Source organism: Tachypleus tridentatus, chromosome 1 (assembly GCF_004210375.1).
Source record: "Tachypleus tridentatus isolate NWPU-2018 chromosome 1, ASM421037v1, whole genome shotgun sequence".
Classification (NCBI taxonomy): Eukaryota; Metazoa; Arthropoda; class Merostomata; order Xiphosura; family Limulidae; genus Tachypleus; species Tachypleus tridentatus.
This window is the reverse complement of record NC_134825.1, coordinates 163,416,545-163,488,633: the sequence shown is the minus strand read 5'-3', so window position 1 is coordinate 163,488,633 and position 72,089 is coordinate 163,416,545. Positions and strand designations below refer to the sequence as shown.

Genomic DNA, 72,089 nt, shown 5'->3' with positions numbered 1-72,089 from the left:
TCTTTACTCGGACAGTTAGGTTTTGAATGTCAATAGACAACTCGTTTTTAACTAATAGTTAAGCAGGCAGAGAGATTCTAATGCTGTGAATATTAAAGCATTTGGTCAATTTATTTGCTCTATGAATAAGTAAAACAGATCGTAAATCAAATAAAAGTTTCCATATAGAATTTTGCGTACAATATTTTGCGTGAATAATCTTATGATTTGAGTCAAGTATGTGCGTTATTTTACTTATTCAAACATTTTCACTCGAAGTTCAGGTAAAACGTTCCTTTTTTTTTCAGACTTACACTCTAGATTTTTTTATTTATATATTACTACTTATAAATTAACGACGTTCGTTTTCACAATGAAGGGCTAGAATTATTACTCATAGAAGTATAGGTAGAACGAACATCAACAAGAAAATGGATGAACAGCCCCAAAACTGTACGAGATGTCGAAACTACACTAAAAGAGCACAATTTTTGAAAATAATAACTGTAGTAATACCTCCATACAGTGAAGAGGATAGACCACAGTTATACATTCAGTCAAATGTGGAAAAATAGTCAATAACAAACTGAATATGGGGTTGGGTACACGTACTCTATTCCAAACTACACATCCATCGTGTACATTCAGCTGAGGACATGTTAGTTACTCACCAGTAATATAATACATTCACTAGCCTCACCATATTCACATTTTTTCACTGTTTATTGGCGTTGACATGTATTCCCCACGCAGCTGTTGCAGCTCCATTAAAGGTTTGATTTCGTTTGAACTTTGCGCAAAGCTACACGAGGGCTATTTACGCTAGTCGTCCCTAATTTAACAGTGTAAGACTAGAAGAAAGGTAGCTAGTCATTACCATCCACTACCAACTCGTGGGCTACGTTTTACCAACGAATAATGGGATTAACCGTCACATTATAACGCCCCCACGGCTGAAAGGGCGAGCATGATTGGTGCGACCGGGATTCGAACCCGCAACCCTCTAGTACAGCGGTATGTCTACGGATTTACAACGCTAAAAATAGGGGTTCGATTCCCCTCAGTGGGCTCAGCAGATAGCCTATGTGGCTTTGCTATAAAAAAACACACACACAAAAACACTTTCCTTAAACTTTTCTACGCCGGCAGGTGGGTTAAGGCGTTCAACTCGTAATCTGAGAGTCGCGGTTTCAAATCTCCCTTGCACCAAACTTGCTCGACGTTTTAGCCATAAGGGCGTTCTAAGGTGACGGTGAATCCCCCTTTCGTTGGTAAAAGAGTAACCCAAGAGTTGGCGGTGGGTGGTGATAACTAGTTGCTTAGTCTTGCAGTACTAATTTATAAACGGCTAGCGCAGGTAGCCCTCGTGTAGCTTTGCGCGAAATTCAAAACAAAAACAACAAACAAAGCTTTTCTGTTTTACTAAGATAACTGAAATATTAACTCATAGATATTTCATTAATAATTATTAGAACATGAAAAATAGAAGTATATACTTGAAAGATTCAAGTTCATAGACGGTGCTTTGTTACTTTTTACTCACTGCAATGTGCTTATATTTATATAGGTTTTAGAGAGTGTGTAGCATTTATGTTACTGTTTGATTATTCTGAGCTATGCAACAACTAAGACAACAACAACAAAGCTATCGTTAACACTAAAAATAAATGTGTTTAGGGTTAGTGATGAGAGAAGGGATTCTCCGAAACCGATTGAAGTCAGTGACAAAAGTAGTGAATCAAATAATAGATTTAGCTTCGTATTTATTTTTAGATTCAAGTACAGAGAGAAGTTCAGTTTTCCTACTAAAGTCATATTTATAGAAAAAAATATGAAAGGAATAATAACTTGGATAAGAAATCCTAACAATATTAACCTTGAACACGTGGTATACTTACAGTGTTTAGTAGACTGTTCGTCTACAAAATACTCTATGTGCCTACCACGTGTTGAGGTTCAAGGTGAAGACACATTACGCCCATAAAATTAATCATGACTAACATTCCATCTGCAGCTCTAAGTTCAAACAAGGTTTGTATTTTAAAAATAAAATTGATGTTATCTACCTACACAAGCAAGTAACCTCCAAGATCTACAATCACAATAAAAATGCATACTGTGTAAAAATCCCCTGAAAGACATTAGTCATATAGATGCACCAAGAGCAACAGATGGATATATATTTAAAGCTGTTAAAAACCTTTCTAACAGGCAATCCAAGCACAGACAGCGCACGAGTATGTTATTTGGGTAAGGTATTGTGTCACATATACTGTGCAATATTTCTGAATTGTTGAAAATAATGCGCTGTAAATGGCATTTTATTTGTTTTTCCACAACAGGGAGGGGCGTCCATCTGACGATCAGATATGAATTGTCTCTCTTTACCCATTTGGAGTGGTTGAACCTTCCCAAGCCTCTTATACGAGTCGCCCCTGAATCTCAGTTGTTTCTCATACGTATCAAATTATATTTTTATATGACGTCTTTATGTTACATTTCAGTTTTTGTGGCTATGTATCATTGGAAAGCAAAGATGTGTTATGTCAAAAGGCCTTGCATGCTTTCTCACTTTCTTCATCCAAAAAGTCTTTACAAAAGCAGAAGAACTATACGATCGACTGACTTGAATCTGGCACACTTATGATGTTAAGGTTCTTATGATTTCCCCCCTCTTTTCATTCATATAAATATATTAATAATGATTATTGCACGATCTGATTTGGAAGGTTTTAGTATTGCACTAAAATTTCAGTCAGAAAGAACCAGAGGAATGTTCACTGTCCTCTGCATATTTCAAATATGCAAATATGACTAACAAACACTTACCTTTTTTATTATTCACGTAAATTACGTCTGTCGACGTTGTACAAAATGACAACATTTAAAAGTGGCGAAGAACATAAGAACTAAAAAAGTACAATGAAAAACAACTTCATGTTAGTTTCGTCAGAAAGAACAAAGGGACTTTGATTTCATTTTACGCCAGATACATAGAACCAATAAAAACGTATGGTGCCTCCTCTCTTGTTCCGTGACGGTCATAATATCCGTTATCTTAAATTGCGGGTATATTTACACGGATTTAGTTCAATTTGTCCGGAAATGCTCTCTAAGCAAGCTTTTTTTTAGAGCCAACAGAGACACCCAAACTAGTTGGATTAAAAACTTGATTATACTGCGTTACTTGAGAATGATACCATTTGCACTTTGTCTGTTAAAATCTATAGTGTTAAATATACGTCACCTGTTACGGAACTAGATAGTATACGATGTCACTAGCAAAAGGTGTGTAATATAGGACGTAGTTCCAAACAAAACTACAAGTTCTAGGCTTTCCTTATTATGATGCAGTGTCTTTAGGTTTGTTTTGGCATGCGCATGGTAAACGGATTTAGATTTCGAACAAATGAACAGTTAACAAAGGCGTTTGAAATTTGGTCATAAAAGTCACAGAACTAGAGCAGGTTTATCTTTGTACTAAAAAGTATAGATGTTGACTTTGTCCTATAGTAATAACTCAGCTGACAACAAGATTTCTGAAACCTTCCGCTGTCACAAAATTTAAACTATTTACTACAGGGAAGACAGCCAATCAGCAGCACTCTAACATCTACCATTCAAGCTAATATATTTAATACCACTCTTTCAACACACCCTCAACTTAAAGTGTGTGGTTGGGGCGGATATTTTTTGGTAGCACACGAACCTTTTACTAGCTCTGAAATCCCGAGCTTTCCTGCACGTTACATTATCACTTTAGGCTTAGCTGTAGACTGTAACAATGAAATCACCTTTGGTTGTCAAAACTTACTGACTTGATAATTTATTCTAAGCGAAAATAGTTGTGGTTCATGTCGTTGAACTAGTACCATTTTGTTAATACTCTGTGCAAAGAACACATGATTTTTCATGTTTTTACTGAAGTTTTCAAATGTCCCACAGTGACACACTGTGATACGACTGTGGACTTACACCATTGAAAAGCGGGTTTCGAAACCCGTGGTGAGGAGAGCACAGATGGCTCTTTTTGTAACTTTGTGCCCAATAACAAAGTCGCCATCTAATACGAATTTGAAAAGACAAAACCGAATGGAAGTTTCCAGCAAAAAAGTGCGATAGAACAAACAAACAAATAAATTTGTATACAATCTAATTATTCTGTTTCTGTTGATGTAATAATGTTTTATAAATAGATTATTTTTCGAAACATTAACTTAGGTACATAACTTTAATTCTCAAAATTCGAACTTTTAGATATTATACAAAAATAGTACAAATTGAAGCTATTCATGTAACTAAAGTTTCACCTCTCATGTAATAAAAAACCTTATTCTATCTAAATTTCCTAAAATCATGAGTTTTTAAGCATTGGATCATAAAGCAACAATTAATATTATAGCGTTCCAACTTTTAAAAGACTAAGCTGCCATCCAAGAGGCCTGGCATGGCCTAGCGGGTAAGGCGTGCGACTCGTAATCCGAGGGTCGCGGGTTCGGGCCCGCGTCGCGCTAAACATGCTCGCCCTCCCAGCCGTGGGGGTGTATAATGTGACGGTCAATCCCACTATTCGTTGGTAAAAGAGTAGCCCAAGAGTTGGCGGTGGGTGGTGATGACTAGCTGCCTTCCCTCTAGTCTTACACTGCTAAATTAGGGACGGCTAGCACAGATAGCCCTTGAGTAGCTTTGTGCGAAATTCCAAAACAAACAAACAAGCCATCCAAGTTACTATTTCATTACGAATGTGGGTACATTATGCACAGTTTTTCGTTTAAGTCACATATTAGCATCTTATAGCAATTAATTAAAAGTGAATAATTATTTGCTTTTTTTTTCTTCCAAATACCTTAGATACGTTACTTAAAACAAACAAGAGATAAATGTAGTGTATAAGTCATGTGGTCTTAAATGTTTCGTCACTCGCTGGTACTGAGGTAAGGTTACGGATTCGCAATGCTAAAATCAAGGGTTTGATTCCCCTTGGAGGACTCAGTAGATAGCTTGATGTGGCTTTGCTATAAGAAAACACACACACACACCCTTAAAGGCTTATTTGATATATTCATAATTAGTATGAAAAAGTAAATAAAAATATTAGCATAATAGTGTTGAAACGTATTATTTCGTTAAACGGTTCTTTTGGATTGTTTATTAAAGATAATGCCGAGTCCAGTTCACGTAACGATACGTAATTTATTCATTTCTTCGATAACGTTTGCTACAGTATAAGCTACTGTCAATATAGGCCTAAATTTGTTAATTGCTTTTAAACAGAAGTTATAACATTAATAGTGTATACACCTAACTCACAAATAAATTTACTTTTAGGATTTTCTCGCTAAATGATCTAAATAAAACATGTTGACTAACTCACTGAGCAAGTGCATAGAAGCACTAACACTCTGTCTCTACTCACTAACTGGCAATTAATTAATTACTCATTAATTGATTAACCCGTTGATAACTCATTAAATTAACACACTAATTACTCACTAACTGACAACTAATGACTGACTCATTATCCGATTCATTCATTGATTACTCATTAAATTAACGCACTAATTACTCACTATCTAACTCACTAACTGACAATTAATGACTGACTCATTATCCGATTCATTCATTGATTACTCATTAAATTAACACACTAATTACTCACTATCTAACTCACTAACTGACAATTAATGATTGACTAATTATCCGAGTCATTCATTGATTACTCATTAAATTAACACACTAATTACTCACTATCTAACTCACTAACTGACAATTAATGACTGACTCATTATCCGATTCATTCATTGATTACTCATTAAATTAACACACTAATTACTCACTATCTAACTCACTAACTGACAATTAATGACTGACTCATTATCCGATTCATTCATTGATTACTCATTAAATTAATGCACTAATTACTCACTATCTAACTCACTAACTGACAATTAATGACTGACTCATTATCCGATTCATTCATTGATTACTCATTAAATTAATGCACTAATTACTCACTATCTAACTCACTAACTGACAATTAATGACTGACTCATTATCCGATTCATTCATTGATTACTCATTAAATTAATGCACTAATTACTCACTATCTAACTCACTAACTGACAATTAATGACTGACTCATTATCCGATTCATTCATTGATTACTCATTAAATTAATGCACTAATTACTCACTATCTAACTCACTAACTGACAATTAATGACTGACTAATTATCCGATTCATTCATTAATTACTCATTAAATTAACACACTAATTACTCACTATCTAACTCACTAACTGACAATTAATGACTGACTCATTATCCGAGTCATTCATTGATTACTCATTTAATTAACACACTAATTACTCACTATCTAACTCACTAACTGACAATTAATGACTGACTAATTATCCGATTCATTCATTGATTACTCATTAAATTAACACACTAATTACTCACTATCTAACTCACTACCTGACAATTAATGACCGACTCATTATCCGAGTCATTCATTGATAACTCATTAAATTAACACACTAATTACTCACTATCTAACTCACTAACCGACATTTAATGACTGACTCATTATCCGATTCATTCATTGATTACTCATTAAATTAACACACTAATTACTCACTATCTAACTCACTAACTGACAATTAATGACTGACTAATTAACCGATTCATTCATTGATTACTCATTAAATTAATGCACTAATTACTCACTATCTAACTCACTAACTGACAATTAATGACTGACTAATTATCCGATTCATTCATTGATTACTCATTAAATTAACACACTAATTACTCACTATCTAACTCACTAACTGACAATTAATGACTGACTCATTATCCGATTCATTCATTGATTACTCATTTAATTAACACACTAATTACTCACTATCTAACTCACTAACTGACAATTAATGACTGACTCATTATCCAATTCATTCATTGATTACTCATTAAATTAACACACTAATTACTCACTATCTAACTCACTAACGGACAATTAATGACTGACTAATTATCCGATTCATTCATTGATTACTCATTAAATTAACACACTAATTACTCACTATCTAACTCACTACCTTACAATTAATGACCGACTCATTATCCGAGTCATTCATTGATAACTCATTAAATTAACACACTAATTACTCACTATCTAACTCACTAACTGACAATTAATGACTGACTAATTAACCGATTCATTCATTGATTACTCATTAAATTAACACACTCAGTGCTTCACAGATTATCGGTTCACTCACTCTGGTGTTTACATATATTTTACGAACTTTCTAAATCATTCTTTCATCATCACTGTGATAAACTCTTTCTATCAAACAAACATCTGAACCAAACTACTAAATACATTGTTTTTAAAAACTGACATGGTAAATGCAAAGTGTGGTTAAAAGATAAGAGACGAAACGAATCTCTGTAAGTCTGTTTTGACTTATCATAAACTAAATACCATACTTTCAACATCAGTCCAATCCTAATTATTGTATTATAACTTTAACGTTTTGCTAATGCAGTATACATATATCCTAATAACATGAATATAGTTCTTACATTTAATTATATCTCGCGCTGTTCTAAAAGAAGCCGTCTTTAAATCTTTGAGTTCACAGCGATTGGGTGTTGCTGATAGCGTGTCGGGCCGTCGGTCAAATGGTCCAAGAACTGTAATAAGATGTTAACTAGCGCACTTCGCACTGGGGTCGAGGTATGAGTGACACTCAATCTCGTCGTTTGGTTCAAGATCCAGACAAAAGCCCTTTGGGTGTCCAATGATGCTGGTTTATTGACTTCCTTTTGACAAGTAGTTTACAACGAGAAATGGTGATAGCTCAATCCTTGGAATATTCTGGCCTGCTCATTTAGTCAATGGGCATATAATGCACAGTTCAGATTGAAAATGTAAATGTCTAACAGGATATACCACTTTGTAAAATTTTAGAAACAGAGTATGATATTTGAGAACGGATTCATATAAGCGAAACTGAAACTGAAACTTTATGTTACAGAACCTTTTCATCAGCTTCAATTGGTAGTTGGCATGTCAAATGCTCATTAACGGATTCAGTTAATTAACTCCCAACTATATGTAAACCTTGACATTCAACATTTGAACTTTACATTGGTGTATATCATCTCAAATAAACAGTTTTTTGTATCACATACTATATATACTTATTCATGTGCCGTTAGTGAAGTACCACGTGACTACTGTAGCAGATATCACACCGGGCTGCCAATCAAAAGGTCAAGGGTGGCGCAATGATACCGTTCAACATGCTCTACATTTTTAGCTGTGGGTTGGCTTTTAAGAGACAGTATAACCAATAATTTGATTCAAAGCTAGACAAAAGTCTTGTGACAAAGAGTGCTTCTAACTCATGTTTCCTCTGTTCAGTATTTCAAAATTAGGGACAGTTACACCTAATTTATGTATATGTTTTTTTTAAAAGACTAGCTGTTCAGTGTATGTGTTGATAAGGTGTTATACAGGTTTAAAATATGGGTATTTTTCCGTTTGTTTCAGAATTCTGCGCAGAACTACACAAAAACTGAGTACGCGAAGTCGTCGTTCTCAATTTTAAACTGATAGACTAGAAGGAAGGTCGATAATAAACAATAATCCCCACCGCCAACGCTGGGACTATTTCGTCTGTTCGAATATAGGGATTTGAACCTTACTTGAACGCCACATACGTTGTCCCAAACTGCTTATTGCATTTGCGCACAAACGGGTGGAAAATCTATATTTCAGATATATAATTGAGCAAGCTAGTCACTAGAGGCCGCCGGTGTTAACCGTAACGGAACCGGGGTCACTTCCCGTAGTTCTTTAATAGTTTTGTTAGGAGTTGTTTCTTACGCGTAATAACCTGTTAATTCTGTCATCCATAGGTCTCAAAGTTCTTAAATTTTAAAAAATAAAATAAGATAGATCTCACTTCTTTATGAAAAATCTTTATCAGCAACCAATTCCGCGAAGTTTGGTTTGAATTTCGCGCAAAGCTACACGAGGGCTATCTACGCTAGCCGTCCCTAATTTAGCAGTGTAAGACCAGAAAGAAGGCAGCTAGTCATCACCACCCACCGCCAACTCTTGGGCTACTCTTTTACCAACGAATAGTGGGACTGACCATCACATTATAACGCCCCCACGGATGAAAGGGCGAGCATGTTTGGAGTGACGGAGATTCGAACCCACGATCCTCAGATTAAGAGCCTCCAAGAAGTTATACACTCTAAACGTAAAATAAAATGGGCATTCATCTAAAAGCTCTCAGTAATTTCTGTTTTCATTGATCTTAATTACTGTTTGTGGAGAAAGTATCTTGTAAAGATATACTTTAATTCACTGATATAGAAACGTTAAAAAGTGTTTATGAACTGATGTGGTGAAATAAAGTTAGTTTTGTTTTTCTTATTCATTTAGTCAATTCCTATTTTCAGTAATTCGATGTACCATTTATAAAATTCACAAATATCTAATAAGCAGTTCGAGAATGTTCAGTGTTTTAAGGGAAAAAATTCACAGTTTGTGTGTAGAAAACTATCCAACAGGTGGCGTTGGGTGGTGTTAAATAATTGTTTTTGTTTTGGTCTATCACGTCAGAATAAGAGACAACTATGCACATACAGCTTTACTCGAAAATTCTAAACAAAAAAAAAAACAAACAACAAATGACAGATTTTAACGAACGTATTTGAAACTCCTTGGTATTAATATGACTCGTTATATAAGTGTGGATTTTAGCATCCACCACCCAGAAATTTGTTTGTTTGTTTGTTTGAATTTCGCAGGGCTACTCGAGGGCTATCTGTGCTAGCCGTCCATAATTTAGCAGTGTAAGACTAGAGGGAAGGCAGCTAGTCATCACCACCCACCGCCAACTCTTGGGCTGCTCTTTTACCAACGAATAGTGGGATTGACCGTTACATTATAATGCGAACCCGCGACCTTTAGATTACGAGTCGCACGCCTTAACGCGCTTGGCCATGCCCAGCCCAACCACCCAGAAGTGGCTCGCTTGCTTACCATAATATTGTGTTATAGTTACTGGAAGCTTTCCATTGATGTACATGGACTATTTTTTTCTAAAGGTATTTGTACGAGAAAAGGAGATAAAAATTCCCTTTATAGACAATCGGTTTTGAGTTTTAACACAGAGGTAATCGATTAAATGATTCAACATTTACCTCTCACAGAGTAGGTGTACAATAAACATTAAATGAAGTCGTTAGAGATTCAATAATATTTGTTTCAGATCCTCCTTTGAACGATGTATTCCTTCCTTAACGGCTTTTCTCAGCCAGTGTACATATACAAAAAAAATCGCTTAAAATTCTATTAGGAACCTATTAACGAAGTGGTATAGAATAATTTAAAATGAGATAATGAGGTTGTCTGTGTGTTTTTCTTATAGCAAAGCCACATCTGGCTATCTGCTGAGTACATCGAGGGGAATCGAACCCCTGATTTTAGCGTTGTAACTCCGTAGACTTACTGCTGCACTACAGGGGCCAAACTGAGATTGACTTCGTTAGTTTTATTGTACAGTGTGCTTATTAACGTGCTTCAACTTAAGATTTAACTCGACGTTTATTCGTCTTTAGTTTCCTTAGATTCAGGAATAATTTAAAGTATTTTTTTTAATAATCAGTTTCTGCCCTTTCAATAAGCACTTATTGAAAACTATCAGAAAATATATTTGGAGCATGTTTTAGCTGCAAAGAGCTTTATTTGTGCGTGTAGCAGCTGTGTTATTTCACCTTCTTAGGTCACCGAATATTGGAATATTGTTCTGATAAAATGATTGTTTGTTTTCGTCAGTTAAACTTCCAATTAAATATGATATTCACGGGTTTGTCGCTACGCCACTTTCGCAGTTCTCTGGTAGCCTTGAAATGAGGTCTGCTCGTTTTTTTTAGAAAAAAATTCCTTGGCCAAGGACGCAAACTCAGAAACTTGATATCTCCACCGAAGGACTTGGCAGAAAGAACAGTCATATGAATAACAAACATATTAATTAATAAACGATAAACCACTGCGTGGTGAAATATAATTACTAGTTTTCAGCTGTAACAGTTGCTCACAAGTTTACGACTGCTGCAATATTTGTAGCTGAAGATTTTTTACGAAAGATTAAAAAAAAAACAATCGATGAAACAGTAAAGATCTCGTAAAATGGTACAACTGAAAGATAAAAAAAACGAGTTGAGGAGAGAGGGGGAGAGAAACAATCTATACTCATTAACACGTTGTTTGAATAAAAGAGGTTTTTTTTTCATTTAAAGTGTTCTGTTAAAATATGATATTAATTTTCTTAGGAGGTAAAAACGCTTCACTCCTTTCTATCATGAGAACTAACTGTAAAGGAGGATAGTAAAAACGGACTTATAACGCTAGAAACCTGGTTTCGATACCCGTGGTGGGTAAAGCACAGATAGCCCATTGTGTAGCTCTGTGCTTAATTTCCAATAAACAAGCACACAGCGACACAATAGACTATCTGTGTTCTACTCACCACAGGTATCGAAATCCGGTTTATAGCGATGTAAGTCCAGATGCATAGCGGTTGGCGACACTGGGGAAGGGTGGCTTTGTGCTTAATAACAAAAACACAAATTAGTACTAGTAGCTCTTATGATGTGTATATATATATACTACAAGTTTTAATATAGGTGTTGACAGAGCGCATATGTAGATGACTTAATTGTTTTTTTCCTTTCCTGTACTGAATAATTATTTTTCAGTTTTATTATCTCAAGTTTAAGCTGTTTCGATAAATGATTTATTATTTTCGCGAACGGAGACGAAACCTGTTGTTAGTTTGAAACTAAGCACAAAGCTACACAATGGGCTATTAATATTCTACCTACCATTTGTATCGAAACGCGGTTTCTAGTGTTGTAAGTCCGAAACCGCTGTGCCACTGATGGTGGGCAAGGAGAGGAAGGCTAATGATGACTGAGAAGAAACGAAGTTTGTTTGTTTTTTGAATTTCGCGCAAAGCTACACGAGGCTATCTGCGCTATCCGTTCCTAATTTTGCAGTGTAAGACTAGAGGGAAGGCAGCTAGTCATCACCACCCACCGCCAACTCTTGGGCTACTCTTTTACCAACGAAAAGTGGGATTGAACGTCACATTATAACGCACCCACGGCTGGAAGGGCGAGCATGTTTTGGCGCGACTCGGGCGCGAACCCGCGACCCTCAGATTACGAATTGCACGCCTTAACGCGCTAGGCATAATATAAGCTTGGAAAAGTTTTTAAAAAATAGTGTGCATCTGAACTGCCTTACGTACACTAATATTTCGTTTTTCAGTTGTGGGTTTTATGTACTGGCTTCAGTCACACACACATATATAACGTTATAATAACTGAGATTCCGTCCCCCGTGGGTTCATCAGCTAAGGGAGTATAAGTATCTAAGAATGTTTGTTTATTTTTAGTCTAGTAGAATTTTTTTGCTTCAACAGATGAGCAGTGACACTGTTTATAACAAGATACAACACTGATTGTTGACCGACAGTGGGGTTCTTTAATGCTCAACAGTGAAAGGTCAAGTTTATATTATGGTTTGATCTTTAAGTATACCTGTCAGTGTAGTTTAGATATAAGAAACAAATTCTGCTCAAGATATCCAGAAGTTGTGGTTTTAAATAACAAAAGTCACTTTCGATAACTGCGTACAATTTTATTAGAACGTTCACGTTTATATTTTTTATAGAGGAATTAGAAACGTTTTCAAAAGTTTCGTCACAACATCTACTATTCTAACTTCTCGTGCAACGACTTGTATATTCGGGGAATGAAAACGTGGCACCTAATATGTTTATCTGTGCGAAATACATAAAGTTTACAAAACGCTATATGATAAACATTTTATCAGTAGAAGTTTTCACTAAGTGTGTATCTAGTGTTCGACGAGTCGGGCTGCAAATCGGAAAGTCCGAAACTCGAACCGACATATAGCAATAAATAACTCTTTGTTTTGAATTTCGCGCAAAGCTACACGAGGACTATCTGCGTTAGCCGTTCCTAATTTAGCAGTGTAAGACTAGAGGGAAAGCAGCTAGTCATCACCACCCACCGCCAACTTTTGGGCTACCTTTCTATATACGAATAGTGGGATTAACCGTCACCTAATAAAGTTCCCATGACTGAAAAGGCGATTATGTTTGGTGTGACGGGGACTCGAACCCGCGACCCTCGGATTGCGAGCCGAGTGCCGTAACCACCCGGCCAACTCCGTTCTTTGTTGAGAGCAACCAAGTAAAGAGCGGATACTGTTGACCAGGTTGTCTGCGGTCAGCACTTCTAAATTAAACATGTTTTATCTCATGTCGAGTGAAGTACTATTCAAGATAAAAATATTGGAAAAAATTGCATTTCTTGTCAGTATTCTTTAATTACTGCTGTACTGTCTCAACCATAAATATTTAATGCATAAATCAAATTGAAATAATAGTTTAAAATTTTGTATCATATCTGCGAATGTTATTTGATGTTATAACATACATAACTACCATGTATGATTTTAAGTAGTATTTTTTTTAATGCGTTTTTAAACGTTACCATTGTAAACTTGTATTTCTTATTTTGCACTATCGTACCGATGAAGATACGTTACTATTGGAAAAGGGCCGAGCGCCATGTACTGGTTAGCATGATGTCGAAGTGAGGAACTGAGATTCCATTGTTCGCTTCTCGTCACTTTGGGGCCTTAGCTGTCTTATAAGAGTGGCGGCCGTATTAGACTCTCCAATCTGATCAAAATAGCCCCAAAGTTGGTGGTGAGTGGTTCTGATTAGCTACCTTCCTTCTAGTTTGGCGTTTCTTAACAGCACAGTTTGACAGCACAGGTTGGTTTGATGTCTGTATACATTTTTGAAAATCACTAGATAGAAACTAAAGCCGTTTTTTTTTTTATCTCAGTTCAAAATTTATAGTTCCAGGTTACAAAAATAAGTGTTAGACTAGGATAATGTGTGTAAATGGAATAAAACCACTATCACCTACATACGGGTATTCTTTATTCTTTCTTTTTCTTTTTTCTTTTTTTATAAAGGACCACAGGATGTTTCATTTGTTGTCGCTGCATTAAAAAAATTGTGTTAATTTTTCATCAGACTTGTCCAGACTATTTAATTCTCAGACTAGAGGACTCGATTATGTTGTCAAGCGCAGTTACTTTAAACGATTTTCTGTTCTTTCCTTCTGTTAAAGAGTTTTATCACACATTTGCAAGGAGATCTGTCATTTTGTTTCTGTTATTCATTCTGTAAACTAGCAAGAATATTGGTTAAGTACAAACTGAAAGTAATAGATCATTCTTTTATATATTGACTGGAATGATAATCGATTTCTCGAATTCACATTGACACTCGAAAGATATAAGGAAAGCAAACATATATTCTCGAAATTCATCTTACATTCGGAGCAACGTGAAAAGTTTTCTTTTTAAATTTGTGTGTCGTCTTTCACTGTTAATTTCAAGACAATACTAAATTTCGTGGCACAAAAAAGGTTAATTGGTCACCCGTAAATTCTGCCATATAAACACACGCATAAAGCAGCTCAGTTCTTGATGGATTATGATATATCCAGATTATGTTTAAGAAAATTCAATTGAATCAAGAAGAAAAGAAGATAAATCCTTTTTGACAAATTATTTTCGAACATAAACTTAGGAAAATATTCAACGAAATATGCTGTTGACGCATACGCTTTTAACAGTAAGTACTGAAGACATTTTAAGTGTTCCTTAAGTTCCAAAAACGATTTTCTAGGATATGTTTTTATTCACCATCACAATAGTCTTTTTCACAAACAAAACAAGATAGAAATGTTTAAAACTGTAATCAAAATGACAAGAAGATAGTTTAACATCATACCTTGGTTTACAAATGTCAAGAAGATAGTTTAACGTCATACCTTGGTTTACAAATGTTAAGAAGATAGTTTAACGTCATACTTTGGTTTACAATTGTCAAGAAGATAGTTTAAGGTCATACCTTGGTTTACAAATGTCAAGAAGATAGTTTAACGTAATACCTTGGTTTACAAATGTCAAGAAGATAGTTTAATGTCATACCTTGGTTTACAACTGTAAAGAAGATAGTTTAACGTCATACCTTGGTTTACAAATGTCAAGAAGATAGTTTAACGTCATACTTTGGTTTACAAATGTCAAGAAGGTAGTTTAATGTCATACCAAGGTTTACAAATGTCCAGAAGATAGTTTAACGTAATACCTTAGTTTACAACTGTAAAGAAGATAGTTTAACGTCATACCTTGGTTTACAACTGTAAAGAAGATAGTTTAACGTCATACCTTGGTTTACAACTGTAAAGAAGATAGTTTAATGTCATACCTTGGTTTACAATTGTCAAGAGGATAGTTTAACGTCATAAGTTGGTTTACAAATGTCAAGAAGATAGTTTAAGGTCATACCTTGGTTTACAAATGTCAAGAAGATAGTTTAATGTCATACCTTGGTTTACAACTGTAAAGAAGATAGTTTAACGTCATACCTTGGTTTACAACTGTAAAGAAGATAGTTTAACGTCATACCTTGGTTTACAAATGTAAAGAAGATAGTTTAAGGTCATACCTTGGTTTACAAATGTCAAGAAGATAGTTTAACGTAATACCTTGGTTTACAACTGTAAAGAAGCTAGTTTAATGTCATACCTTGGTTTACACTGTAAAGAAGATAGTTTAACGTCATACCTTGGTTTACAAATGTCAAGAAGATAGTTTAACATCATACCTTGGTTTACAAATGTCAAGAAGATAGTTTTACATCATACCTTGGTTTACAAATGTAAAGAAGATAGTTTAACGTCATACCTTGGTTTACAAATGTCAAGAAGGTAGTTTAATTTCATACCTTGGTTTACAAATGTCAAGAAGATAGTTTAACGTCATACCTTGGTTTACAAATGTCAAGAAGATGGTTTAACGTCATACCTTGGTTTACAAATGTTAAGAAGATAGTTTAACATGATACCTTGGTTTACAAATGTCAAAAAGATAGTGTAATATCATATCTTGGTTTACAACTGTAAAGAAGATAGTTTAACGTCATACCTTGGTTTACAAATGTCAAGAAGATAGTTTGACGTCATACCTTGGTTTACAAATGTTAAGAAGATAGTTTAACATCATACCTTGGTTTACAAATGTCAAGAAGATGGTTTAACGTAATACCTTGGTTTACAACTGTAAAGAAGATAGTTTAAGGTCATACCTTGGTTTACAATTGTCAAGAGGATAGTTTAACGTCACAAGTTGGTTTACAAATGTAAAGAAGATAGTTTAACGTCATACCTTGGTTTACAAATGTAAAGAAGATAGTTTAACGTCATACCTTGGTTTACAAATGTCAAGAAGATAGTTTAAGGTCATACCTTGGTTTACAAATGTCAAGAAGATAGTTTAACGTAATACCTTGGTTTACAACTGTAAAGAAGATAGTTTAATGTCATACCTTGGTTTACAAATGTCAAGAAGATAGTTTAACATCATACCTTGGTTTACAAATGTCAAGAAGATAGTTTAACGTCATACTTTGGTTTACAAATGTAAAGAAGATAGTTTAACATCATACCTTGGTTTACAAATGTCAAGAAGATAGTTTAACGTCATACTTTGGTTTACAAATGTAAAGAAGATAGTTTAACGTCATACTTGGTTTACAAATGTCAAGAAGATAGTTTAACGCCATACCTTGGTTTACAAATGTCAAGAAGGTAGGTTATTTCAGAATCGTTATTTCATAACCATACATATAAAAGCTTAAGAAGATGTGATGATTTTTTAACATATATTGTCACGTAAAGCACACGTTTACCAACTTATTTGAGGCCCGACATAGCCAGGTTGTTAAGGCACTCGACTCGTAACCTGAGGGTCGCAGGTTCTAGTCCCCGTAGCACCAAACATGCTCGCCCCTTCAGCCGTGGGGGCGTTATAATATGACGGCCAATCCCACTATTGTTTGATAAAATAGTATCCCAGGAGATAGCGGTGGGTGGTGATAGTGTAGTCTTACACTGCTGAATTAGGGTTGGCTAGCGCAGATAACCCTCGAGTAGCTTTGCGCGAAATTCGAAACAAACAAACCAACTTATTTCTCGGTTATATACGTCAAAACGCGCACATCATAAACCAAAAAGAAAAATACAGATAACAAAGTGTTTTTTTTTATCTTATGCTATGTACATTTTCCACTTTCTTGCTCATTGTCAAACGAAACGCAATATTTCTAAAAAAAAATGACGCAACGCTACTTGTTCATTGTATATATCATTCAGTTCTTCCAGCTTAACCTCTTGTCCAATATCATGAGCGTATTATACAAAAAAAATTCTAGAAGTTTGTTTATCTAGGAACACGTTAAAGGTCAGCTAGCGGTTCATAAAACTTTGGCATGAGAACAAACTCGTGTTTTTAATAGGCTAACTGGTGTCTGTGCAACGATTTCATTGGGTTTTAGTGTTAATGACGTAAGAAGATGGCTGAGTTAAAACTATAAAACACATTCCCACTTTGTAAATGCTGAACTGGCCTCTCATGATGCGGTTATACTTTCTCCTTAGTGCTTTGGCTTTCATCGGTGAGTGATAAATCTTTAGAAATACTTTAAAGGCTGGTCTGATATACATATATAAATAGGTATATTGATAATATAAGCAGTGAATATTTTCGAACTGAAAAGTATACTTTTTTATTGTCCCTCATGTTCTTTAATTTCCTAAATTTCAAATAATAAAACAATATGAAGACGATTTTGGAAGAGATTCTGACAATATCTCACAAGTTTTAGTGAATCATTAAACAGGACTATTTGTAAGAGCACATTTAAACGACGAATGACGATGCTTAAAAGTTCTACTTTTTAATCTGCACTCCTCAATAAACATTGCATCATGCTTTAAATAAAAAAAGAGTGCTATACTAATACGTGTATTTTAAATGTTGAAATACAAACAAACTCACTCAGGTTTTATTTTACTATTTTTCGCCTCACAGCAGGATTCACCTGTGTTCGAGGTAAGTTTGTTTTTGTTTTGTTTTCGTTAAGTTTAAACTAATTTAATTAATCCAATTCTGTGGTATTTACTTATTGAAATGGGAGCTTAGTAAAGTCAATATTTTGTTGGTTCCTTTTTTGCTTTCGAATTCATAAAAAAAAGAATAAAGAGATGACAACAGGAAAAATAGCATTATGGAGAAAAATATGTTTTCAACAACTGTTAAAACCTAATTTCCGTACTGAATAACGAGTGAATCAAGTATTTTATTCACTTTTAAGACGTGTTCCAATGATAAGTAACTTTTTTATACACTTCAGGAACACGATCTTAAGCCTTACGGTATACAAACATTAAATGCATATTTATTTAATATGTTTAAGAATATGATCTTAAACCTTGGTCTACAAACCTCAAATGCATATTTATTAAATATGTTTAAGAATACGATCTTAAGCCTAACGGTGTACACATTTTAAATGCATAATTATTAAATATGTTTAAGAATACGATCTTAAGCCTAACGGTGTACAAGTTTTAAATGCATAATTATTAAATATGTTTAAGAATACGATCTTAAGCCTAACGGTGTACAAGTTTTAAATATATATTTATTAAATATGTTTAAGAATACGATCTTAAGCCTGACGGTGTACAAACATCAAATACATAATTGTTAAATATGTTTATGAACACGATATTAAGCCTCACGGTGTACAAACATTAAATTCGTATTTATTAAATATGTTAAAGAATACGATCTTAAGCCTAACGGTGTACAAACATTAAATTGTTGTTATGCATAATCATCTTTTTTTTTTATATTAGTTGCTAGACGAAGATAATTAAAAGTGGTTCCATAAAATACGTATTTAAATGTGACTCTATTATCTATCTATTATTATTTTTCATTCATGAGAGTGTTTAAAACAACGTGGTCCAGCTGGCAATTGCTAGACCACATCCACTACTGCATTTATACAGTTCAAGCACTCATTTAATCACACATTAAAGTTCAGGTTTAAGCAGTAAAAACGCCCTCACTGATACAATTTAAAAGGAAGGTCCAATTACGGTAATAATAAGTTATGATTCTTCAAAGGTTAAAGTTTGCACTGTCACAATTTACGCAATGACTTTTTAAAAACTTTTTTAGAGTAAAGATGGTGTGCTATTATGAAATATTCATCGAATGTCATCTCACTACTTGAACTTAAACATAACATTCCAATTTAAAACTGTTATGAGTTTAATCTAAGTATATCATCTACGAATTGAAAATTAAGAGTAGGTTTAGCTGGTGAGTAACTTGTACGACTTATCACACAAAATCCGTTGTAAGGTGAAGCCTTTCTTGCAGGGTACGTTAAAAACACAGAGTATCACTACCATTACCATGGCCAGTTGACAAGTGGTTTTCCTGGGGCATCGCCTCAAAACTCCAGACTGGTTTTCGATTCTGAAGTGATTATTCAAACTTACTCAGATTATAGTATAATAAAGGTATAAAAGTTTACTCAAAGTTTTAAGTTTTATTTTTTAACAACTGTGTACAGCTGAATAAATATTAACGATTTGTTAATTAGTTAATAATATAATTATTTTTAAATTATCATATTTTTGTTATGCCAAACGAACATAGGAAATGATTCAACTGTGTACAGCTGAATAATTATTAACGATTTGTTAATTAGTTAATAATATAATTATTTGTAAGTTATTATATTTTTGTTAGGTCAAACGAACATAGGAAGAAACGATAAACTGTCCACTCACTTAAATTCTAAAACTGATTATTTTGCTTGACCAATGATTTATTTATTTTTCGTGTATAATGTTCATTAACAAATGACATTATTAACTGGTGTTGGTAATAAGGAACTCAAAAAAGAACTAATAAAAGCTTAAAAATCAAAATTAGTTATAACTTACCCAGTTTTTATCCATATTCATCCAGTAATATTTCGAATTACAATAATCGATTGACTGTATATTTTAAGTAAACCCTCGCTGTACAGATGCATTTATCTGAGGGATATTTTTTCACAATTTCAAATCTGCTGTGTAGTGTTATTATATTTAGAATTATTCTTGTTTTTGAAGTTTTTTCTTCATATTTATAAAACCTTATTATCATGGACTGTGTGTCTCTCTCTCTCTTTAGTTTCGCCACTTCAATGTTGATATAGTGAACGAACGTGTAGAAGACTTTGAACATTCTCAGTATCAGTTCCAGCCAGTAGAGACATTGACAAAACCCATTACCAAACCCTTCAAAATATTCTTTCACAAGGGTCGTGTAAGTTACCTTTCTTTAATTCTCCCCTTTTCCATTATAGCACTGGATTCTGTAAGATCCGAGATTCTTATTTCACATATTATTTATTGTTACTATATTATCAGCATTTATAGTGAATTATTTAGCTGTCTTCATTACATATAATTTTTAACGTTGTTTTTTAACTTGGTTCTAATAAATGGTATGTTCTCACTTAACTTATGTCATCCATTATATGAAACAGTTTACATTTTTCTCAATAGATGAAGTTGGATAGTTAAACATATTAAACTTACACTGGGGTTTGTCTTTAGATAGTCAAATTTGAAGTGAGCAGGGATGAACCTGAATGGGCAGTCAACATTAAGAAAGGTTTCATGAGTATTTTTCACTTGGATTTTGAACAAAATAATCCCATCAACTTCAAGAAACCGAATCAGTTCACTAAGCCTAATCCAGAAAGTCAGTACTACCGTGTAATGGAGGTGGGTAGAAAAATAAACATTCGTATTATTATAATTACTCTTTAAATATTTATTTTTTCTTCATTAGTACAACAGCACTAATATGTCATTTACTCGCAGGAACAAACAAACAGATAATAACTACGTAATTAATTGTTAAAAAGAAAAATAAACTGAAATTCTGAGAGTCAATAAGAAGAGGAATAATATTCAGCATATTATAAAATACGCCGAAAATTTGTGATAAAAATCACGCACACTGTAGATTTAATTTTTTATGTTTTTTAGAGTGTAAAAATATGATCTATCATTTATCTGCTAACAAGTCGTTGCTCAACAGGTTTTGTCGGCTTTCGGCATTTAAAACATAAATGTACCACTCTAATAATATAATATGCTTTAGTTGTAAATAGGCGATCAAATCACCACTATATAACAATAATGAAATTAGTACAAGGTAAAACGTTCACTATGAGCCTAAAAATATATTTTTTTCCCTTTAGCAGTCCTTGTCATCATGTTAGCTACAAGTTAATAATGATGATTTACATCATGATATATAAATACATATATATACATATACATATACGGCATTTCGGAGTATCTCTCATTTCTCGTCGTCCAGTTCAACGGAAGAACATTAATAATAATAAAAGAACTCTTGGGCAGCGACTTGTTGGAGACAACAAATCTCTAAAATATCATTTCAACAATTCTATGATTTTGAATAATAAGGAGTCAAGTAAAAAGAAATAAGTAATAAATAAATAAATTTGTATTTAATTTAATTTTGACCGTGAACTTTAGGCCTAGTGGTTTCCAATACTTCACTGTCATACAATACCTGTTATTGTTGTTATTTTGAATAGGGTAGCAAATGTTTAGTTTTTTCAATATTAAGATTGGTTGCATAAGTTGAAAAATTTTGATCTCGTAAAATATAATTGTTGAACAATGAGAGAAGTGGATATATGATATAGCTTCGGTTGGACAGGTTTGATATATCATGAAAGAACATTATTAGATGAATGAATGATTGGTTACTTTATGGCATGACTAATTAAACAGAAAGAAATAGCACATTCTTTTTTCTAGCTTTTACCCAATGGAAAAATAAAAATGCGTTGTTAACCACAGAAAAAAAAAAAGCATCAATTTATATTTGACCTGTTCCGGCTTAGTATATCAGATAACTCAAATGTATGTTGGTCCTACAGTCGTAAAATCTTAATAAAAACTTTGTTTAAAATAATCAGAATATGACCTGTAAAGGTACAGATATTTAGACATTTAGTATAATCAAACTTTGTAAAGTTATTAAATGATTCCGTTTTTTCAGGATGGAATTGGTGGGAAATGTGAAACAATGTATGAAATCACTTCCGAGCCTTACAATCTAACTCCTGATAACAAGAATGTGTTGAATGTCACCAAGTCCAGAAACTACGAACGCTGCAATGACAGGCCTCATAGATACTACAGTAGTTTCTATGGATACAAATGTACCAACTGCGAGAGCGAGAAAACAGTGCGTAAATGCTTTTATTTTATTTGTTTTCGTTCTAAAAGACATATATACACAACGTTCCTAAATTATTGATAAGACGAATTTTTCATATCACTTCATAGTAAATGTCTTACAGGTTTGTGCTTCTCTAGTGTCGTTATTGCTCAACAGACATGCAGATTTTTAGTGTAAAATAGAAAAGTACCTTGTGTTTCTTCATCTCATTATAGCTCGTAAAAATTATCATTGAAATATGAATGATCAACTAGAATTTAGAATTCATGTATCACTCTTTAAATATGGTTATATATATATATATATATATAGATAGATATATAGATAAATATGTAAAGAGAGAGTAAGAGAGGGAGAAACAGAAAAGTATAAACACATGTATAACTGTGTTATAAATTTTGAAAGGGTAAATAGGCTCTAATAAAGTAACTAGCCAGTATATATATATACATGTGTGCATATCTATGTGAAAGGAGTTAACACTTCATATAAGTCACATATATGTGTGTGTGTTTGTGTTCCAATGGCTAGGAATATGTAAGAATGAACTTACGAGTTTCTTATATTTGTAAAAGACACGTGTTTTGAGATCATACCTTTTTACATTATGAGAAGATATTTAATTATTAGGCCCGGCATGGCCAGGTGAGTTAAGGCGTTCGACTCGCAATCTGAGGGTCGCGGCTTCGAATCCCGATCGCACCAAACATGCGCGCCCTTTTAGCCGTGGGGGCGTTATAATGTGTGGTCAATCCCACAATTCGTTGGTAAAAGAGTAGCTCAAGAGTTGGCGGTGGGTGATGATGACTAGCTGCTTTCCCTCTAGTTTTACACTGCTAAATTAGGGACGGCTAGCACAGATAGCCCTCAAGTAGCTTTGTGCGAAATTTAAAAAAATATATATTATTCAGTTAATTTTAATTTACGATTTTAATGTTGTACCAGTCTTTACGTTTTTTTTTCTTTTTCAATTAAAAATGTTTCAGATCACACCTACTTGCTCAAAGAATAAAAAATAATAATTTCGTTCGAAACGCATTTAAGGTCACTTCACGAAATATTTTTTAAACATCAAGAAGACACAACAAACTTTACGAAAGTACCAGTACCGATGACAGTTTTAAACATAATTTAATCAGTTCTTACGTTAATTGGAATTAGATATTACGATAAAAGTGTAAAATACGTTATTATTTGCAAATATCTTTTTTATTTGAGTATTTTTCACTCAAGAAATTTTTCTAAATCATATTTATGTTTCAGTATCCCATTCACTCAAATGCCTTTTATTATTACAACATCCGTGGAAATCGTCACGTGTACGTTATTGAGCACGTGGCAAGTGAAGGAGAAGTCATTTTTTCCCCATCCATGACCAAAGGGGAAACTACTAACCTATCTTTGAAGTGAGTAATATATATATATATATATTTCACAGTATGTGAAAAGCATGTCTAATTATAATGTTCACGTAATAATTTGATTTGTCGCTTGTTTTAACCCTAGCTTGTGTTAACCACATCAAATAGAATAAATATGCCATTTTTGTTTAATAAGTATATATTTTTCTCTCATCTTGACATAAGTACTTAGAATTTTTGATTAACAAATTATAGTGCAAAGATTAAGAGTCGTAAATTTTGATTACTTGTCAATACGTGTAATCATATAATAACGTTCACCTTCTATAATTTTATCTAACAGACGTACGCTACATTTGAAGGCAGAGACGAAAATCAAAGAAAAAATTAATATCACCGGAGAGGCAGTGTCTCATTACTCCCTTAGTTACAGCTTCCCTCACACAAACGTTGTTAATAAAACGGCTAGTCTGCGCCATGCACACTACCTGTTCGATGTATATGGCTTTAAGGCATCGGTGAGAGAGGTGAGTTACCTTCTACACCAGTGGTTCTTAACCATTTTCATTGTCTTACCCCCTGAGACTCTCCAGGGTATTACCGTGACCCTATAATAATTTATGTAATGGTGAACTTTGAGTAAAGGTAGAATAAAACAAAACTATATAAAGATCCTAATTTACTGAAAATGTTACAAATAAATGACCTTGAGAAATGCTACAAGTTCTAAACAAATGTAAAATCCATGGAATTACTGAACATCATACAAAACCGACTTATTCACTCAGATATAATATATATATATATATAATGAGAAAATATACTAAATACGATAGAAACTTTGATATTTAAGTTTTAAGTTCGATGTATTGATATTATATAGTTAAAAATTTAGGCGATTCAAAACGTTGTAATATATGAAAATTTTTACTCAATTTTATACAAGTGGTTTCGCAACAAGCATCTCGACGCGGTTCAACTGCCGCACTTCAGCGTGTTTCTCATTGGTGGGCAGTTACAGCACTTGCGACAAAAACTACAAACTGCTCTGTGATTTCCCCAATAATTCCCAAGCCTTCCGTGACTCCCGAGAAACTTCAAACGACCCCCAGGTTAAGAATCACTGTTCTACAGCATTAGAAATCAAATCATAGCATGAACAGAAATGTACGTTATAGAGGTTTGGGTATGTTTCATTAATACGATTTTTAAATAACGCCTATTGGCAATTCGCTTGATGACGAGTGTCTATATAAAATCGCGATTGAACGGCGTGTTTCATGACCTTATTCTGTCATTATTTGGCCTTTAGTGAGATATCATCGAAAAATGTTCCGATTGTTCGGAATCGTATGTCATGGTCCTTTCAGACTCATGAGAAACGTTCTACATTCAGACGGTAAATATATGTACAGATTGGGTATTTCTTGTACTTAATGACGTTAGAAAACAAAGGAATATGAATCATTTTGAGGTGCAAGAACCATCCAAAAACAGACCTGCGAAAAGTCGTATAAACGCTCCCCAAGTAACAGTAAGATAACGTATAATGAAAAGGATCTCTGTCGGGAAAAACAACACAATCCAAGTGTACACAGTTCTTTCCACGGATATTCATGCTATATTTCATACACAGACACGCCAATAAAGTTGTGTGATGTAGCGATACGAATTTCTTTCCATCAAACTAAAATCCGTTGACTTAATATACTACATGAATTACTGAAACCTTACAGGAAGAAGTGGTGTGCTTTAGATATGACAACCATATTGTGTAGTCTTTTGCAATGGAAACCGCACCGCAGAGTCATTATTGATATGTGCGGTGGGGCATAAACAGATTTAGTGACTTGGACTGTAACTACACCATTAAGTTACAAAATCATTTTAATATATCGTACTCCATTCAATTCACTTTTAATCACGTACTACAAAATACATCACGTTATAAATCATTATTAATGTGACTTGTGATCAAAGTAGACACAAAAGAAAAACTTACATAAGTGTGTGTGTGTTTTTCTTATAGCAAAACCACATCAACTTATCTGCTGAGCCTACCGAGAGGAATTGAGCCCCTGATTTTAGCGTTGCAAATCCGTAGACTTACCGCTGTACTAGCGGAGTAGCGCTTATACAACGTGCATTCCTTCTAACAGGAAAGGGCCCCGCATAGCCAAGTGTATTAAGGCGTTCAACTCGTAATATGAAGGTCCCGGGTTCGAATCCCGGTCGCACCAAACGTGCTCACCCTCCCAGCCTTGGGGGCGTTGTAATGTGACGGTCAATCCCACTGTTGGTTGGTAAAAGAGTAGCTCAAGAGTTGGCGGTGGGTGGTGATGACTAGCTGCCTTCCCTCTAGTCTTACACTACTAAATTAGGGACGGTTAGCACAGATAGCCCTCGAGTAACTTTGCGCGAAATTCAAAAACAAACAAACAATTTAACGGGAAAAAGCACAATTAATTAGGTTACTGGTAATTTATAGTATTATATTTATTTAAATATACAAATGATCAAGTAAATCATACATTTAATAAATAATTTGTGAAGCGTGATTTTTTTTACATTATTAGGAATAATATTCCAAATTTTCTCTTTACATAAGTTATTGTGACAATGAGTGTTTTTGTTATTATGAATTAAAATAACGTACAATTAATTCACCTGATGACACTGATCTGTTTTATTATTGTGTTGCATTTCACGTGACGATATTCATCTGTGTTACCGTCGCGTGTTAAAATATTCTACAATTGTTACCCTTCATTATTATATTATTTGCTTCATTCCTTTAATTTTTATATATCTTGTTACTTTCGTAGTAACAAAAATTAACCGTGATATATGTTGCATTCTATCACATTCTGTTGTGTTTTTTGTTCAACGTATAAACTAACAACGAGTAGAAATATTTTTAAAACTAACTTCATGTGTAGGAATGGTTGCATCAAAAAGTAGGTAAACATTTGTGAGGTAAAACAAAGTAAGTTTTATTACGTCATGCCCATTCCTACCTTGTTTCCTTACTTTTTCCAATTATTCATGCTTTTTTCTTCAAAGAAGGTGACATTACCTTATATATTATTAATTCAACTATTTTGACATTCTGTTTGTGTGGGCGTGACCCACAATATTATGGTGTGTACAAATAATGGCTTGTGTGTGGTGTGCATTCTCTTCACTTATGATTTGTGTTGGCATTGTCAGTATGCTATATAAGTGATGACATACACTGTATAGTATGCAATGTCATTTTGGTGATATCATGTGAGTTATAAGCATATATTAAGGGTTGATAAATTAGTTAATTAATCTAATTAAATATTTCTCACTAGCACTAACATGTTTTCCTTGTGTTATTATTTATTTGATGCAATTATAACTATGATAAGTCTGTTTGCTCTACAAGTAGAAACGTTCGACAATGTCAACCAGTAAGACAGAACTTTGTGGTTTTTGTGAATTTTGTGTATAATTTGGGCCAAAATGTTTGAATATTTTGTAACCAATATGATCATTGTTATTAAGATGACAAATTCATTTAGTATTGTCACGCTGAGAAATGCTGTTATATTAAAATCTACATATGCAATACGTCAGGTTCTATGGACATAATGAACGATTTTTAGAACAGTAAACAATTTTTTGAGACACCTGTAAAAAGGATGTGTAATTTACCTGTCACAATAAAATTTAACACAACATATATAATGACAAAATATTCATCAAATAGCGTCTGTAACTTATAACATTTCATACTGAACATTCGGTGCTTGATTGGTCTTGCTTATACTCTAAAAACCTCTGCAAAGCGGCGCGACATGTTGTCGAAGAGGTTGCTGATGTAATCCACTGTGATTTTGTAACGTCTTGTAACGTTCTCCTGGTCGAGATAATTCTGTACAATATGTGCAATGTGGGCAGTGACACTGTTATTCTGAAATACAAATTTACTTTCAAATCTTTCCCTAACATATGGCAGAATTATCTTCTCCATGTGGTGCTTATAGTTTTTCCACCATGATGAACAGCTGCCCATATATGTATTGCACCACCTCCTGTGTGTTCCTTTTACTCTCTAGGCAAACGATGGTTAAGAATATTACCATTAACTTTAAAAGGCCAGAAGCATGACTTATATAAAAAAGATGACATATTCTAACTCTAAGTTAGCATGTTGTTTTGTCCAAGTAAGACAGTGACGGGAGCTAATTCTGATTAATTTCGGTTTCGCAAATAACCATTCTTGCAAAATAACCTTGTTTGGTCAATGGTCTCTTCCCTGTTATTCTGGATATCCTGGAATGAATGTCTTCTTGCTATTCCTTTCGTACGATGTTGGAAAGCTTCTTTTTTACCTTGACATGTTAATGTAACTAAAACACGGTCATGTCGGGCAGCAGTTTTTCGATGTCTATAGATGACAAAATTCCTGGAACAACATTTCCTATAGCCCAGTGACGTTTCGGGATTCTGGACATATTACAGAGGGAGTACCATCCTGCTCTGGGAATGTCTGTTTGCTGTAGACCGTTTCTGAATAGTCGAACAATTTGACGTCCTATAACTTATGGCACGTGACGAGGCTTGTCTCTACACCAAGTACAGAGAAGTTTTCTGATTATAGTATTGATCTGTTTCAAAAACGGTTCAACCAAAAGTACATCCTTTAATACAAACAGGTGTGTATGTGTGATTGCACGAACAGATGATCAAAACAACTTAAACAGTCCAGAAAAACAACTGTACATGTTTGTCCAATCATATGTTACCTTATCTATAACCACTTGTGCATTTACTCAGTAACTACTCTATGCACGTAGACGGTGACATCAGTACAAAACAGAATGCAAACATTTTGGCCAAGACTGTGCCTGCTCAGCTAAATTCCCCAAGTGACTTGTAATTGTGTATGTGGTTTGTTTATCGTACGAGGGCAACGCTCCAGTACTTTTGAATATTTATTATTTGGTTGTTAAAGGCGTATATGAATAAATATTCTATTGTATTGCATGTGTTATGTATCTGCCCCATTCCTATTATATTTCTTTCGTTTACTATTTAACATATAACGTAATGATGATGTGAGCTTTATTGTATAGCATTACCTTTCTATCATATTCAACACATTAATAAAGCTTACTATATATTTATTAATATATTTTATTTCTGCATAAGTTCACTATATTATTTACTAATAACCTTATGTTTAGGTCGTAACAGTTTAGTTGTTGTATTATCAGCCAAATTATCATATTTCTTTCACTCACGTCTATTTTTGTCATTAGATTGGTAAACTCATACAAGAACTGGTCACATTCTATGACAATGAAAATTACAGTAAGGCCTTCTTTGAGCTTTCTTTGCCAAGCAAGTTCCTAGAACTTATACGAACCTTCTCAACTCTCGGTTACGACGAGATTGACGAGGTTTATAAAACCTACATTGAAGAACTCGGTGTGTATAAGGAAGAAAACAGGTCAGTGTACGTTTCGTGTAAAAAATTTAACAATGAAACTTTAGAGAGTAATTCTCATGTAAAAAAACAACTAGCAGTGAAACTTTGGTTTGTTTGTTTGTTTTTGGAATTTCCCACAAAACTACTCGAGGGCTATCTGTGCTAGCCGTCCCTAATTTAGCAGTGTAAGACTAGAGGGAAGGCAGCTAGTCATCACCACCCACCGCCAACTCTTGGGCTACTCTTTTACCAACGAATAGTGGGATTGACCGTCACTTTATAACGCCCCCACGGCTGAAAGGGCGAGCATGTTTGGCGCGACGGGGATGCGAACCCGCGATCCTCAGATTACGAGTCGCACGCCTTAATACACTTGGCCATGCCGGGCCAGAACATTGTAGCAGAGCGTGGTGAAACTTTGGAAAGTAATTGTCATGTAAAAAGCAAGGTAACTTCAGAAAGTAGTTTTCTTACAACAGCATTTTCTGGCTCACTTCATTGTCAACATAAGAACCAAGTTAACTGTTTCTTTACAACTTTAACAGTTCACATCTTAGTCGGACTTCTTACATTTCCATGTAAAAAATCTAATCACATCATTTACATTCAATGTTAACATTTTAAGCTTATTCAGGGTTGATTCACCTTCCACACAAGAACCAAATGAACTATTCCTTACATTTCAGTGTGGCTTGCTTCATTTCCTCGTAAGAATAATTCCTTTTAACTTTACTGTTTCGCATCATGTTTAAGCCTACTTCCTTGTTAAACGTATTGTGTGTTTGTTTGAGATCAAAGCTGCTAAACTTTGCCTGAAAGAGTCATACTTTATAACTTATTCACAATTACTTCCTTGTCAGACCAAGTATGGTCAATGGTTCGCTTTCTGTTTCAACCATAACAAAAAATAACAGAAGCACTATTCACATTATAGAGGCGTGAATGCGACTGTTAAATTCCACTGTTCATTTTCAGTTGTTCGATATTTGATAATTTGTCTTCCCTGTAGTTTATCGCTTCAAAATTAGGAACGGCTGGTACAGTTAACCCTCGAAATTCCAGTAATAACAACTTCCTTGTCCGAACATAAAAGTTCTTTCAGCATATCTTCTTTTCACACGACACTTGATTACAACTTGTTTGACAATTATATACTGACAAATTAAATTTTAACTTCAAAAGTACAAAACAAAATAGATCGCTAATATTTGGTTTGCTATAATATCTAATCGGTTTTCGACCACTATGAATACAAACATCTGTTAGGAATTTAATGAACACTTGCTAATATTTCAGATCCCTTCGAACCAACATTTTCAGCTTTTCTGGTTAAATTTATTATAAAGGTGAATTTATTTTGCTTCATTTGCACTAAAATAATACTTTTTGGAATATTTACTGTTCTGGACCAAAATACATATTTTAACATATACTCAAGACACCACACACATAATTAACATGCACGGTATGGCTAGGTGGGTTAAAACGTTCGACTCGTAATCTGAGGATCGCGGGTTCGCATCCCGGTCGCGCCAAACATGCTCGCCCTTTCAGCCGTAGGAAGCGTTATAATGGGACGGTCAATCCCACTATTCGTTGGTAAAAGAGTAGCCCAAGAGTTGGCAGTGGGTGGTGATGACTAGCTGTCTTCCCTCTTGTCTTACACTGCTCAATTAGGAATGGCTAGCACAAATAGCCCTCGTGTAGTTTTGCGCGAAATTAAAAAAAAACAGACAAACATACTTAATAGTATATAACCGTTACCACGTTATCTTAACATCGAAATATGAAATACACGTTTTTCTGGAATAAAATAACAGTTAAGTGTTAAATTTGATGAGCTAAGTTATGAGTGTAATAGAATATGATCCTGTGTTGTTGTTTTTTTCAATTTATCCACGTGCTTTGACAGTTATAATACCCAGAAATATTAATTCCAAAATCTTTATTACTTTATTGTTCTCCTGTAGTCTTGAAATAAATATGGCGACATGTATTTTAGCGTCTTAAACTTCTTTTTTAGAATAAATACACAAAAAATTTGGTTATTTGTCTGAGAGTTTCGTTATTGTTGGTCCATCAGGGTTAACGAAGATGTCAAAATTACACAATAGAACGTTAAATTTTCAATAAAATTCAACTAAGTAAATAAAACAATCAGCAAAGCGTTACTGACTTTCACTAGCAACTTTAATGAATGTGGTCTTTATGAGTGACCATTGTCTATTTGAAAATCCAATTGTACCATGGCTGAATAATCTTTGTTCTAAAATTTCTTGTTCTGGCCCATAAGACTGTACAACTGTTACAGAAACTGTAATCGTTTATTTTTATTAATGGAAAGTTCTAACTTCTATAGACGGTTATTTGTGGAAACACTTTCGTTCGTCGGCACCAACCCAGCATTCCTCTACGGGAAAACTCTGATTGAAACCGGTAAATTACCAATGGATTTTTCTGCAGTCTTCATCCTGAATCTCCTTTATCATCTGAAAGAACCATCGGAAACACTACTGGATGAATTCTATGTACGTGTATTCTAATTTAATCTGATTAATGAGGCTAATTAATTAATTAATCTAACCCTATTACACTAGTCATAAAACTTAGATATCTTCTTTGCACCCAAAACTACGATATTGTTACAATGTTTGAAAACTTTAGTATGGAATATGTTGTTGTTTTTTAACCTAAATACTTGAAATGGTCACATCGCATAAGCTATTAATTGGAATATATTTTTATCACAAGGTACACCAGAAAATGACACATTACTGATAGATATTCTTTGAGTTTATAATATAAACTGTCATACACTTTCAAGTTATAGGGCACGGCATGGCCAGGTGGGTTAAGGCGTTCGACTCGCAATCTGAGGGTCGCGGGTTCGAATCCCCGTCGCACCAAACGTGCTCGCTCTTTCAGCCGTAGGAAGCGTTATAATGGGACAGTCAATCCCACTATTCGTTGGTAAAAGAGTAGCCCAAGAGTTGGCAGTGGGTGGTGATGACTAGCTGCCTTCCCTCTAGCCTTACACTGCTAAATTAGGTACGGCTAGCGCAGGTAGCCCTGGTGTAGCTTTTTGCGAAATTCAAAACAAACCAAACTCTCAAACTATACGCAATATAATAAAAATACTGTAGTCAGAGTGAAGATGAAAATATACATATATTAAACTCCATACATGTGTGTGCAGTCCAGTCCCACGTGAAGTCTCGTATTATTTCCAGAATTACTGATAAAGCATGGAATTACAGATGTCTAGAGTACTCAGTTACAAATGGTAAATAATAAATTAGATTTTCACTTATTTTTATTATATTAAATATAAATTTTCGGAAAAAATAGACAATAGAAAATAGCTTTGCATTTTTCTTTTCTGGTGGTTTCGATTATCTTTAATTATGTCCGTTGTTCATAGTTATGTCTCATACATTAAAGTAAATATCTGTTGTCATTACGGATAATGATAGCTTTCTTTATTTATTTCTAAACCTAGCGAGAATTCAAATTGTTTCCCAGTGGCATAGTGGTATGTCTGCGGGCTCACACCCCTAGTAATTGGGTTTCGATCTCTATAGTAGACAGAACACAGATAGTCCACGTTGTAGATTTGCAATTAATTCCAATAAATCATTTAAGTTAAGCTGTAAAATATGGATGATATCATACAGAAGAGAAAATATACTCCTGTCCAGGAAATTCATTGTTTGGCTTTGTTCAGAAACAAACCCACCAATTCCGAACTCTAGGGTGGGGGTATAACTGATGTGTTGAATATGTGATACAATATCATAGAACCAATATCCAAAAGCTAATTATTAGATACAATCGAAATTTAACTTATAAATAAACAAAAAATAGTAGTTTAAAAATCAACTGTCTCTAAGATGGTAATAACGATGTTCATTTCATCATGTTTTATATATATAGTACTTTGAATATTGTGTTGGAGGTTTTATATATATAGTACTTTGAATATTGTGTTGGAGGTTTTATATATATAGTACTTTGAATATTGTGTTGGAGGTTTTATATATACAGTACTTTGAATATTGTGTTGGAGGTTTTATATATATAGTACTTTGAATATTGTGTTGGAGGTTTTATATATATAGTACTTTGAATATTGTGTTGGAGGTTTTATATATGTAGTACTTTGAATATTGTGTTGGAGGTTTTATATATATAGTACTTTGAATATTGTGTTGGAGGTTTTATATATATAGTACTTTGAATATTGTGTTGGAGGTTTTATATATATAGTACTTTGAATATTGTGTTGGAGGTTTTATATATATATAGTACTTTGAATATTGTGTTGGAGGTTTTATATATATAGTACTTTGAATATTGTGTTGGAGGTTTTATATATATATAGTACTTTGAATATTGTGTTGGAGGTTTTATATATATAGTACTTTGAATATTGTGTTGGAGGTTTTATATATATATAGTACTTTGAATATTGTGTTGGAGGTTTTATATATATAGTACTTTGAATATTGTGTTGGAGGTTTTATATATATATAGTACTTTGAATATTGTGTTGGAGGTTTTATATATATAGTACTTTGAATATTGTGTTGGAGGTTTTATATATATAGTACTTTGAATATTGTGTTGGAGGTTTTATATATATAGTACTTTGAATATTGTGTTGGAGGTTTTATATATATAGTACTTTGAATATTGTGTTGGAGGTTTTATATGTATAGTACTTTGAATATTGTGTTGGAGGTTTTATATATATAGTACTTTGAATATTGTGTTGGAGGTTTTTATATATATAGTACTTTGAATATTGTGTTGGAGGTTTTATATATATATAGTACTTTGAATATTGTGTTGGAGGAATATTGTTTATATATATAGTACTTTGAATATTGTGTTGGAGGTTTTATATATATAGTACTTTGAATATTGTGTTGGAGGTTTTATATATATAGTACTTTGAATATTGTGTTGGAGGTTTTATATATATAGTACTTTGAATATTGTGTTGGAGGTTTTATATATATAGTACTTTGAATATTGTGTTGGAGGTTTTATATATATAGTACTTTGAATATTGTGTTGGAGGTTTTATATATATAGTACTTTGAATATTGTGTTGGAGGTTTTATATATATAGTACTTTGAATATTGTGTTGGAGGTTTTATATATATATAGTACTTTGAATATTGTGTTGGAGGTTTTATATATATAGTACATTAAATATTGTGTTGGAGGTTTTATATATATAGTACTTTGAATATTGTGTTGGAGGTTTTATATATATATAGTACTTTGAATATTGTGTTGGAGGTTTTATATATATATATATAGTACTTTCAATATCGTAATGGAGCCTTAATATATATAGTACTTTGAATATTGTGTTGAAGGCTTAATATATATATATAGTGATTTCAGTATTGTGTTTGAGGTTTAATATATATATAGTACTTTCAATATTGTGTTTGAGGTTTAGTATATATACAGTACTTTCAATATAGTGTTGGAGGCTTAATATATATATAGTACTTTCAATATCGTGTTGGAGGCTTAATATATATATATAGTGATTTCAGTATAGTGTTGGAGGCTTAATATATATATGGTGATTTCAATATTGTGTTAGAGGTTTAGTATATATGCATATAGTACTTTCAATATCATGTTGGAAACTTAATATATGTATAGTAATTTCAATATCGTGTTTGAGGTTTAATACATATATAGTGATTTCAATATCGTGATGGAGGCTTAATATATATATAGTGATTTCAAATTGTGTTTGAGGTTTGATACATCGCTGTTTCTCAGTGTTAAGTAGTGGGCAATGTGATTCACCACCAACTCTTACCTGGTTTATCAAATACTTTAATTTGACAATTACTCTTACAGTGCACGCAGGGCCTTAGCGTGTGGATTCCGGTTGTAGTTGTTTTTGTCAGTTGTAAGTGGGCGTGAAACACAGAAATCAGGATTCATAGTTCGGCACGCTAACATTTAGTGTGCTTTGCTTAACGAAGTGATTTACTTTATATTCTCAATGTAAGAGTCAGGTTTATTCTTTTTTCTCAGAACGGCTGGTATGGGTATTAACTGTTTTACTGACAGAGAACAACGTTTCGACCTTCCTAGATCATCTTCAGGTTAACAACTCTCTTTGTTAACCTGAAAATAGCCTAGAAAGGTCGAAACGTTGTTCTCTGCTCATCAGTAAAAGTGTTAATACCCATACCAGCCGTTCTGGTATACATTTTTATTTCAAGTCTGTTTCCCGTTATAAAAAATTACAGGTTCATTTTTATTTACTATTATTGTGATATATATATTCCAGGACTTACATTATGTTATTTTATTTCGAAAGTTATCCCAATTAACTCCTTCTGTTCGATAGTGTAGTGTAATTTATTAATCTTTTATATATTTTAATAAATAATCGAAATTATTTTTTTTCGATTTTTATTGTTGCTTTACAGAAACTTTGCGAAAACCAGAATGTACGACAAAACCACGAATTAAATAGTATGTGTTACCTGGCTTTAAGTTCTTTAGTTTACGAAATTTGTGTTCACTCCTATCACGCTAAAATTTACCACACAACTGATCCAGTCCACTGCACGCCCCAGACTGCATCCAAATTCTTCAAGGTAATATTAAATGTTTCATTCCATATTTCCAATTGCTATTAAATTTCAGTAATGAGTTATGTATGAAAAGACTAGCCAGAACAAATAAACAATGTGAAATAATAAATAATAATAATAATTTTATCTTATCAGTTTTGTTCTTTTCTTAGGTTTTAACATAGCAGTATTTTCCAGTAATCTCTCTCTGTTGGAGAGAGGCTACTTACAACTGTTTTGTTGGTGTTGCAATAGAAATGTAATAGTTCATTTTTTATACTATACTAAAATGCTGTTTTCTTCCTGATGCTACTTATTTTATAGAAACGAGATATTATAATTACTCTAACATCTATATAACTGATATTACTTATTTTATAGAAACTAGATCTTATAATTACTCTAACATCTATATAACTGATGTTACTTATTTTATAGAAACGAGATATTATAATAACTCTAACATCTGTGTAACTGATGTTACTTATTTAATAGAAACGAGATCTTATAATTACTCTAACATCTGTATAACTGATATTACTTATTTTATAGAAACGAGATAATATAATAACTCTAACATCTGTGTAACTGATGTTACTTATTTAATAGAAACTAGATCTTATAATTACTCTAACATCTATATAACTGATGTTACTTATTTTATAGAAACGAGATATTATAATAACTCTAACATCTGTGTAACTGATGTTACTTATTTAATAGAAACGAGATCTTATCATTACTCTAACATCTGTATAACTGTTGTTACTTATTTTATAGAAACGAAATCTTATAATTACTTTAACATCTGTGTAACTGATGTTACTTATTTTATAGAAACGAGATATTATAATAACTCTAACATCTGTGTAACTGATGTTACTTATTTAATAGAAACGAGATCTTATAATTACTCTAACATCTGTGTAACTGATGTTACTTATTTTATAGAAACGAGATATTAAATTACTCTAACATCTATATAACTGATGTTACTTATTTTATAGAAACTAGATATTAAATTACTCTAACATCTATATAACTGATGTTACTTATTTTATAGAAACGAGATATTATAATAACTCTAACATCTATATAACTTATGTTACTTATTTTATAGAAACGAGATATTATAATAACTCTAACATCTGTGAAACTGTTGTTACTTATTTTATAGAAACGAGATATTATAATTACTCTAACATCTGTGTAACTGATGTTACTTATTTTATAGAAACGAGATCTTATCATTACTCTAACATCTGTGTAACTGATGTTACTTATTTTATAGAAACGAGATATTATAATAACTCTAACATCTGTGTAACTGATGTTACTTATTTAATAGAAACGAGATCTTATAATTACTCTAACATCTATATAACTGATGTTACTTATTTTATAGAAACGAGATATTATAATAACTCTAACATCTGTGTAACTGATGTTACTTATTTAATAGAAACGAGATATTATAATTACTCTAACATCTGTATAACTGATATTACTTATTTTATAGAAACGAGATAATATAATAACTCTACATCTGTGTAACTTTTGTTACTTATTTTATAGAAACGAGATCTTATCATTACTCTAACATCTGTGTAACTGTTGTTACTTATTTTATAGAAACGAAATCTTATAATTACTTTAACATCTGTGTAACTGATGTTACTTATTTTATAGAAACGAGATGTTATAATAACTCTAACATCTGTGTAACTGATGTTACTTATTTAATAGAAACGAGATCTTATAATTACTCTAACATCTGTGTAACTGATGTTACTTATTTTATAGAAACGAGATATTAAATTACTCTAACATCTATATAACTGATGTTACTTATTTTATAGAAACTAGATATTAAATTACTCTAACATCTATATAACTGATGTTACTTATTTTATAGAAACGAGATATTATAATAACTCTAACATCTATATAACTGATGTTACTTATTTTATAGAAACGAGATATTATAATAACTCTAACATCTGTGAAACTGTTGTTACTTATTTTATAGAAACGAGATATTATAATTACTCTAACATCTGTGTAACTGATGTTACTTATTTTATAGAAACGAGATCTTATCATTACTCTAACATCTGTGTAACTGATGTTACTTATTTTATAGAAACGAGATCTTATCATTACTCTAACATCTGTGTAACTGTTGTTACTTATTTTATGGAAACGAGATCTTATCATTACTCTAACATCTGTGTAACTGTTGTTACTTATTTTATAGAAACGAAATCTTATAATTACTTTAACATCTGTGTAACTGATGTTACTTATTTTATAGAAACGAGATATTATAATAACTCTAACATCTGTGTAACTGATGTTACTTATTTAATAGCAACGAGATCTTATAATTACTCTAACATCTGTGTAACTGATGTTACTTATTTTATAGAAACGAGATATTAAATTACTCTAACATCTATATAACTGATGTTACTTATTTTATAGAAACGAGATATTATAATAACTCTAACATCTATATAACTGATGTTACTTATTTTATAGAAACGAGATATTATAATAACTCTAACATCTGTGTAACTGTTGTTACTTATTTTATAGAAACGAGATATTATTTTATAGAAACGAGATCTTATCATTACTCTAACATCTGTGTAACTGATGTTACTTATTTTATAGAAACGAGATCTTATCATTACTCTAACATCTGTGTAACTGTTGTTACTTATTTTATGGAAACGAGATCTTATAATTACTCTAACATCTGTGTAACTGTTGTTACTTATTTTATGGAAACGAGATATTATACTAACTCTAACATCTGTGTAACTGATGTTACTTATTTTATAGAAACGAGATCTTATCATTACTCTAACATCTGTGTAACTGATGTTACTTATTTTATAGAAACGAGATATTATAATTACTCTAACATCTGTGTAACTGATGTTACTTATTTTATAGAAACGAGATATTAAATTACTCTAACATCTGTGTAACTGATGTTACTTATTTTATAGAAACGAGATATTAAATTACTCTAACATCTATATAACTGATGTTACTTATTTTATAGAAACGAGATCTTATAATTACTCTAACATCTATATAACTGATGTTACTTATTTTATAGAAACGAGATATTATAATAACTCTAACATCTGTGTAACTGATGTTACTTATTTATAGAAACGAGATATTATAATTACTCTAACATCTATATAACTGATGTTACTTATTTTATAGAAACGAGATATTATAATAACTCTAACATCTGTGTAACTGTTGTTACTTATTTTATAGAAACGAGATATTATAATTACTCTAACATCTGTGTAACTGATATTACTTATTTTATAGAAACGAGATCTTATCATTACTCTAACATCTGTGTAACTGATGTTACTTATTTTATAGAAACGAGATCTTATCATTACTCTAACATCTGTGTAACTGTTGTTACTTATTTTATAGAAACGAGATCTTATCATTACTCTAACATCTGTGTAACTGTTGTTACTTATTTTATAGAAACGAAATCTTATAATTACTTTAACATCTGTGTAACTGATGTTACTTATTTTATAGAAACGAGATATTATAATAACTCTAACATCTGTGTAACTGATGTTACTTATTTAATAGAAACGAGATCTTATAATTACTCTAACATCTATATAACTGATGTTACTTATTTTATAGAAACGAGATATTATAATAACTCTAACATCTATATAACTGATGTTACTTATTTTATAGAAACTAGATATTAAATTACTCTAACATCTATATAACTGATGTTACTTATTTTATAGAAACGAGATATTATAATAACTCTAACATCTATATAACTGATGTTACTTATTTTATAGAAACGAGATATTATAATAACTCTAACATCTGTGAAACTGTTGTTACTTATTTTATAGAAACGAGATATAATTACTCTAACATCTGTGTAACTGATATTACTTATTTTATAGAAACGAGATCTTATAATTACTCTAACATCTGTGTAACTGATGTTACTTATTTTATAGAAACGAGATATTAAATTACTCTAACATCTATATAACTGATGTTACTTATTTTATAGAAACGAGATCTTATAATTACTCTAACATCTATATAACTGATGTTACTTATTTTATAGAAACGAGATATTATAATAACTCTAACATCTGTGTAACTGATGTTACTTATTTAATAGAAACGAGATCTTATAATTACTCTAACATCTACATAACTGATATTACTTATTTTATAGAAACGAGATATTATAATAACTCTAACATCTGTGTAACTGATGTTACTTATTTTATAGAAACGAGATCTTATAATTACTCTAACATCTATATAACTGATATTACTTATTTTATAGAAACGAGATATTATAATAACTCTAACATCTGTGTAACTGATGTTACTTATTTTATAGAAACGAGATCTTATAATTACTCTAACATCTATATAACTGATATTACTTATTTTATAGAAACGAGATCTTATAATTACTCTAACATCTGTATAACTGATATTACTTATTTTATAGAAACGAGATATTATAATAACTTTACATCTGTGTAACTGTTGTTACTTATTTTATAGAAACGAGATCTTATCATTACTCTAACATCTGTGTAACTGTTGTTACTTATTTTATAGAAACGAGATATTATAATTACTCTAACATCTGTGTAACTGATGTTACTTATTTTATAGAAACGAGATCTTATCATTACTCTAACATCTGTGTAACTGTTGTTACTTATTTTATAGAAACGAAATCTTATAATTACTTTAACATCTGTGTAACTGATGTTACTTATTTTATAGAAACGAGATATTATAATAACTCTAACATCTGTGTAACTGATGTTACTTATTTAATAGAAACGAGATCTTATAATTACTCTAACATCTGTGTAACTGATGTTACTTATTTTATAGAAACGAGATATTAAATTACTCTAACATCTATATAACTGATGTTACTTATTTTATAGAAACGAGATATTAAATTACTCTAACATCTATACAACTGATGTTACTTATTTTATAGAAACGAGATATTAAATTACTCTAACATCTATATAACTGATGTTACTTATTTTATAGAAACGAGATATTATAATAACTCTAACATCTGTGTAACTGATGTTACTTATTTTATAGAAACGAGATATTAAATTACTCTAACATCTATATAACTGATGTTACTTATTTTATAGAAACGAGATATTAAATTACTCTAACATCTATATAACTGATGTTACTTATTTTATAGAAACGAGATATTATAATAACTCTAACATCTATATAACTGTTGTTACTTATTTTATAGAAACGAGATCTTATCATTACTCTAACATCTGTGTAACTGTTGTTACTTATTTTATGGAAACGAGATATTATAATTACTCTAACATCTATATAACTGATATTACTTATTTTATAGAAACGAGATCTTATAATTACTCTAACATCTGTGTAACTGTTGTTACTTATTTTATAGAAACGAGATATTATAATTACTCTAACATCTGTGTAACTGTTGTTACTTATTTTATAGAAACGAGATATTATAATTCCTCTAACATCTGTGTAACTGTTGTTACTTATTTTATAGAAACGAGATATTATATTTACCCTAACAGGCCCATCATGGCTAGGTGGATATGGCACTCGACTCGTAATCCGCGGGTTCGAATCTCCATCACACCAAACATGTTCGCCCTTTAATATTATAATGTGACGGTCAATCCCACTATTATTGGTAAAAGAGTAGCCGAAGAATTAGTGGTCTTACACTGCTAAATTATATATTGCTAGCGTAAATAGCTCTCGTGTAGCTTTGCGCGAAATTCAAAAACAATTACTCTAACAACTGTATAACTGATGTTACTTATTTCATATATAGTTTTAAAAGACGCTTTTCATTAAAATATACTATATTTTAGCTGAATATGAATACCAAAATAGAAAAAAAAGTCTACAAAACAATAGAGCATTAAATTTGAGATAATTCTAAACTGCAAGACGAAAGAGACGTTTTTAAAGTAAGGTTTCAGATTTCTGAAAATCTTTTTCTTTCTCTATTGCAGTCCATAGTCCGCGACTACAAAGAGACTCAAGACGAACATTACCGTCTGACTTATATAAAAGTCGCTGGAAATTTTGGAATTAAAGATGCAATCTCGTATCTCAAACCGTATATATTAGGTGAACGTGAGTATCCTTTACAGATCCGTGTAGCTTCAGTGTGGGCGCTTCTTCGGCTCGTGCACGCGTATTCAGAAGAGGTAAACATTTTTGGTTTGACAATTCATTAAAATAAACCAAAATAATTATCTCAACAAAGTTTCATTTGCTTTGTTTAAGATGTATTTAGAATATAACGCTTTTGTAGTTGTACAGATACAGCTGTTTATTAAGAAATGTTTTGGACGGGATTAGTTTGTTTATACATACAATGAGGATTATAAGTTAATATTAACGTGCTTAATTAACATAAATCAAGCGAGAACTTTTATAATATTTGTATATCATTAATGCTGCATAAATATGTCAATATGTGAGACAGACAGCACTTGTAAAAACTAGTAGTAGAAGTAAAACTCACGACTCTGACGTTTCACGTGCACAGTAAATTTATTTGTATAAAACTAAAAGATTTTATTTAATTTTACTATCAGGCCTACGAAACGGTTCCCCTATTATCAAACAAAGTGTCTTTCTTTTCATTTTTTGTACGTAAGGCTGTTGCGTTTGTTCATATAAGGAAGAAGTGATATCAGAATTGAATTATTTAAAACATATAGCGATGGGTATAAATCAAATACTACAGATAACAAATATCGTAGTAAACTATAAATATTGAATTGAGAGGTGAAACTGAGTTTAAGATAAACATTGCATTATATAAAATTTGATGTTAACTTGTATTGGGGAGACGATTGTTTAAAATAAATTAAATATGAGGGAGCCGTTAGAAATTGCTAGAAACAAAACATTGAGTTTGAATAGAGACTTAGATACGCGTGCCTCGCAAGCGAATTTTTCCTTTTTAAGATGGCGCCACCTACCTGTACGTATACATTTATTCTAGTAAGCAAACAGACTTCACGTGTCCTTTTTTGTCTCACGAAGATGGTGGACTATGTTATCCACTGAAACACGTAAAGCGCGTTTTAACCGTATACAAACACATTTACTGCTTACCTAAAACATTGGTGTCTAGATTTTTATTTTTAACACAATGTATATTATTTGTTCTGTGAATCCGAGTATTTGATATATAAGGTTATCATACACAACACAGGTTATGTCGATGGTTCTGCCTCTTTATTTCAACACCAACGAGGAATATGAGCTTCGGATTGCAGCCTTTAGTGTATTCCTATCAAGTAATCCTCCACTGTATCAACTGGAGACCACAGCGAAACATCTGTCCGTGGAACCCAGCCAGCAGGTGGCGTCTTTCGTTTACAGCACTTTCTATCATCTGGCTAACTCTACCCACCCTTGTCATAAACAAATGTGAGTTTAACACATATTTCTGCATGTAGTCCTGTTGTTTGAGTGCATACGTCTGTTATAATGTATTTGTAAGCATTCTCACATATTAACTCTCTCACAGATTAGAATAGAAAGTTAGAAATAAAACTGTTTTTATACCACTTTTGAAATTAAGACATAATTGACCTAAACCAGTTGTTTCCAAATGTTTTCACTGACGACACCCTTGTCCACTTACCTTGATTTATTCTGCGCCCCTGTCGCCACATGAATTTCTTTGTCTCTCTCGCTCTCTCTTTTATTTGTGTAAATTTTTGTGACAATCATAGCAACTTGCTGCAACACACAGATAGGAAACTAAAGTTTTATCAATCAACAATCATGTGACGTTGTTTAAGTTCAGTTAAACTAAGGCTTATCTCTTTAAATTCTCCAATTATCATACAGTAAATTATAAATCTAAACTGATTATCAAAAAAAAAATTGCTTTTGGGCCCACAACATTGCTAATTACTAGGTCTATAATAATGTACGAGTCGTGCAAGAAATGTAAACGGAAATACAGTTAACATTGCAATAATTCCCACTAATCACTGCTGGGTGATTCCAGCCAGTCGTCGTGTGTTCTTACTTGTACGTGGAGCACAAATTATGTTAATCAATGTCCATGTAATCCCAACAGTGCCCAAACAGAAAAAAACTAAAACTATTGTTTGTTTATCAAAACTAAAACTATTGTTTGTTTATTAAATCTAAAACTATTGTTTGTTTATGAAAACTAAAACTATTGTTTGTTTATCAAAACTAAAACTATTGTTTGTTTATCAAAACTAAAACTATTGTTTGTTTATTAAATCTAAAACTATTGTTTGTTTATCAAAACTAAAACTATTGTTTGTTTATTAAATCTAAAACTATTGTTTGTTTATTAAAACTAAAACTATTGTTTGTTTATCAAAACTAAAACTATTGTTTGTTTACCAAAACTAAAACTATTGTTTGTTTACCAAAACTAAAACTATTGTTTGTTTATTAAAATTGAAACTATTGTTTGTTTATTAAAATTAAAACTATTGTTTGTTTATCAAAATTAAAACTATTGTTTGTTTATGAAAACTAAAACTATTGTTTGTTTATGAAAACTAAAACTATTGTTTGTTTATGAAAACGAAAACTATTGTTTGTTTATGAAAACTAAAACTATTGTTTGTTTATCAAAACTGAAACTATTGTTTGTTTATTAAAACTAAAACCATTGTTTGTTTATTAAAACTAAAACCGTTGTTTGTATATTAAAACTGAAAATTGAAGCTTGTGGTTATAAAACATATATACAAATTCAACTCTTTATCGTGTCTATAACTGTTTCAAAGTTTTTAGTTTCGTTTGTATTGAATTGCAACTCAAAAGAATTAAATCAAAACCTTGTTCAATGTTCGTAGATCTAACGACGTGAAGCATTGTCTGAGAATCCTAGAAGAGTACCACCATTATCATCCTGAGTTCGACTATACCTTCTCACATAACTTTATCAACAGCAACTATGAAAGTAAGTTTCGAAAATGAGTTTGAATTTCAATTTCTTCATACAAATTTCATTTTACATAATTGCTTCAAAATAACGACAGTTTATATATATATATTAGTTTGTCCTAATAAAATAACAAATAAAAACCGCTGCACTAATTGAAAGGGTTCCAGGGTAGAAGCTGTGATGTGGGATATAAAATGAATACTAGGTTTGAAGGTGACTGTGGAAGTATAGAATAACATGAAGTAAAACGTGCTTGCACAGTACACATTAGAAATACTCATATAGTCTTAGAGAACTGTTTTCCTAACCTAAACATGCATCAAATTAATTGTCTGTCTACACTGTTGTTGGTTCCTGGGTCTTCAATGATATGTGGGTCATACAAGTAATGTAACTAACTGTAAATACCATTAATATTACAATAAATTTCACTAATTGCTGATGGGTTATTTTGTGCAATGTTCTGTCACTTCTTTATGCCCTCCGCTGGTACATGGATAAGTATACGGAATTACAACGCTAAAATCAGGGGTTCGATTCCCATCGGTGTACTCAGCAGATAGCCCGCTGTGGCTTTGCTGTAAGAAAACACTCACACACATTTCTTAACGCTAACTGTTTTTAAAAATATAGAAAGTACTGAATATAATGCAACACGTGGACTCCACCGGCAGTAAACGGAATGTAAACATGTTGATTAATTTTCTTACGTTTCAATTTTTTTCTGGCTTTCTAACCCTGCGACAACAGTCGTTACAAATTCATCTGAGCCAATCGCTAAATTTCTCATATAATAATACGGATTATTAGCTAAGATTTTATGCTATTCTAATCACTATAACATAAACAAAAGGTAGTTTAATTACATTTTGAATGTAAGACACTAAAACTTTGTGACATGCGCATAAAAAAATACTCGGGTGGATAGGGTTAACCAAGTTACATTTATTCTGTGTTTGTTTCTTTCATTACATTTAAGTACAAAACTGCACAATGAGCTCTTCACGGCTATTAAAACCAGATTTCTTGCGTTATGAGTTAGCAGGAATAATGCTGAGCCACTAGGATCGAAACTCAGAAGACTTGTGTTTATCATAAGTTTCTGTACTAACAACAGAAAAAAATAATCTTTTACGAGCTATGATATGTAAAAAAAATAATTAATTTAAGATATAACAAAATAAGTTAAAATCTGATAATAAAATATGTTACACAGCAGTGGAACGCTCTTATGGTTCGTTATTTTGAATCCGAGGGTCGGAGATTCGAATCCCCGTCACACCAAACATGTTCGCTCTCTCAGCCGTGGGGGCGTTATAATGTTACGGACAATACCACTATTCGTTGACAAAAGAGTAGCCCAAGAGCTGGCTGTGAATAATGACGACTGGTTGCCTCTCATCTAGTCAACACTGCTAATTTAAGGACAGCTAGTGCTGAAAGCCCTCGTGTAGGTTTGCGCAAAATTAAAAAACAAACAGATATTTTGATACACAGAGTATAACCGATGTTGATCAGTGCCCATGTGTTCGAAATAAAAGAAAACTAAAGTCATTAGTACTTTTTCAATATAAAACATTATTTAATTTCCATTCGTACTTATTGAAGACATAAAAATTCAATTCCTTATCATAGTTCAATTCTAAATGATTGAAAAGAGAATATTTTGCTAAAATATGAGTAAATTTTCTAAATTTAAAAAGAAAGAACAGGGACCATCAACAAATTTATATTTTAACTCCATGCATACAGTGTTAGTAATTTTAATGTAGCCAAAATAAAAATATGTAGCTTGAGTAAACAATGTAGACACTATTTCCAGCTTAGGTTTTTGTTATAATTTCTTTTTGAGTTCCTAGTCGTAGGCTTGAAGATATAATACTTCCATTTTGGTTCAATTTTTTCTGTACTTTATTGACAAACCCTATTCCACCTTCTTAGGTTAAACGTTTTATTAATGTTGTTTCTTATGTTTTTATATCAGTTTATGGAGAATAAATTTTAAGCTACATACATGTATACGTTTTAAGTTGAATGTTGCATGTTTTCAACAGTTTTCAAAATAAATAAAAAATGTACAACAAGGTAATGAACACGTGCACTGGTATGCAACTACAACAACCAAAATGTTGTTTTCAAATGAAGGCAAAGTTTTATTATTACAGACTTAATGATCAGCTTTCATCAGTGTCACAATGTAATGTATCAAAAGACGAGCACTGTATTACAGTATAAGTCACTTGCAATAATTTAAAAGTGAAGTTATAATAGGGATTTGTATCGTGAGTAGTCTGTCAGCAGTAGAAGATCTTCAGCCTTATTTATTTATTTTTATGTGTCCCGCTGTATCTTTGCTATAAAATAAAAATACACAAACACGCTTACTTTTCTTACGATCCCTATCTGTAGATTTTAAATTTTTAATTACCTTGTATGCTGACTTTGTTTGTATTGTATGTTCAGCAATGGGCAAATGTATGCTTAGAGTAAGACAAAACCCCACCAAATGTATGCTTAGAGTAAGACAAAACCCTACCAAATGTATGCTTAGAGTAAGACAAAACCCCACCAAATGTATGCTTAGAGTAAGACAAAACCCTACCAAATGTATGCTTAGAGTAAGACAAAACCCCACCAAATGTATGCTTAGAGTAAGACAAAACCCCACCAAATGTATGCTTAGAGTAAGACAAAACCCTACCAAATGTATGCTTAGAGTAAGACAACCCCTACCAAATGTATGCTTAGAGTAAGACAAAACCCCACCAAATGTATGCTTAGAGTAAGACAAAACACTACCAAATGTGTGCTTAGAGTAAGACAAAACACTACCAAATGTATGCTTAGAGTAAGACAAAACCCCACCAAATGTATGCTTAGAGTAAGACAAAACCCCACCAAATGTATGCTTAGAGTAAGACAAAACCCCACCAAATGTATGCTTAGAGTAAGACAAAACCCCACCAAATGTATGCTTAGAGTAAGACAAAACCCCACCAAATGTATGCTTAGAGTAAGACAAAACCCCACCAAATGTATGCTTAGAGTAAGACAAAACCCCACCAAATGTATGCTTAGAGTAAGACAAAACCCCACCAAATGTATGCTTAGAGTAAGACAAAACCCCACCAAATGTATGCTTAGAGTAAGACAAAACCCCACCAAATGTATGCTTAGAGTAAGACAAAACCCCACCAAATGTATGCTTAGAGTAAGACAAAACCCCACCAAATGTATGCTTAGAGTAAGACAAAACCCCACCAAATGTATGCTTAGAGTAAGACAAAACCCCACCAAATGTATGCTTAGAGTAAGACAAAACCCCACCAAATGTATGCTTAGAGTAAGACAAAACCCCACCAAATGTATGCTTAGAGTAAGACAAAACCCCACCAAATGTATGCTTAGAGTAAGACAAAACCCCACCAAATGTATGCTTAGAGTAAGACAAAACCCCACCAAATGTATGCTTAGAGTAAGACAAATCCTTCCAAATGTATGCTTAGAGTAAGACAAAACCCACCAAATGTATGCTTAGAGTAAGACAAAATGCTTAGAGTAAGACAAAACCTACCAAATGTATGCTTAGAGTAAGACAAAACCCCACCAAATGTATGCTTAGAGTAAGACAAAACCCCACCAAATGTATGCTTAGAGTAAGACAAAACCCCACCAAATGTATGCTTAGAGTAAGACAAAACCCCACCAAATGTATGCTTAGAGTAAGACAAAACCCCACCAAATGTATGCTTAGAGTAAGACAAAACCCCACCAAATGTATGCTTAGAGTAAGACAAAACCCTACCAAATGTATGCTTAGAGTAAGACAAAACCCCACCAAATGTATGCTTAGAGTAAGACAAAACCCCACCAAATGTAAGACAAAATGCTTAGAGTAAGACAAAACCCCACCAAATGTATGCTTAGAGTAAGACAAAACCCTACCAAATGACTTAGAGTAAGAAAACCCTACCAAATGTATGCTTAGAGTAAGACAAAACCCCACCAAATGTATGCTTAGAGTAAGACAAAACCCTACCAAATGTATGCTTAGAGTAAGACAAAACCCCACCAAATGTATGCTTAGAGTAAGACAAAACCCTACCAAATGTATGCTTAGAGTAAGACAAAACCCTACCAAATGTATGCTTAGAGTAAGACAAAACCCTACCAAATGTATGTTTAGAGTAAGACAAAACCCCACCAAATGTATGCTTAGAGTAAGACAAAACCCTACCAAATGTATGCTTAGAGTAAGACAAAACCCCACCAAATGTATGCTTAGAGTAAGACAAAACCCCACCAAATGTATGCTTAGAGTAAGACAAAACCTTACCAAAAACGTATAACATTTAACTGGTTGAAGAGGAGACTCTTCAGATGAAATAATTACGTTTAAAACATAACTTTGAATAAAGCTTTGTGCCGTTAAAGTAATTATTTACTAAGCTAGGGTGGTGGTTTTATACCTGAGATTTCGTGTAAACATGCATTTGACACGCATCAAGTACAAAAACAGCGTTTTATTATATAATTATAATTACTTAGACCAAATTTCAGTGAAAAATAATAACCTTTAAGATAGATAATTGATATATACCATAGCTGTTTACATTTTAGAATAAAATATCCAGCCGGATTATCTGTAGACTTATGAAACAATAATATCATGAACAAAGACTCTATTATTTCTCTACAAATCACTCATTTTCTTTATTATCAATGTTTGTGGGGTCTTAACTATTAAAAAGGAAGGTTTAGAGTGTTGTTTCAAGAATAAGTCTGCTTTTTAAGGTGTATTGTGCCCACTTCTCTATTAAAATTCTGAACAAGTTCGTGATAGGCCTGGCATGGCCTAGCGCGTTAAGGCGTGCACTTCGTACTCTGAGGGTCGCGGGTTCGCGCCCGAGTCGCGCCAAACATGCTCGCCCTCCCAGCCGTGGGGGCGTTATAATGTGACGGTCAATCCCACTATTCGTTGATAAAAGAGTAGCCCAAAAGTTGGCGGTGGGTGGTGATGATTAGCTGCCTTCACTCTGGTCTTACACTGCTAAATTAGGGACGGCTAGCACAGATAGCCCTCGAGTAACTTTGTGCGAAATTCCAAAACAAACAAACAAGTTCGTGTGCGATCCCTATTATGAACCACTATTGCGGGATAATATTCCGACTTCCTTTCTTTTTTTTGAGTTAGAACTGTTTATTGGAATAAATACCGTTCAGTAAACTATTCGAACTGTTAACCTGTAAACATACAACAGTTGTAACATGTGACATAAAACTAGAGCAGTTTTTAACAACAGTTAAAATTTGTTTTAATAAACACGAACAATACAATTTGATGGATAAAATTGCAGTATACAAAAATAAAGTCAGTGTGTTCTCCAGGAATATTTTAATATTCATACAGTTACTTCGAGTCGATTTTGGACACAAATACATTTATAACTGAGTCTTGCTTGTTATGTTTTTCAGAGAAGTTCGACTACGGTGGTTTTGTGCAGTTTGCCTATATCGCTGGCAAAGACAATTTTATACCTAGATCAGCTTATTTCCAGATCAATGAATATATGGGCGGACAGTCTTATGATGTGTTTGCCGTGGGATATCGAGCTGAAGGCGTAGAAAACTTGATTGACAGCCTTTTTGCACCTGAAGGTCTGTTTCAAAGGATTCCGTCTAAATTCGACGTCTTTAGGCGTCCGCGAAACACTCGTGGCACTAGCACCACATACAAAGAACTGAAAGAAATCAATGAAAATGTAAGTAACAGTACTTAAGAGAAAAACGTAGAATTTAAACTTTTGACATAAACAAACTGAAAATACTTGAGATGAGTGGAAAGCAAGAATTTAAAGGCAATATAATATTTTGTTTTGTTTGTTTTTCAATTTCGCGCACAGCTACTTGGGGGCTATCTGCGCTAGACGTCCCTAATTTAGCAGTGTAAGGCAACTAGTTATCACTACCCACCGCTAACTCTTGGGCTACTCTTTTACTAACGAATAGTGGGAGTGATCGTCACATTATAACGCCCACACGGCTGGGAGAGCGAGCATGTTTGATGCTACTGGGATTCGAACACGCGACTCTCGGATTACGAGTCGAATGCCTTAACACGCTTGGCCATACCAGGCCTGACGCTTTGAGACCTTACAAGAAATATAATGTTAAATATAAAAGTTGTTAAACGTGAGATGAAAATGAATAAAACAACTGTCGGGTTACCGTGTTTTACGCCTCGTAAGACGCACCTCTTTCTTTAAAAATGCCTTGAAAAATCCCCATGTGTCTTCCAAGTCAAAAGTGATTGGTTAAGACAAGAGGTTAGCTTAGGATCTACTTAAAACGATCTTTCATACAGATCGTAATCTCATTACTTACCAGCTACAAGTATTTTCAATAACATAAAACATTCAGTTTAAGTAATATTGTCGATATACTTTGAAGAATATGATGTTTTTGACTGTATTTACTCAGTAGTTTGAAAAAAACGTGAAGGTTACATCAAGATGTTGGTTTCTGTGTCAAAATATTTTTTTCTTAGAATTGTCATTTCCAAAATTAGAGTGCGTTTTTCACGATGTAGCGTATTACAAGGCGTAAAATAGGCTATATATTTCACAAAATACGGTATTTTCCTATATATTTCACAAAATACGGTATTTTCCTATATATTTCACAAAATACGGTATTTTCCTATATTTCACAAACTGTTCGAATAATTTTTACAAGTTGTGTTTAATTTCAACCACTTGAATCAGATATTCGTTTATATGTTTTTCGTTAAACACAAAGTTACACAATGGGCTATCTGTGTTGTGCCCACCGCCAGATATTCGTGGTCCGTGTATTTATGGAGTATTTAGGATTCATACGATATCTTTCTATGGAACCTGCTTATGCTATCAAACAATGACTTGAAAAAAATGTACTGGTTTGATGTTTTTCCCTATAACACTTGCTAATTACTTCAAATATTGACATTCAGAAAATGTACTTATTTAATTTTTTTATTTCTACAACACTTGCTTATTCTCTCGGATATTGACTTGAGAAAATGTGTTGGCATAGATATCTTTTTCTATGAAACTGTCAAACGATTCAAACATTGATTAAAAACTGATATTGGTATTGTTTGTTGTTTTTTTTTTAATTTCGCGCAAAGCTACACTATTTCAGTACAGTGTAAACGCTTTTCAAATCCAAATTGTTTACACTGCTCTGATATAGTAAAATATTAATAGAATAAAAAAACACTTTCTATCAAATCACAATTTACACAAAATAACGCCATTTCCAAAAAAAACAAACACATGTCAGTTGTTTCTCAAAAAGCAAACTAAATTTTCGAAAACAAACAAAAGATTCTTACCCAAACTGTGTTTATTAAAGCTTCGAGAAAAGACTATTTTTTTCTTTTTTGCAGGTTCATATCAAGCCACGAAAGCGAAAACCTGTGAATGGAAACTTCTTTATTAGGTTTTTCAACAGCGAAGTGAAATTTTTCACCTTCAACGAGAGTACTTTTGACACTTTGTATAGTCAAGGTAAGATAGTTTTACTGATTTGAAAACACGCGTGATTTTGTTTTACAAAATTTGAAAATAACTTGTATTTAAATATGCATAAAAACAAAACAAGCTTGTAAAAGTTTAAAGGTTTTATGCAACTAATTAAAGTGAATATGATATGATAGTTTACGATTAACACATTCAATATCAGCAATTATTTTGTTTTGTTTGTTTCTTTGGTTTGAATTTCGTGCAAAGCTACACGAGGGCTATCTGCGCTCGCCGTATCTAATATAAGGCTAATATAAGTGTAAGGCTAGAAGGAAGGCACCACCCACCACCACCTCTTGGGCTACTCTTTTATCAACGAATAGTGGGATTGACCGTCACATTATAACGCCTCCACGGCTGAAGAGGCGAGCATGTTTGGTGTGACGGGATTCAAACCCGCAACACTCGGATTACGAGTCGAGTGCCTTAACCACCAGGCCATGCCAGGCTTGTCACAGAATGCGCACTGGAGCCCTTATTACGTTACAAGAGTAATATTCAACTCCCTCTATCCAATCAAGATGTTTCGGATACTGTTTAATAAATTAAACATAAATTCTAAAACCAAACAGATAAAGGTCTTTCATTTCTTTTACTGGGTCTTTGTTATTAAGGTAAAAGCTGCAAATAAGGTGCGTGTTTTATAATAATTTAGGAACATTTTTTTCTTTTAATTTATTATACTCGTCACAACACATTAGCCTTAGGGCTGTTATATTTTTAACATTGTTTTTTTTATGTAGGGATTTTCAAAAATTAGATACGTGTATAATGTTAGTATTCCAACCACACTGTGTTCGCCATATCCATTACCGATGACGCGGCTCGCTTTATCCAAAGATCACTGAGTTGGCTTGGGCATAACAAAAACTGTAATGGTCGAAACACTATTTATGTCAGCCATATCTTTCAACGGTCAGTATTATGATGTGAATGCCTTTTCCAAGCTAGCAAGAGAGACTCTAATATCCACGATACAAGATAAAAAATAGTACCGAACCAAAAACTAGATTTCTAAGGTGCAAGTGGAGGAAACACTTGTGTTGTGTTTGGTGTTGATTTTAAAGATAAAAATTTTATGTACCTTTCAAGGTTTACAAAACTAACCTTCAGATATATACATTTTTTTAATTATTAAGGTTACATTGAAATACCAGACATTGAAAAGATCCTTAGAAATGTGGGCTACTTCCGTTTCACACGTTTCGTGGAGGAGATGGACTATTTGTATATCCTACCGACAGAATTCGGGTTGCCTGTGTTGCTTGAACATAAATCACCTAGCTTTCTGCACTATCACAACAATCACTTCCAGTTTATCGTGAATCCGTCACTGTTCAGCAAAGATCGACACCGTAAACCACCTACCGAGGTAGATTTGAACATTGACGGACATTTTGTGTAAGTCCATTTTTTTTTTACTGTACTGTATTTTGCAACTTGTAATGAATTAAATCAACTGTAACAAAATAGCACGATTACATTGGAAGTTGGTAAGTGGCTGTAGTGAAAAAAAACCCACTAAGGAGATCTCATAAAGTAATGGATAAAGTCACAATAAGAGAAACCTATTCTTTGATAGATTGCTTAGGCAGAGTATTCATGATGAAACTTTGTAGAACGGACGGCAACTGCTTGTTGCGGAGACACAAATGTAGAGGACGATGTTCAGAAAGTCTTCCGTCTATCCTGATCTGAAGATGAAAGGCGAAAGTCTTTCAAAATATCGTCCTCTTCACTTGTGTCTCCACAACAAGCAATTGCCGTCCATTCTACAAAAATTCATCAAAAGAAAACTCATTATAAATAGCGGATGTTTCGACCAACTTTACTGGGGTTTAGCCAAATTCTGCTAAAACAGAATTATCAAATCGTGACCAAATAATTAATTTTTTTCCTTACAGCACATTTAATATCTCCTTTTTTGTACATTAGGTTTTATTATGCTTTTGTTGATTTTGTCTGTTAGCTGACTCCAAATGAACGACATAAAAATGTTTCTAAAATATTTTAAGGCAATAAAATAAAGAAGAAATAAAACCATTTTTGATGTTTGCATCTTTTACTTCTGAAGAATGTACACAATTCACAATCCAATTGGCGCTTCCAGCAAATTTCTTAAATTGAGAATTATAGAAAAGAAATTGCGTATATGGAATTAGGTTAGTCTCCAAACTTCTCACGTTAAAAACTGGGTTTCGATACCAGCTGCAGGCGAATGGTGCACTATGCTTAACGACAGTGTGTTTTCTTACAACAAATCCATTTCAAGCTATCTGCTGAGCCTACGGAGGGGAATCGAACCCCGCACTTTAGCGTTGTAAATCCGTAGACATACCGCTGTACTGGCGGAGGACACTTAACGACACACAAATAAGATATGAAATCAACGCATATTAATTGACGCTATTCCTGTATTAACGTGTAAGTTTACAGAATGTTTCTGTGATATTTCACACCTTACAATCTTTCAGTCTGAGTGACAAAAATGATTCCAACACGTTTATCAACATTCTTTCAACTTCTGTGTTACAGATATGATTCCAACACGTTTATCAACATTCTTTCAACGTCTGTGTTACAAATATGATTCCAACACGTTAATCAACATTCTTTCAACGCCTGTGTTACAGATATGATTCCAACACGTTTATCAACATTCTTTCAACATCTGTGTTACAGGTATGATTCCAACACGTTTATCAACATTCTTTCAACGTCTGTGTTACAGATATGATACCAACACGTTTATCAACATTCTTTCAACGTCTGTTACAGATATGATTCCAACACGTTTATCAACATTCTTTCAACGTCTGTGTTACAGATATGATTCCAACACGTTTATCAACATTCTTTCAACGTCTGTGTTACAGATATGATTCCAACACGTTTATCAACATTCTTTCAACGTCTGTGTTACAGAAATGATTCCAACACGTTTATCAACATTCCTTCAACGTGTGTGTTACAGATATGATTCCAACACGTTTATCAACTTTCTTTCAACATCTGTGTTACAGATATCATTCCAACACGTTAATCAACATTCTTTCAACGTCTGTGTTACAAATATGATTCCAACATGTTTATCAACATTCTTTCAACGTCTGTGTTACAGATATGATTCCAACACGTTAATCAACATTCTTTCAACGTCTGTGTTACAGATATAATTCCAACACGTTTATCAACATTCTTTCTATCTGTTTTACAGATATGACTCCAACACGTTTATCAACATTCTTTCAACGTCTGTGTTACAGATATGATTCCAACACGTTAATCAACATTCTTTTAACGTCTGTGTTACAGATATGACTCCAACACGTTTATCAACATTCTTTCAACGTCTGTGTTACAGAAATGATTCCAACACGTTTGTCAACATTATTTAAACATTTGTGTTACAGGTATGATTCCAACACGTTTATCAACATTCTTTCAACGTCTGTGTTACAGATATGATTCCAACACGTTTATCAACATTCTTTCAACGTCTGTGTTACAGGTATGATTCCAACACGTTTATCAACATTCTTTCAACGTCTGTGTTACAGATATGATTCCAACACGTTTATCAACATTCTTTCAACGTCTGTGTTACAGATATGATTCCAACACGTTAATCAACATTCTTTCAACGTCTGTGTTACAGGTATGATTCCAACACGTTTATCAACATTCTTTCAACTTCTGTGTTAGAGATATGATTCCAACACGTTTATCAACATTCTTTCTACGTCTGTGTTACAGATATGATTCCAACACGTTTATCAACATTTTTTTAACGTTTGTGTTATTACAGAAATGATTGCAACACGTTTATCAACATTATTTCAACATTTGTGTTACAGGTATGATTCCAACACGTTTATCAACATTCTTTCAACGTCTGTGTTACAGATATGATTCCAACACGTTTATCAACATTCTTTCAACGTCTGTGTTACAGATATGATTCCGACACGTTTATCAACATTCTTTCAACGTTTGTGTTACAGATATGATTCCAACACGTTTATCAACATTCTTTCAACGTCTGTGTTACAGATATGATTCCAACACGTTTATCTCTCTGGGAATAGCGGCTCCATTCTCACACATGACTTTTGGGGCTGGAATCAACAAGCGGGCGTATTTGTCGTTGCCCATTAAGATGGATTTCACGGTGGATCTCAAGAACAGAAAGTTTCACGTGAAATACACACCAGTAACGCCCCACGATGTTTTTCATTACGAGTTTATACCTGTCACCTACGTTGTTAATTCCAACTCGAATAACCGACCATCTGATTATGAAACTACTGTAGTTCCAGTACATAATGAAAAGTACTTGAGTAAGGTGAGTACGATGATTTCACAACTATAAGGTTTGTACTAGGGTTTGCTAACTGTGAGGTTTGTACCACAGCTCGATGACTATAAGGTTTGTACTAGGGTTTGCTAACTGTGAGGTTTGTACCACAGCTTGATGACTATAAGGTTTGTACTAGGGTTTGCTAACTATAAGGTTTGTACTAGGGTTTGCTAACTGTGAGGTTTGTACTAGGGTTTGCTAACTGTGAGGTTTGTACCACAGCTTGATGACTATAAGGTTTGTACTAGGGTTTGCTAACTGTGAGGTTTCTACTAGGGTTTGCTAACTGTGAGGTTTGTACCACAGCTTGATGACTATAAGGTTTGCACCAGGGTTTGATGACTGGGATTTTAATTGTTATTTCTAACAAAAATATAAATCAAGATAATTAATTAGTGATGTGAATATTAAAGAAAAGACATAATATTGTTAAATCTTTAACAGTTACGTAACAACGATAAATATGGATCATAAAGTACGTTTTCTGCAATTTCTTAATTTGTATTGTCATATTTTACCCTTCATACTTAATTTCTATTGTTATATTTTACCTTTCATTCTTAATTTGTATTGTTATATTTTGTTCTTCATACTTAATTTGTATTGTTATATTTTACCTTTCATACTTAATTTGTGTTGTTATATTTTATCATTCATACTTAATTTGTGTTGTTATATTTTATCATTCATAATTAATTTGTATTGTTATATTTTACCTTTCATACTTAATTTGTATTGTTATATTTTATCATTCATAATTAATTTGTATTGTTATATTTTACCTTTCATACTTAATTTGTATTGTTATATTTTATCATTCGTAATTAATTTGTGTTGTTATATTTTTATTCTTCACACTTAATTTGTATTGTTATATTTTACCTTTCATACTTAATTTGTATTGTTATATTTTATCATTCATACTCAATTTGTGTTGTTATATTTTATCATTCACACTTAATTTGTATTGTTATATTTTTATTCTTCACACTTAATTTGTATTGTTATATTTTGTCCTTCATACTTAATTTGTATTGTTATATTTTATCCTTCATACTTAATTTGTGTTGTTATATTTTATCATTCGTAATTAATTTGTGTTGTTATATTTTTATTCTTCACACTTAATTTGTATTGTTATATTTTATCCTTCATACTTAATTTGTGTTGTTATATTTTATCATTCGTAATTAATTTGTGTTGTTATATTTTTATTCTTCACACTTAATTTGTATTGTTATATTTTGTCCTTCATACTTAATTTGTATTGTTATATTTTATCATTCATACTTAATTTATATTGTTATATTTTATCATTCATACTTAATTTGTGTTGTTGTATTTTATCATTCATACTTAATTTGTGCTGTTATATTTTATCATTCATACTTAATTTCTATTGTTATATTTTATCATTCATACTTAATTTGTATTGTTATATTTTATCATTCATACCTGATTTATATTGTTATATTTTATCATTCATACTATTCCTACAACATTTAAACTAATAACGAACTATTTGTTCGTACTCTATCACTGTTACAATATTTTCCTTCCATATAGCCATCAGTTCTGTCATAAACGTGTCAAGTCGTTAAACGCATCTCTCAGGTTAATTAATAATCCCATTAGGGCTTATATTGCACTATAGATATTACAATTTACACACATTTATCTTTTATGTATATACAGCTTGAGTTGTTTTTTGCTGACTGTTCATATAAATCGATTCTTCGTGGATACTATAGTTTGAGCTATTCGATTACCTTCATGACGTCCTGGGTGTAGGCTTCCATGTCAACGGATTCTCAAAAGAACTTTGGTCAAATAACGAAACATGGTTTAAGTTTCTCTCGAAGAAATTCCTTCTGGAAGATATGCACCAATTTACTTCAAACCCTCATCATAATCCATTGAAAGTTCATGTTGCCATGACATCACCGAAAACATTTCGTACGGACAAGGTACGCAGAGAAACCGTTTCGTAACTTTTAATTTAATAAAGAAAATAAACATCTCCATGTAAATTAAATACTTAAGACTACATCGAAGTCTTCAGGTTTAGTTCCTAAGTTAGTTGTTAAATAAAGCTAAATGTGTACTCTGCTTTTAATTAATTTTATTTTGCTAAATAAATTACAATAAGAATATGTGTAATAAAGAATAAGCATCGTAAATAACTTATATATCGTTGGTATATAAACATAAAGAAAGACAACGAATTTTACATTCTTTTCGCGCATTGAACCAAAAAGATCTGAAGAGCAGTGTTTGAGGGAATATCACACAAACGTACATAATAAATATTTTTGGGAAAGTTTACAGGAAGTTAACATTATTCTGAGAACTGAAAATTAACGTTTTATAGTTGGAATATAAAGTGTGTATGTTGAATAAGTTGAGAGAAAACTTCATAATTCTTAGAAGGTTCTCCGTGTTTCATTACGTGTTTACGATTGACCTGCAGACTTAGCCTGTACATTTTTTTTCTTGTGTTATAGTTCGAAGCAGTCTTCAGTTATGATTATCATGGTGCTCAGTCACCCGATCACAAACACTTTTCGTCCACGTACCACAACTACGCTGACGAGTTCGATAACTATGCCCAGTCCCGCATCGACCGAAAGTCATCGACGTATGTTTTGAAAGCGGAGGTTACTGCCCATGGTCAACGAGAGCGAAAATTGATCTCCGAACTGACATATTCATTTAGTCGAGACAGTTTGTACCACAAATTTAGTTTTTACTTCGATAGAACACCTTTCTACTCCAACGAAAGCGAGAACTTTAAGGTTTGAAACTTTCTACTCATCTTAGAAACATGTGTGTGTGTATCGATAGTCAATAAATGTTTTTATACCAAAATAACATTTCTTTGTATGAGATTCTAATATAAAGTGATGTATTTCCTTATCGTTATTTTTCCAAACTGTTAGCGTGTTAAGTTTTCTATTCATCAATTCGACACTTTATGATTAAAGTGCCTATTAATTAAATTCATTCATTCATTTTCAAGCATTCAAATGAAATGTACTCAGTATTTAGAGATTTGGCACATCTGAATTTATATTGCTTATTTTTAGTGTGGGACGAGGTTTTGGCTTTTATACTGAGGTCGTGTTCAGGTTAAAGTCAAAGTTGGTCATTTTTCTTCTTTCGGTTAGAATTCTGGGTGAACATCCTTCTGGCTATCTTGGCAGGGATTTTAGAACTAAAATCAAATTAATAATCTGGGTGAACCGTGATAACATCAAAAGGAAATAACTTGTTATCCAAACACTTCAATCTTAAATCCTAGATGCGTACGAAAAAGAATAGGAAAACAACGTTTCAGTTGAAATAGAGCCACAGAGTTGCCAGTCTACATACACCTGGTGACAATTAGCAACAACAACAGCTTTGGTTTGTTTAGAATTTGACACAAAGCTAAATGATAGCTATCTGCGCTAGCCGTCTCTAATTTAGCAGTGTAAGGCTAGATGGAAAGCAGCTAGCCATCACCACCCACCGAAAACTATTGGGCTACTCTTTAACCAACGAATAGCGGAACTGACTTAACATTTAACACACCCCCCCCCGCGACTGAAATAGCGAGTATGTTTGGGGTGACGGTGATTCGAAACCTCCACTCTCAGATCGCGAGTCGAGTGCTCTAAGCACCTGGCCATGCCAGATCAACAACAGCTCTGAATTTGACCTGAACAAAACCTTAGTACAGAAGACTAAAATATTCTGGAACAGCGAACTAATGATATGTAAACGTTTACTCTTATCAGTAGCATCTTTGATTTTACCTCATTTAATTTTAATTTCGTTCTTGATTAATTTACTTTTTCCTAAAAACAAATATATCTCAAGATTTCTGTAAAGTATCTAATACTGATGCAAATTAACAGTTACCTAAAGCCGCAATAAATAATCTTGTTATAAATTAGGTCACAGCTTAAATACTCTTTTACGATGCGTTCTGCTAATATGCTTGATTGTTTATATTCCAGATCTGTATGAAAGGTTCCATGAAGTATCCTCACTATGACTTTCAACAACTATTTGAGCTAAATACCCACATCCTTGACCATAGAGTTAACTTTACCGTTGACATGCATTTCGGACGAGACTGTGAATCGCACTCCGAAGTAAGCCTGCGTGCACGTATTAATTAATAATTAATTAATAATCTAAACCTTTTAACAAGCCGGTGTGAATATTCTACTCATTTCTAATACACGTAAACTTTTAATTTATTTGAATAACACTCGTATTTTATCAGCTTCGATTTAAATAAAGTAAACGTCCTTTAAATCAAACATGCAGTTCTTAACTTCTTTAAATGATAAAGGACGTTGAAACTCGGATTGATTTCCTAACATTATTTTGGAATATTTTAACGTAATTCAAAACAAGCATTAGAATTATTCGTATTCAACAGTACAAGACGAGTACAGTTGTAGTAAATATAAACGAATCCTTATTGTTACCACACTCAAGGTCATTTAGAGGTTAACTTATGAACTGGTGCTGTATTTCAGCTGAAATAAATATAGACAAATATAATATAATAATCCTAAGCCTAAATGTCACAGTTAAAATCGAGGCCCCACGTTTTATTACATAAAATATTAACTACGTGTCTATTCATGCAAATTGTTCATTTTGATTTCAATTGAAATTAGCTTATAATTTTTCGTTATTGTTATCGTCATTATGAAGCTTCAATGATTCTTTAGAAAAACTTCTGGGTTTAAGCTAGATCATCTTATGTATGTAATAAATAAATGAACTCTGTTCATTTGTGTCAGAACGTCAGAAGTATACTTCCTGTTCAGTAATAGTATATTTTAACACAATGATTAGCTTCATTTAAAATACTACCTGTTAATAAATAGAGAATGTAAATATATTTTCATTATTCTATAGGTAACATTTAGAGGACATTTTGACCGAACGGAGGAGCAACGCCATTTGGAGAAGGAAAAGCGTTCTAAACTGACCCATGGCTACAACAACCCATTCGCATACTATTATCAAAACTGTATAAATGGCCGTATAAACAACCACATATACAACGAAAACTGTCACTATTATGTTTTATTGGCTACTCAACTGAGGCGGGTCATCACAGACGTTGCATACAAAAATGTGAGTTCATAACATTAACCCTAACACATTTGTCGTTATTTACGTAAGCTTGATTTCATAATATTAATCGTATTTTAATCTCTCATTAGTAACTTAAACATGGGGTTATAATATTAACCGTAACTGAAACCATTTTTACTTACTTCGGCTCTGAGGCCCGGCATGGCCTGGTGGTTAGGGCGCTTGACTCGTAATCCGAAGGTTGCGAGTTCGAATCCCCATCACACTAAACATGCTCGTCCTTTCAGCTGTAGGTGTCAATCGCACTATTTGTTGGTAAAATAGTAGCCCAAGAGTAACTTTGCGCAAAATTCAAAAACAAAACAAAAACCATAAGCACTGTGAACCGTTTGTCACACATCGTGATGTTACCAACGTTTGGTTTAATTGCTAGTTATGTTTGTGCCGTCAAGTTCTGAATCGGTTGTAATTTAAAGCGGTATCTAGAAAAACGTGGGCAACTTTATTTCGTACGTCATCAATTTCAAGCTCGATATTTGTAAACCCTTTATCGTTATCATTGTTACGTGTTCATATAGCATGACGACCCTTCAAATGAGCTTCGAGTTTGAGTTTGTTTTGAATTTTCCGCAAAACTACACAAGGGCTATCTGCGCTAGCCGTCTTTAATTTAGCAGTGTAAGACTAGAGGTAAGGCAGCTAGTCAACACCACCCACCGTCAACTGTTGGGCTACTCTTTTACCAAAGAATAGCGAGATTGACTGTCACATTATAACGACCCCAAGACTGAAAAGTTTGGTGCGACGGGAATTCGAACTCGCGACCCTCGGATTACGAGTCGAGTGCCTTAACCACCTGGCCATGACGGGCGCAGCTTCGGAGTCGAGGTCGTTCAGAGAAGCCTATTTTCACCGTATAAAATAACAATTTAACTGTGTTTTGCTCGGACGTGTTCAGCAATTCGAGAGGGTGTATAAGCAATGCACTTTTCTACATTTGAAAGAAATGTTAATCTCGAACACCAAAACAGCTACTAATGCTGAAAGAGAAAAATCGTGTCTGAGTGAAACTAAAGAATGTTCAAGCTAAGGCAATTCGGGTTCATATAAGGGGTAGGTCATAGGAACCTGCCCCCAATAAAGGTAATGAGGATATTAACCTTGTGATATTTCATGGAACTATTTATGAATACCTCTGTATCAGACAAGCATTGAAAACGGTCCTGAACAATGGACGCTTGTAACGTAGACTGATTCAATGATTTCTTTGTGGAATTTAGTGTCTGTTATCCATGATTTTGAAGTCATAGACTGGACAGAAGGCAGCTAATTAACATCACCCACCGCAAACTTTGGACTACTATTTTGCCAATGAATAGCAGGATTGATTGTAGGGTTATAACGTCCCTACGGCTAAAAGGGATGAGCATGTTCGATTTGAACCGGTGACCCGCAGATTGTGAAAGTCAAGAGTCCTGGCTTTCTGATTCTGGGATCAAACATGTATAGTTAATAGAAAAGGTTTGTTATGTTTATCGTAGTTTTGATTTACCTTATCGAGCGCTTGTCACAGTTCGTTATGTATTTCACGTTGTATCAAGTAAAATTAAAGAGAAAAAATCGAAAGAAGTTATTATTTTAAATAATAAAGTGAACACATATATTAATGGAAATACCTCAGAACGTGTATTAGAAAGGGACTAGTTATTTATTAAATATAAATAAAACTTAATAACCTACCAACTAGTACCCGAAGAATGAAGCAAGGGTTTTGTGTTTCTTACACAAGAAGGTGTGTGTGTTTTCTTATAGCAAAGCCACATCGGACTATCTGCTGAGCCCACCGAAGGGAATCGAACGCCTGATTTTAGCGTTGTAAATCTGTAGACATACCGCTGTACTAGCGGGGGGTTGCACAAGAAAGACCAGTTGTGCTTATGTCAAGTCCTTAAGTCTGACCAAAACCCTAGTGCAGTATCACATGACCTTTAGTTAATATAAATTTCCATTTTGTATATTTAAAGGCAAATTAACTCCTAACTCATACTAATTTCTAGGAACTTCTCTATGACTTCACATGTGTATATGATTTATATCGGTAATCATATTCCAAATGCGAATTGACGTTAGAAAATTTATGCGAAAAAAAAAACTTTGAAAATTTTCATTAAACATATATGAAAAGAGATATATTATTTTCTAGTTATGAAGGTATAAAACCTAAAAATTTTCAAAAGCTCGACAGGGCCATAGAAACTAAACCCAGAAAACAAAAATTATATAAAACAAGTCTTTGAAATAGAAGAGAAAGATATTTAATATTATTGGATCTGAAAATCAACCAATAAAGAAAGTGGAACTTGATGACGTCATTGCAATATATTACACTTTTTCTTTTTTTTTTCTCGTTATTAAACTAAAGATAAAAACACTTTCACGGATCACGCCTTTCTATTCTGACACTTTCTGTAATGATTCTTTCTTAGCCATTAGGCATTTTTCTATCTTAACTGTACTTCATGTGATACATGGATTAAATGGCCTTTAATGTATCGAATATAATATCTTGTTTAGAATTACTGGACAAGTGGAGAACAACCAATCACCTTTACCCTCTCTGGTGGAGCTGCTCTTAACCGAGTGACTGTCAGAATTTTAACTCTCCTATAAAGTGCAGGTGTGCTCAGAAACGGCTAATAGCTCAGACTTTGGACCTTTCTGTCCGCATACCAACAAGCTAACAACAAGACCACGTTTGACTCTTTCTTGATCATAATTCATAATTTTTCACTGTGAATAATATCAGCAGTCGGTATTAGCGTCTATAAACTTAATGTACACGTTTCAAATGTTCAAAAGGATCGCATGATGAGAAGATAGAAAATAAAATCCATGTTCTGGGATTCTTGGTAAAAAAAAAAAAAAAAAAAGTAATAGAATGAACGATTTCGTGTCTTGCATTTAGACCTCTACACTAAAAGAAACTTATTGACACTCGAAAATAGAAAATTAAATCATTCCAATATAAGATACAGAATTACACTCCATTTACAGAACAGATGTCATAATATTAATCAATCCCATTGCACCAATATCAGTCTAAACGAATAATATCTTACTAACCCTAAAGCTAAGTTCTAATTCTTCCTTATACATTTTCAGATTCCAGACAACATCGGAAACCTAACTCACAAGGCAGATTACTTCCTCAAATATTTCCTCTTCCCGTATATGGAAAACAATGACTGCAACGTAAATCACAAGGAAAAACACGTTCATTTTGAGGCTGACATGCCCATGTTAACTCCGACAGTGGACATACGTTTCTACAAGCCTCATGAACAAACCTTCTTCACGCATGCTCAAATTCCTGCTGGTATTCGTCCACTCAACGCTTTTCCCGCTTTTGACTATACCTATCTACAAGAATATTCGCATTACTTTAAAAACTGTAAGTTGCCTCAAGTTCTACTGTAAATGTCATACGTATTATTTTTATATATCACTAATGGTATTTAAAAATTATAACCGTACTTATCTACATCACAAATAGCATTAAAATCTATAACTATATTTATTTATATCATTCCTAGCATTAAAAGTTATATTTATTTATATCACTCCTAGCGTTAAAAGTTATAACTATATTTACTGTCGGTATGCGTTGACATTAATTGTTGAAATAAAGCTGTTAATGAACAATGTCATGATAACGCTTTAATCATCACTTTACTGTTGAACGTTTCGTTATACTTGAAAATGCTCCTTCTGTTTACAGTAACGTTCCTAACCACACCAAATAAAAGTATCGTATCATGTTTGTATTCTTAGCAAGAAATACAGTCATAAGAAATACTTTATTTGTGTGCGTACACAATTCTTCATCTAATTCCACTCCAACAATTCTCAGTGCGAATTTTCCAGTTTTACGTTACAAAATCCATTCTGAATAATAATAGAATTAATATCGTTTTATACTTCATGATTCTACAAGAGGTTTGGTTTAAGGGTTAACCAATACACGTCAGTGACATACAGTCTTCATCGGTTAAAGTGAAGTTTCAACTGTCTAATGGCAGCCATCATCAGGGTGAAACGTTGCTCTAATGAAGAGCTTTTTAAGTGACTGACGTGGATTGTCTTATGTTTTATAAAAAACATCACTAATAGTTGGATAACCGGTGCTGTATTAGTAGCTTCATAGCTAATAAAGTAAAATATGTATATATATATATATACTATCTCTTCAGCATTCTGCCGTGTGACAGCTAGAAGAGTGCTAACATTTGATCAAATCACTTACGAGTTTCCTCGTGCTGTCAGTGACTGCTACCATATTGCAGCTAGAGATTGCTCAGAACAGAGCAGCTTCGTAATTCTTAGTGCGCATACGTCGAACCCAAAATACACACAGGTGAGTACCACGTTGTCAAATCAAGTGCTGTATTAGAATACAAATATTGACAAGATGAAATTTTATTTCTCTCATTTAATGGTTCATAAATATTTTGCTTTACCATAAATAAACTATCACGTAAGTCGTATTACTTGATCTAATATGATTTATTGTTTTGTAAAGCATGCTGTTTAGGCCTACTATCATTCATTGTTTTAATATCTGTGTTCTTTAAACTCGTTGTGCATAACTACTTAGAGATTAGAGATGCTATAAAGATTAAACAATATAGAAAAAACTCACTAGTTAAAATGCTATAGAGATTAAACAATATAGAAACGGCTCAATGTTAAAATGCTATAGAGGTTAAACAATATAGAAACAACTCACTAGTTAAAATGCTACAGAGATTAAACAATATAGAAACGACTCAATGTTAAAATGCTATAGAGATTAAACAATATAGAAACGACTCAATGTTAAAATGCTTTAGAGATTAAACAATATAGAAACGACTCAATGTTAAAATGCTATAGAGATTAAACAATATAGAAACGACTCAATGTTAAAATGCTTTAGAGATTAAACAATATAGAAACGACTCAATGTTAAAATGCTATAGAGATTAATCAATATAGAAACGGCTCAATGTTAAAATGCTATAGAGGTTAAACAATATAGAAACAACTCACTAGTTAAAATGCTACAGAGATTAAACAATATAGAAACGACTCAATGTTAAAATGCTATAGAGATTAAACAATATAGAAACGACTCAATGTTAAAATGCTATAGAGACTGAACAATATAGAAACGAGTCACTGTTAAAATGCTTTAGAGATTAAACAATATAGAAACGACTCAATGTTAAAATGCTATAGAGATTAAACAATATAGAAACGACTCAATGTTAAAATGCTTTAGAGATTAAACAATATAGAAACGACTCAATGTTAAAATGCTATAGAGATTAAACAATATAGAAACGACTCAATGTTAAAATGCTTTAGAGATTAAACAATATAGAAACGACTCAATGTTAAAATGCTATAGAGACTGAACAATATAGAAACGAGTCACTGTTAAAATGCTTTAGAGATTAAACAATATAGAAACGACTCAATGTTAAAATGCTATAGAGATTAAACAATATAGAAACGACTCAATGTTAAAATGCTTTAGAGATTAAACAATATAGAAACGGCTCAATGTTAAAATGCTTTAGAGATTAAACAATATAGAAACGGCTCAATGTTAAAATGCTATAGAGGTTAAACAATATAAAACAACTCACTAGTTAAATTACCTTGTCTTTTTTTTTTTTTTTCAGGCAATGAAGATGTTATTTCATGATTATAAGATAGAGGTCTTACCAGTGTCTGCTGACTCGGGCTTGATTGTTCGTGTTAACTATGAACGAGTTGTCGTTACTGAAGATAAGCCCTTCTCCCAATATGTTTTCGAAGGGGGCCGCGTAGAGGAACTGTATTACATTTCTTTTAATGGTTTCTACTATACCTTTCACTCGGACAGATACGGTTTCACTGTCTATAATGATGGAAACGCTATCCAGATTGAGGTTTGTAGAATGTTTCCTCGTGCCAACTACAGAGTAAACTTTCAACAAAACGAAAAGAAACAAAAAACGTCTTTAGTAAGTGCGTTAAGTGACTGCTAACTGAAACGATCGAATCTCTGTGATGAAGTATTACCACTCGATATTAGTTTTTGTGACTTTTCTGTATTTGTGGTATTTATTAATAAGATATAAATTTTATTTCTGTTTAAGCACGAAGCTGTACAAGAGGGTATTTGTGTTGGTAAGTCCTCAAACCGACAGGTCTCAATCATATTTTTACGAATGTTAAATCACCATTTATTCTATATATCAAAAGGGTAATAAATAAATTACAGCGTATGTAATCTGGCATGTAAGTCTGATTAAACATATGAAAAAAGTATTCCTCGCCCACGGTGAACCCAATGATAAGCTGAGGGGGTTTATAACGCTAAAAATTTGGATTTTGTTTTGTTTTGAATTTCTCGCAAAGCTACACGAGGGCTATCTGCACTAGCTGTCCCTAATTTAGCAGTGTAAGACTAGAGAGAAGGCAGCTAGTCATCACCACCCACCACCAACTCATGGGCTACTCTTTTTACCAACGAATAATGGGATTGACTGTAATATTATAACGCCCCCACGGTTGAAAGGACGAGCATGTTTGGTGCGACGGGGATTCGAACCCGCCACCCTCAAATTACGAGTCGAGTGCCTTAACCATCTGGCCATGCCAGACGAAAAATTTAGGTTCTGTACCAGCGATGGGTGTAACGTACCTAGACAATGGTGTAGTATTACACTTAAAGATAAGCCAACACATACATTTAAAACACATCTAACAAGAAATAAAACATCTTTACAGTTTTGTATTTCAAACATTTAAACATCATTAATGAAACATGATATTTTCTTTTTCTTTTTAGCTTTCAAAATACTATATTGGCAAGCAGTGTGGTTTGTGTGGAGAATACAACAGTGATAAGCACCACGAGCTAAAGGGTCCAGAAGGTCGCGTATATCACAATATTTCTTCATTTGTATACAGTTACGCTGTGCCCGAAAACACCTGCACCATTCCAAACTAGCAGACTTGTTGCTTTTCCTAGAGTAAGTGTTTAATGAAAAGACCTTTCCTTATTTTCGTATTTTGGTCTTGTTGCAGTAAAAGTCATGTATGTGATACATCAAACCACTTTTGTTCCTTCCCTGACGTTGTGCTTTTGCAGAAAACAATTTTAGGTTGTTGATTTATAATTAATGTATTCAAAATACGGTGTTGTACAGTATTGCTTTTTTCCAACAGGACAAATTACATACTTTCATTGAAGATTTAAATTATTTTTGCAATATTTTTTTGTTTCAGCCCAATCAATACAATGATTTAAAGTAAACATGTTATGGTTCATGCGGTTCAAAGGAGCCTTACAATACAATAATCATATAAAATAACAAATCTGATTTCCTTTCTATTGCTTAAAATCATTTCTGCTTTTTCTTTCCAGAAGCTTGTTGCATTCTTCACCGCAATGATTCCATGGCACCAATCATAATAGTCCCTCATCCCATGTGTTCTCCAGATTTTGTCCTCATCAAGACAGTTCCACAGAAGATGGTTTTTCACTCTTTGAACCATGACGAAACACTCACTCGTACGCTACTAAAAAGGGCCAAAGATTTAGCCTTACATGAGTAAAAGGACAAACAATATTATTACAAGTTAATTGAACTTCCAGAAGCGTACCATCATTTTGGAACAACAACGATAATTAATGATTTCAAAATCATCACAATAGTCATTCCTCACACTTACGCCTAACAAAATGGCTCCTTTGATTCTTTTCATAAGTTCATTCTTCTCTTCAAAAGTCAGCATTTTCATGTTTGTGTTTTCTTGGCAAATGATTCTTTACAAATAATGATATACTATACAGTATCATTGTTTTAACCCTTTTTATTGTCTTTATGTTGTACATGTATCTCCTATAAATTTAATCATTTCACAGTGATGAGTTATAAGCACCACTTTGAGCTTAAGATTCTTTCAACATATGAAACATTTTCTCATTATCATTGTTAAAGCTAGGAATTACATTACTTATAATGTGAAATATTTTCTCATTATCATTGTCAAAGCTAGGAATTACATTACTTATAATGTGAAATATTTTCTCATTATCATTGTCAAAGCTAGGAATTACATTACTTATAATGACTTTAGAAAACTAAACTGAATTTTTAAATAAACGTATTACTTTAAGTTTAATAGTTTCCAGCTTGGTATGTTTATTTTATTGTATGTTACAATACTTATTACAGTTTAAATCATAATCTTTCAAGTAAAATTGGAAACTTAAGATTATTCAACTATATATATATACACACTATAAATAATTTACACCTTCTGGCAAGTTTCATCTTCATCACATGATTCATTTCGTCATTTACAGCGACGTTTGTCACATCAACAAATATGCAAAGATAAGTTTCCTAGTCATAAAATCAAGTATGCAGCGTATTCTTTATCGTATACCATTTCTTTATTCAGGTTCAACTACGTATATAAAACTAATAATCATAAGATGATTGCATACTTGGAGTACTTTACTCTTTGGCCTATATGGGTATTCGTAACTGTGCAAAATTAGGGATATCAATGAAAATATGTACTTTCGATTCTTGAGAGGGTTACGTGTAATGATGTTTATTATTTAATTCCTAAATAATTCCATTAAAAGTGACATAATTAATTAAGATATTGAATCCTTTTTGAAAGAAGTTTTTCTTTCTGTCATGTGAATAATAAGGTTGTGTCTCAATGAAGAAATAAAAATAGTAAGAAGAGCCAGACGTACGAAAGAACTTTGAAAAAGTGATTCTATTATCGTCTGCTGGTAACTTAAAGGTGAATTTTCAACAAATTTAATAATTGCCTTAGAAACTGTACTTTGGTTAGGTATAATTCCTGTGTGGTTGCCATATTTTTAAACACTTTAGTTTTTGAGTAAAAATTGAAACAAAATATGTGGGTCCTTGAACTGAAGTTTCTCTCGGTCGTTCGGCTGTTTCCGTGACGTTTTACAACTATGGCGTAATAGTTGCCAAACACGCTTCGTTGCGCGCCGACCATTTTGTTCCTTTCAGTGCTGGTGTTTTATGTAAATCTTTGGGTGCTTTTTTCGGATTACATACTTTTAATCGGTTTGACACCTTGTTGGCATTTGCTCGCATAAACCACACCTACACCTTGCACAAATATACGGAATATGTCATATAAATTATACACTTATGGTAAATATTAAATTAACTATTCAGACTACTACATCTAGTTTTATTTTGTAGACAGAATTGTGACGTATAAATGAAATTCATTTTGTTACGAGTCATAAATACCCGGTACAATGATTGTGAAAGGGCCAAGTGTTAGTTACCATAGTCGGCAAAGTATAAACAAATAAAATCCAGTCTGTGATACCAATAATTTATAAACACCAGACAGGTTTCGAGTTGCTTAAAATTGCACGTGAAATAATATAGACCATATTTGTTGTCATGACTTAGGCTTACCATTCTTCCACTGGAGGTATGACCGACTCGCAACCGGCCTGGGCACTATCAGTATCACTCACAGTTCCGCTACTCTCGTTCGTGGAACTGTCCTCATCACTAGAACTTGTCAGATCTGTGTCAAAAGTAACTGTTCTAGTTTCGTTCAGAGTAGGTTCAAATTGATATGGCGCTACTCAACACTGTTCAGAACAGAAAGTCAAAACAGACTCCGTCTCTGTTTCTCCGTATGCACTGGCCATGTTTATTTACTTTCAACGCGCTGGCGTTGGCGGTTTGTTTGGCAACTATTACGTCACAGTACTTTTTTTAGCGGCAAACGTAAAAATTAAAACGTTCGGATTGCCGCTCGAAAAGGGCTATTTCTGCACCAATTTCTATGTGTCATTTATTAGCACATATTTTTATAAAAAATGTGAACCTGCAAAATTATTCAATATGAGTAGTTCTTTGGACTGCAAAGTTTTCTTTTTTTTCTGCAAAATTCATCGTTAAGCCTAATTTGGAAAAAAATATATCGTATAACTAACTTCAATATCATATAGTCGAGCAGAACATTCGATCCTCTGAATAGAGAAAGATCTGCGCATTCATACGCCATGATGTTCCCCTACATTTGAAATAAACCACCATCGAAATAGACAGAACCAACCATGTTGTACTGAGCATGTCTCTTACATCAAGAAGTAAGTATTACGAAGTATTATTAAATCCATGGACTGTCGATTTCAA

General features: G+C 32.9%; 2 protein-coding genes across 4 annotated transcripts in view; one reads left to right on the top strand and one right to left on the bottom strand.

Moving 5' to 3' along the window:
• LOC143229501 (microtubule-associated serine/threonine-protein kinase 2-like) overlaps window positions 1-8,053 on the bottom strand; it is a 104,208-nt gene extending 96,155 nt beyond the window's left edge. Inside the window, exon 1 of the mRNA XM_076461932.1 lies at window positions 7,568-8,053. The gene's annotated coding sequence lies outside the window, so the exon portion shown is untranslated. The remainder of the gene's footprint in view (window positions 1-7,567) is intronic.
• A 9,471-nt stretch (window positions 8,054-17,524) lies between these two features.
• On the top strand, window positions 17,525-70,056 carry LOC143229493 (vitellogenin-6-like). Of its 3 annotated transcripts, none has more exons than XM_076461886.1 (27): window positions 17,525-17,637; window positions 18,057-18,074; window positions 19,416-19,558; window positions 20,220-20,354; window positions 20,648-20,818; window positions 22,137-22,325; window positions 23,583-23,725; window positions 24,024-24,207; window positions 28,972-29,162; window positions 31,501-31,669; window positions 35,613-35,783; window positions 41,861-42,058; window positions 43,078-43,295; window positions 44,717-44,823; window positions 50,284-50,570; window positions 52,238-52,358; window positions 53,513-53,774; window positions 56,427-56,718; window positions 58,485-58,700; window positions 59,238-59,528; window positions 60,735-60,872; window positions 61,654-61,875; window positions 64,999-65,287; window positions 66,087-66,250; window positions 67,563-67,811; window positions 68,717-68,900; window positions 69,296-70,056. In XM_076461886.1, exons 1-26 carry the CDS (start codon window positions 17,577-17,579, stop codon window positions 68,876-68,878), a joined length of 4,791 nt encoding a protein of 1,596 aa, XP_076318001.1. In that variant the 5' UTR covers window positions 17,525-17,576; the 3' UTR covers window positions 68,879-68,900; window positions 69,296-70,056. The 3 variants fall into 3 exon arrangements, with proteins under 3 accessions (XP_076318001.1, XP_076318011.1, XP_076318022.1); XM_076461896.1 differs by having other exon boundaries at window positions 17,585-17,637; window positions 18,054-18,074; XM_076461907.1 differs by lacking the exons at window positions 17,525-17,637; window positions 18,057-18,074; window positions 19,416-19,558 and having other exon boundaries at window positions 20,221-20,354; window positions 20,652-20,818.
• The last annotated feature ends 2,033 nt before the right edge of the window (window positions 70,057-72,089 follow it).

What these genes read in the sequence shown, in the direction of transcription:
- LOC143229493 (XM_076461886.1), top strand. Translation starts at nt 17,577, where the DNA reads ATGCTGAACTGGCCTCTCATGATGCGGTTATACTTTCTCCTTAGTGCT. An exon ending in AGTACTACCGTGTAATGGAG is followed by an intron (nt 20,819 to 22,136) that starts GTGGGTAGAAAA and finishes CCGTTTTTTCAG; the next exon opens with GATGGAATTGGTGGGAAATG. An exon ending in TATCAACAGCAACTATGAAA is followed by an intron (nt 44,824 to 50,283) that starts GTAAGTTTCGAA and finishes TATGTTTTTCAG; the next exon opens with AGAAGTTCGACTACGGTGGT.